Source organism: Oryza glaberrima, chromosome 3, assembly GCF_000147395.1.
Source record: "Oryza glaberrima chromosome 3, OglaRS2, whole genome shotgun sequence".
Taxonomy (NCBI): domain Eukaryota; kingdom Viridiplantae; phylum Streptophyta; class Magnoliopsida; order Poales; family Poaceae; genus Oryza; species Oryza glaberrima.
In genome coordinates, this window is record NC_068328.1 from 16172545 (window position 1) to 16229474 (window position 56930).

General features: G+C 43.7%; 3 protein-coding genes and 7 non-coding genes across 11 annotated transcripts; 9 read left to right on the plus strand and 1 right to left on the minus strand.

Annotated features, from left to right (window-relative positions):
- The first annotated feature begins 13656 nt into the window (after nt 1–13656).
- LOC127768013 (60S ribosomal protein L27a-3-like) lies at nt 13657–14371 on the plus strand. Its single transcript, XM_052293513.1, has one exon. The coding sequence runs from the start codon at nt 13737–13739 to the stop codon at nt 14175–14177; it is 441 nt and encodes a 146-aa protein (XP_052149473.1). The 5' UTR covers nt 13657–13736; the 3' UTR covers nt 14178–14371.
- Nucleotides 14372–14711: 340 nt separating this feature from the next.
- Nucleotides 14712–14808, plus strand: LOC127769096 (small nucleolar RNA Z157/R69/R10). Its single transcript, XR_008016665.1, has one exon. It is a non-coding gene; the product is annotated as a small nucleolar RNA Z157/R69/R10 (small nucleolar RNA).
- A 67-nt stretch (nt 14809–14875) lies between these two features.
- Nucleotides 14876–14974, plus strand: LOC127769094 (small nucleolar RNA Z157/R69/R10). Its single transcript, XR_008016664.1, has one exon. It is a non-coding gene; the product is annotated as a small nucleolar RNA Z157/R69/R10 (small nucleolar RNA).
- A 57-nt stretch (nt 14975–15031) lies between these two features.
- LOC127769113 (small nucleolar RNA snoR80) lies at nt 15032–15163 on the plus strand. Its single transcript, XR_008016682.1, has one exon. It is a non-coding gene; the product is annotated as a small nucleolar RNA snoR80 (small nucleolar RNA).
- A 215-nt stretch (nt 15164–15378) lies between these two features.
- LOC127769178 (small nucleolar RNA R38) lies at nt 15379–15468 on the plus strand. Its single transcript, XR_008016743.1, has one exon. It is a non-coding gene; the product is annotated as a small nucleolar RNA R38 (small nucleolar RNA).
- A 75-nt stretch (nt 15469–15543) lies between these two features.
- Nucleotides 15544–15633, plus strand: LOC127769108 (small nucleolar RNA snoR20a). The gene has a single exon (XR_008016677.1). It is a non-coding gene; the product is annotated as a small nucleolar RNA snoR20a (small nucleolar RNA).
- Nucleotides 15634–15717: 84 nt separating this feature from the next.
- Nucleotides 15718–15803, plus strand: LOC127769173 (small nucleolar RNA Z159/U59). Its single transcript, XR_008016738.1, has one exon. It is a non-coding gene; the product is annotated as a small nucleolar RNA Z159/U59 (small nucleolar RNA).
- A 297-nt stretch (nt 15804–16100) lies between these two features.
- LOC127769131 (small nucleolar RNA snoR137) lies at nt 16101–16241 on the plus strand. Its single transcript, XR_008016699.1, has one exon. It is a non-coding gene; the product is annotated as a small nucleolar RNA snoR137 (small nucleolar RNA).
- Nucleotides 16242–20476: 4235 nt separating this feature from the next.
- LOC127768370 (transcription initiation factor TFIID subunit 9) lies at nt 20477–25381 on the plus strand. 2 transcript variants are annotated; one of them, XM_052293931.1, is made up of 3 exons: nt 20477–20830; nt 24816–25195; nt 25326–25381. In XM_052293931.1, the coding sequence occupies exons 1-2, from the start codon at nt 20492–20494 to the stop codon at nt 25149–25151; spliced, it is 675 nt and encodes a 224-aa protein (XP_052149891.1). In that variant the 5' UTR covers nt 20477–20491; the 3' UTR covers nt 25152–25195; nt 25326–25381. The 2 variants fall into 2 exon arrangements, with proteins under 2 accessions (XP_052149891.1, XP_052149890.1); XM_052293930.1 differs by having other exon boundaries at nt 24816–25381.
- A 3357-nt stretch (nt 25382–28738) lies between these two features.
- On the minus strand, nt 28739–31179 carry LOC127766281 (protein NODULATION SIGNALING PATHWAY 1). Its single transcript, XM_052291370.1, has 3 exons — nt 31167–31179; nt 29537–30765; nt 28739–28768 (listed from the first exon to the last, which is right to left on the minus strand). Exons 1-3 carry the CDS (start codon nt 31177–31179, stop codon nt 28739–28741), a joined length of 1272 nt encoding a protein of 423 aa, XP_052147330.1.
- Nucleotides 31180–56930: the final 25751 nt, after the last annotated feature.

Consider the following 56930-nt stretch of genomic DNA (forward strand, 5'->3'; position numbering starts at 1 on the left):
TCAATGAGTTCTACAACTAAAGGAAACCAGGTGGAGGGGTGTAAACTTTAGATCGATCGCTGCCCCATCCCCGGGGCGATCGATCGCCGAACAACACTTTCGTGTCGCATCGCCATGAATGGCACTAAGCCGAGATCAGGCTGATTGAGACCATGGAAAATGGCCGGGGCACCTTTGCACCGTGTTAATTAGCCGCCTCGCTGAGACAGAGAGAAACGAACAGTAGTCGAACACCCTATGATGAACCCTGAGTTCCACTCGACACTCAAGGCTGTTGTTGGCCCGATCTTTCGGTGAGTTGAAATAACTACGATTTGGGAGACACGTTGACGACCCGACTACAACTTTCTTTCTTTCTTTTCTTTTCTTTTTTTTCTTTTTTTTTGGTGCGGCTTTTCTTTTCTTCTTTTTTTCTGCACCTTTCTGCCTTTTTTTTATTTCTTTTTTTTATTTTTTTTACCAAAAACGGACTCAAGGACCTCACTGTAAGGTTACAGGGACTCAGCTGTAAATATAAAAATTACAGGGACTGAAATGCAAAAGTCCATATCCAAATTTAGAACTGTACAAAAATGGAATGCTGAATTTATGCCGGTTCCGTTTTTCAAACGGATCACGAAACCGACACCAAACAAAAATTCACCAAGGTGTATGGGGTGGCACGGTGTAGATTACCCGTGAGGGAGGAAGGGAATTGGACTCATCTGTGGTGGTGGTGGGCGGCAATGGATGGATACGGCACCACGGAGTACGGATTTGGTGAGAGATAAAGGGAAACTGATCCAATCTACAATTTTCTTTCCAAACCCAACAAATAACAATCTAATTTAATCTCCCCCTTCCATCTACCACACCCCTTCCATCTACCACACGCGCAATAGCAACAAGCACGGCCGAATGCATACGGCAGACCCTAGATGCAACTCAGCAACTCCAAGACCGAACGACAAAAACTTCTGAAAACTACAAAAATTGAACCGTGGCAGCGAGCCGATTCCGTTTTCGTAGGTCCCGACGACAACAGAGACACAATGACGGTGACGATAGTGGTGCTAAACGTGACCAGAACTCGAAACTCTAAACGGACTAAACGCTAAGACCAGCAACACGACTCAACGATGTAACGCAAAACTCAACAAAGCAAAAACCGAAATGAACAATGCAATGGCACAATATGGCTAGGTAAATGATGCAACTTTTTTTTGGCTATTTTCTGATTATGGGTAGATAAAAACTCACCGAGCAACGAAAGCTCTGATACCACCTGATGAACCCTGAGTTCCACTCGACACTCAAGGCTGTTGTTGGCCCGATCTTTCGGTGAGTTGAGATAACTACGATTTGGGAGACACGTTGACGATCCGACTACGACCGTACGAGACGTTGTGTTGCGCCTTAGCGATCGATACACCTCTCCGTGGGTTGTTGATCTTGCCGGTGCAGATCAACCCTATTCCTGCAAGCAAATCGAAGAAACAAGCAAAAACAAGATAAAAGCAATCTGATATTGCAAATAGGAATTTAATACAAATGATAAGTTGGGGTTCCAAAGAACAAGCAGACGGACGGTCTAGCCGACACGCGCGCTGCAAGCAAGTAGCAATGGCTAAACTTTAATCTATCAAAATCCGCGATACCCTGAAGGGGTACCAAGCTATTTATAGAGATAGGAGGACCCTAGGTCGTCCTCCACCTGATTGGGGCGCACCCCACATGGGCCCCACTTGGGCCGGGGTCCCAGACGAAGTTACAAGCCCATAGGCCCATTACAGGTGTCGTAGCACCTTGTTTCTTCAGTTGCTGCCGACTAAGATGGAATTTGGCAATGAGGCTTGATGCATTGGAAAGAGGACTCCGAGAGCTTTCCATCAAGTAGTAGGTGGCCGAATCGGATTCCAGCACTTGAAGGACTTGAACTTAATATCTTGTTGTTCATCCATGATATGAGCAATGGATGTATCCGTAGTAGCCATGGTCACATCACCCTATGTTTGTGTTATTGTCGTGTCAGGTTTCGTCGTTCCGATATGTCACATTATTGAAACTCTTTTTAATTGACCAAGATAGTTTAGAGCTAAGTCTCACTTTTAATACAGTACTTATTATACTCGTGCACGGATAGAAGATAATCTAACTTTTTTTTTTGACAAAAGTATAGCCCTTAAAATAACTATAAATAAATACTCCCTCTACTTCTTTTAACGTTGAGCGGATTCACATCAACATTCGTAGAAGAAGATAGTATAAGGTTACGTGAAATTTACTCGATCTTAAACTAACTACTGTTTGACTTTTGAAACTTAATTATCACGTGTTTCCCCTTGATATTAGGAGATCGAAAGGCGAGAGTAAAATCTGAACATGAGTAGCCACAACTTATTGTGTCATGTTGAGCACTACAGTAGATAGTAAAAAGTGGATATATACATATATATGCATGACGCAGGTAGATCAGGAAATCGGATCAAAAGATCCATGAAAATCCGTTCTGTCTCCTAAAAGTCTGTAGCTAGCGTTGACGACCCATCGCTAATTAAATTATTATTACTCCAGTTCGTCGACCAGCTGACCGATCGGTCGATCGATAGATGTCGAAGATAGCGGCGGCCGTACTACGTTTGACGACGTTTGCAGGGTGTGTGGTACTCCGGTCAACTGATGAAAACGAAACCAAACCAAAAAAATTGTAAAGAAATGGGTAAAGTAAAGCGGCCGAGAAAATTTTCAAATTAAAATCAGTAGTAACCGTGTGAAACAGCACTTCACTGCTTCTCCTCCCGTTTCCCGTTGCGTTTGCTCGGTCCATCATCGCGTTGACGTCATCATGACATGTTCATGCCGTCACTAGTAGTAATTTGAAAAAAAAAATTAAATGCTGGAAATGTAGTGTTATACTCCCTCCATCCATAAAAGTTACACATATTACTTTTGTCACCAAGACCAAAGAGAAATTAAATCATCTTGGATGTTACAAAATCAAGTAGTGAATGTGAGCATGCAACTAATGAGTATCTAAATGACTCCTTGGGTTCTAATCAAACATTTAACCAATGAGTATTTAAATGACTCATTGGGTTCTAATCAAACATTTAATTTATCTCTTTATTTATGTATTGTATGCATAAAGACTACAAATACGAACAACTTATTTGTAGAAACTCAAATATGAAATATGTCTAATTTTTGTGGATGGAGGGAGTACAAATTATTAAGCGAAGTGATGTACTACTCCCTCCATTTCAAATTGATCCACATATAGTTTTTTTTAGGTTATTCCTAAATGATCTACATATTTGTGTTCATTCATTAGATCTATTCGTTATTTATGCATTGGAGTAAATGAACATTGATGCATGCATCCATGCACACAAGCATTTATAACCTACATGCAATATCTTAATTTGTTATTGGCTAGGAAATAATGGGGATGGTGCATGAATTGAGTTTGTTACTAGAGTAAATATAATATGAGAGAGTTATTAGTTTTTCTTGGTCTTGGTGTACCTATGAAATATGTAGATTAATTTGGAATGGAGGGAGTATATCTTAGAATCCATGCTGCAGTATACAAATCTGTATGCTTTGGAATGGAGGGAGTACTTCTCTATGCTTTGGTTTGTCCAGTTCTTCGGAGACCCCCGTGGGAGAGACCCGAGTAACGTGACCTGCGAGTGTTTTTTTATTAGTAAGGGTTTTTTTTTATAAAACACAGGATTTTAAAAATACAAGAATAAAAAAATCAATATAGGATTGAAATGACACTTAGTAACAAATCCTGCATGAATTGCAAACACATGATATTTGGTACATGATGTTTGGGCTGGTAACTAAATTTGGCACTAGGGTTAAGTTATAGCAAATTTGAGCAAAATTTAGAAACTATCGAGTCTTTCCCGTGAAGGCTGGTCTGATCGCCCGTTGTGTAGCGGGTCAAATCAGACAATGAACGGTGGTCAAACCGCGGGTGTCTAGGCAATTAGACCTTCAGCATGGAGTTTGAGTCCAATTTAGGTATTCCTCGTGTTTCATTATTTTATATTAGGATTTCTCGAGATTTAGTTGATTCATAAGCCTAACTGGATGTGGGAAAGACCAAGAAAAGCAACTTCACCTCTCCTATAAATATAAGGGGCCAAGGCCGATTGAACAACAACCAATCAATCGTCAAATTCAATTTAGTATCCAAACCCTCTGTATTCTACCTCTCCTTCCTTCTTGCGAAATTATCCTAAAACAACCCTAATTGCTTGTCATCTCTCGTCTCTACAGCGTTAAGGTGCATCCTAGCTGGCCTGCCGAGTTTAGGACAAATCGGCGAGCGTTTACCCTGACGGGGTCCCTCCCGGGTGTTCGTTCAGCGACGCATCTCTGGGTGCCACCGCAGGTTACACGGCACGGTTCCAAGCCAACAATTTGAGAACTAAGTTATAGGAATGCAATCTTAAAGAATTTGGCAACCACCAATCCTATGTTCCAAACTACATAAAATTTCTTAGGATTTGAATCCTCCAAAATTCTCATAGAAATCCTCGGCCCAAAGGAGCCGGGGGAGGACGAAAGTTTGTACAACAAATGAATTTTGAAGTCTTATTTGTTAACATTAAACATTTTTTGCAAGTAAATTGGGAGAGTTAGTTAGGGCATGTTAGTTTTGTTTGAGCTTTCACTAGGAATTTAGCAACATCGGGGAATTTGCCGCTAGATTTTATCTAGTTGAGTGTATGTTAGGAGGCTTATTTATAGGTGTGTAACAGTGTAATTAAGTATGTCGTGCGTAAACGATAAACAAGATTTGGAGGACGAGACATCCCTCCAAACATTTTTTAAGAAGAAATTATGAGCGTGTTAAGGATTGAACAAGGAACCTTGGAACTGAAACCACACATCCCTTGTAACCGTACTATCAAGTATATCTCAGTCATGCGCAAAGGATAGTAACAACAGCTCGTGGAACACACGGATCATCAACTAGTTAGAACAAATAAAGCTGGTGTAATTAAATAGTGGATTGTAAAGATAATTAACAAAGATAAATCAGACGATAATCTATCATCACTGTGTTAGAGTGATCGGCATTAATAACCATGCATGTTCACTTCGATTCGTCTCACAATCCAAGTAGTAAAGAAAGAATAGGCATCATGCGTGATAATTTTCAAAAGTTTATGACCGAAATTCCCAAAAAGAAAATTATGACCGAGAAAGCATCAAAGCGTATTTTTCAAAAGTCCACGAGCGAGAAACACGTCAAAATATGACTCGATCTCGTTGGTTAGGGTCATAGGGTGTGAATACTAGGGGTTAATGAATTCGATCACCAACCATTTTCCGTCCAATCCGTGTCCTAAAACGGATCTAGCTGGATTTCTGAAAGTTCTCAGTCACCATGAAATAAAAGAAATCTCTCAGTAAAGTGAAGCAAAAATATATATACGGATTTCTGAAAGATCTCAATCACCATGAAAAAAAAGGGCGGTTAGAACTTTCTTCGATGATGGGGTAATGCAGGAGGGTGTGAACGATACTGTTATTGTAATGATACCAAAGAAGAACAACCCAGAGGAAATGAAGGACTACAGACCAATTAGTCTGTGTAATGTGGTGTATAAGGTTGTGGCAAAGTGCCTGGTGAATAGGTTGAGGCCGCTCTTGCATGACCTTATCTCAGAGAATCAAAGCGCTTTTGTGCCAGGGCGCATGATCACTGATAACGCGCCAATTGCTTTTGAATGCTTCCACTATATACAGAAGTGTAATAGGGAAAGTCAAATGTTTTGTGCGCTGAAACTTGATCTGTCCAAAGCGTTTGACAGAGTGGATTGGGACTTCCTGGATGGGGTCCTTTTGCGGCTGGGTTTTGCTGAGAAATGGAGGAAATGGATAGTGTGCGGTTCAACGGTAATCTGCTTGAACCTTTCAAACCATCCAGAGGGCTGAGACAGGGAGATCCTCTTAGTCCTTACCTCTTTCTGTTTATTGCTGATGGTTTGTCGAATATTCTAGAAAAGTGCAAGACAGATGGGTTAATCCAACTGTTAAAAGTCTACCGAGGAGCACCTGGGGTCTCACATCTACTGTTCGCAGATGACAGTCTCTTGTTTTTCAAGGCAGAGGTGGAGTAGGCGTTGAGAATTAAGGAAGCACTAAATCTGTACGAAAGAAGCACGGGCCAGCTTATAAATCTGACAAAGTGCTCTTTACTGTTTAGTGCCTTTTGTCAAGATGCAAGACAGGAGGAAATTAGGCGGGCTTTGCAAATTGTGCACACTACATTTGAAGAAAAATACTTGGGTTTGCCGACCCCTGAGGGAAGAATGAAATCAGAGAAATTCCAATCGATGAAAGAAAGATTAGCAAAGAGAATGATAGATTGGAGTGAAAAACATATGTCGGCTGCAGCAAAGGAGGTGCTAGTGAAAAGCGTGGCACAAGCTTTCCCGACATATACAATGGGTGTGTTTAAATTACCTCAGCAGTTTTGTGATGATTATGCTCAAATGGTTAGAAATTTCTGGTGGGGTCACTCCAGTGATGAGAGGAAAGTTCACTGGATAAGTTGGGACAAACTGACAAGTCCAAAATCCCATGGGGGACTTGGCTTTAGGGATATGAATTGCTTTAACCAGGCTTTGTTTGCTAGACAGCCATGGAGGCTGCTTACTGTCCCGGAGAGCCTATGTGCGCGTGTTTTAAAAGCTAAGTACTATCCAAATGGTATGTTAACTGATACTTCCTTTCCCCAAGTGTCCTCCCCGTCTTGGAAAGGGATTGTACATGGTCTGGATCTGCTAAAGAAGGGACTAATTTGGAGGATAGGAGATGGACAGATAACCAAAATATGGCGACATCACTGGATAGGGCATGGCAACAGGCTTGAACCCCTGAAAAAGAAAACCTGGAATAGGCTCACATATGTATGTGAGCTTATGATCCCAGGAACAAAGGAGTGGAATGAGCCATTAATTAGGTTAGTGATGAAGGAGGATGATGCTTTGGAAATTCTAAAAACCAGGATACCAGCGAATGAAACAACCGACTACCCTGCTTGGCACTTTGAAAAAACAGGGTTATTTTCGGTGAGGAGTGCTTATAAGCTAGCTTGGACTATGAACAGCGTTGTGTCAAGCTCTTCTAGCACTTCTATGGATGGAGAGAGGAAGTTATGGCAGAACATATGGAAGGCAGATGTCCAGCCGAAGGTGAAAGTGTTTGCATGTAAACTTGCTCAAAATAGACTACCAACCTGGGAGAATAAGAGAAAAAGGCAGATAGAGGCAAGAGGCACATGTCCCATATGTGGCCAAGTGGAAGAGAGTGGTTTTCATGCAACTGTGGAATGCACCAAATCAAAAGCCCTGAGAGATACCTTGAGGAAATTTTGGTCATTGCCGGATGAAAAGGAGTTTGTTATGTCTGGGCCAGACTGGTTGCTGGTGCTGTTAGAATCTTTAAACAGCAATGACAAAGCTCATGTTATGTATTTGCTTTGGAGAGCTTGGTTCCTACGGAATGATTCGATTCACGGGGTGGGAGCAGCAAAAGTATATGATTCAGCTTTGTTCCTTGTTAATTATGAGAACACACTGTTACCAGTCCGGCAAACTTCTGATGATACGAAAGGAAAGGGAAAGATGTTTGCTGACAGAAGGGGAGAAGAACAGATTAAGGAAAAACAGACCTACAAATGGGAATGTCCACCAGAAGGTTTTGCAAAAATGAATGTCGATGTTGTTTTCTTGGAGGAATCAGGATTGTCAAGTGCAGGGATTATCGTCAGAGATTGTCGGGGGCTCGTACTGCTGGCTGTGCACAAAACTCTGCATCGCTGCAATTCGGTTGTGCAGGCAGAGGCGTTGGCCTGCTTGGAGGGCCTCAAAACGGCGATGGAATGGATACATATGCCCCTGATTCTGGAAACTGACAATGCTGAGGTTGCCAAGGCTTTGAAGGAGAGGACTCCTGTCAGATCGTCGTGGGCGGCGACGACAGATGAAGCTAGGAATGCAATGCAATGCTTCCAATCTGTGCATGTGCACAACATAAAGAGAGAGGCTAATAGGGTTGCTCATTTACTTGCTAATATGGCTATGAGTTCAAGATCTTGTATGGAATGGAGATTGTGTGCTCCTGCAAGAATCCTGGACCTGCTAAACCAGGAATGTAACCCTTGTTTTAATCATTAATAAAGCTCTCTCTTTCATGTCAAAAAAAATCATGGTGAAGCAAAAAAATTAATCTATATATCAAGGCGCAACTCTGCTCATGTGGCCCATTAGCGATTCCTTGTAATTAGTGTCGGCTAATACAGTGGACTAGCCTCTCTGGTTATTCTAACTTGGGTCAGGTGTACTTCGTGCTCAGAATTCAGGCCCAACTGGAACCAGCCCATTTTTCTTAGAAGAGCCCATTTTAAATCCAGCGAGAGGCCCGGCCTGGCTCACTTCACTCCCTCGACGCCCCAAAATAGGAATAAGTTCACTTTTGGTTTCTCATTTTGTAGTCGAGTCTAAAATTTGTCTCTAAACCCATATATGAGATGTAGACCGTTCCTCGACTCACAATACTGGATTACTCGAGATTACAGGTGATATTATGCTCAGTTTTAGCTGACTCGAGTTAAATCAACGTAGGATCTAAGTAGGCCCCATATGCCAACTACCAAACTTTGCTCCTTTCTCTCTCCGCCTCTCTACACGGCGGCAAGGAGAGGCGCAGCGGGAGGCATGCACTACTTAAAAAGCTATTTTTCATAGCACCAACCCTTTATTTTTACTGGCGGATTTAGTGAACACGCACTTGTAAAGATATCTAAAAGGAATTCTGGTCACCAACTGCCAACGAAAATTGCTGGCTATCAAGAGATCAGCTTGCAAAAATATATCTATTTCTACAAGCGGATCTCTTAAGTGACAGCCAATGAAGCATTTTCGTTGGCAGAAACTAAAGAGCACCATCAAGAAAAAAACATCGCCACACTAAAATAATTGGCGACGCTAACAAAAACCATCTCCCACTGCCACCCATGGAATTTCCAGATCCACCCACCGCCTCCTCCTTCTCCCCTACTCGTCCTCCTTCTCCTCTCCAGATCGACCTACTGGCGGCACCTCCCTTACCCACCGCCAGCCATCGCATCCTTCTCCTCTCTCCCCACTGGCGGAGTTGCCGATGCGGTCTTTGCGGTGGCGAACTCGATGGCGACTGTGCCGTGGCCCTAGATTCGCCGATGGATCTAAATGGCGGTGACGGATCCAGATAGGAGGAGACTGGCAACGGCGAAAGCAATAGAGAGGGCACCAGCGGTGGCTCCCCAACTCACCTCTCCTCCCCTTCCTCCCCTTCCTCCCCTCCTTCTTTCCAGAAATGGCTGATGGGGAGGAGGCTGCCGGCGGTGGCAACAACAAAGTGTCTAGTGGCGTATGCTTCCCCCTACCCGTCCTCTCCTAGATCTGGGCGGAGGGAGGCGGGCGGCGGGTGGCGGCGATGGCTCGTCCATGGTGGCAGCAGTGCGTAGGAGGGGACGACGGCGATGGGCCTGGAGCCTGTGGATCCAGCGATAGTGATGCATGGAGGTGGTGGTGGAGACAGCGGTCGGATCCAATGTGGCGGCAGTGGTCCAGCTCCGTCCCCATCCTTCCTTCCTTCCTTCCCCTTCTCTTTGTGATGAACTTTGTGATTGATGAATGGATTAGGTGGTAGGGATTTTGAACGGCGTTGCGATGATGACTACTGATGCATGTGTTTGATGCTTGCATGTCGAAAGTGGAGTAAAATCGGTGTAGTGCTCTTTGGATATTTGATTTGAATTTGGATCTTCATATGTGGATTTGAAAATGCAGCCAAACATTTTGATTTTTTTTATTTTTTTGATAGGAAAACATTTTTTTTTGTTGGCGGTCCTCTTAGCAATGCTGTCTGTGAAAATGGTTTTTCACAGTCGGTTCTCTTAACATGTTCACTTGGAAAAATCAATTTTCACATATGAATCATAACCGCTAGCAAAAATCATCTATTTTAACTAGCCGTATATCGTTGCCGGTTGTGCTAGCCGCTAGTGAATATCTATTTTGGTTGCCTGTGAAAATCATTTTTCTAGCAGTGGCAGAGAGAGCGGCAGCCACTAACGGGAGGCTGCGCCATGGTGATGGCGGTCGGACCGAAGTCGCACCCAGCTCAGGTGGCGGAGAGGAGTCGGTGATGACCTGCTCTCGTGTTAGTCCCTGTCTCCGACCAGTCCCTGCCTCCTGCGGCGGTGGTCTAACGTGAAGCGGAGCGTGTCAGCGTCACCATGCACCCACTTCTTATGTCACCGTCGACGCGCACCCATTTATTATCATCAGAGCGCAATGCCTACCGTGCTCTCAAGTTTGCCGAGCTCAATGGCACGGACAGCCTAGCGTCCTCAGCGGCATGGCACGCCTTGAAGTCGAGCTCCTCATCTGCAGAGCGCATACCGTGCCACCGCTGATGAGGCCGAGCACACCATGGGAGGGTGGAAGGACGCAGTGCATGCTCAAGGTGGCGGAGGCCGAAGGATGTGGAGCTCTAGGGCAATGCAACTGGCAGCGGCGAATGGATGCGCCGGAGCTGGGGGTTAACACGACGGGTAGCAACCTTAGGATGTTGGATGGATGCGGAGTGCGACGAGCTGGGCTGAAGGTTGTTGCGAGCTCAGGAGGCGACGCAACCTACTTCACCAGGTATGGCCCGCTATAGAACTAGGGTGTGTTTGGTTGCCGGCCACACTTTGTCACAACTAACGTTAGACAAGTTGTGGCAGTCATAAAAGTGTGGTGGGCAAATTGCTAGTCACAAAGTGTGCAAAGTTGACAAGAAAATTGAGTCTATAACATGTGGGACATGCTATTGAAAAAGAGAAAATTCGATCCATAGCACAGAAAATAACCCAGTACCAAAAAATAGCACAAGAAGTTTTCACTTTCGCTCAAAAGCACATGCCACCTATTTTTCTTCGATCTGTAACACTTCTGTCCCATTTTGATTAAACGACATTAGATTAGAGGAGATAAAATTATCGTCGGACTAATTTACCCTTCTTTTTGGGTGGCGCCAGCGCCGCGCGTTCGAGGCAAAGGCCACCGCCGTCGGCCGCGCACGCTACCCCAACGTCACCCACCACTGCGCCTACTACCACGAGCCTGACGAGAAGCTTCTCCCCTACTATCGTCTTCGATGACAAGCTCTGGATTCGGCCTCGCCTGTCTCGTCGCCGACACTCACAAGAGTACAAGACGACGCAGTCGAAGAAGCTCAGCAGTGTGGCGCGCTCGCTGCGTAGCGAGGGTGAGGCTCTATCGGTGGCTCGGCGCTGGCGTACGTCGCATTGGAGTTGCCGTGGCGACTCAGAAGGGTGACGTGTTCACGCTCGGGATCATGCTGCTGGAGGCGGTGACCGTGGCGCAGGTTGACGAGGAGAGGGGCAGTTGAGAGCTGGAGGTGTAGGCACGACACGTCTCCAAGGAGGAGCGGCTGTCGTCGGAGGTCGTCGACCTGACACTGCCCAGTGAGGTGCTCACCATGTTCTACTTCCATGCCGACCTCGATTGCACCAATCGAGCTCGACACGGACCTGCGCCCCCGCAATACGCGCCGTCGCCGAGAGCCTCGACTGGATTGGCTGCTAATCTGGCCATTTCTCCATCCGTTGAGCAATTCTTTCATCCTAATCGAGCTCAAACACTATAAGCTAGCTAAAGCTGTATCATTTGCAGTAACCACCATTAGCTTACAAGAACTTCAATCATGCTGATTTCTAGTCGCCAATGCATGGTAGAGATAGCAAAAGAAGCAAAAATCCTAAGAATTATTCACTGATTTGTTCCGGTACTCAGTAATAGTGACAAGTAGCCGCCGTCTCCCCTCCATCAGCCACCGTCGTCAACCAAGCGGCCGCGACTCGCAGCCGCCGTCGTTGCCCCGCCCCGTGGCGCCTTGCAAGCCGTCGTCGCCCTTTTCCGCAGCATGCGACACCTCGGAAACAACCACCGTCATCACCATTTCTTTTGGAGAACACCTTGCAAAAACGACCGAACTAACAAAAGGAGCAGGTACAATCTAACACTAGTAGTCCCATATGCCACAGGGATAGAACCAGGGACAAATTGGTATTTACATGTGTCAACTCACGGCTAAACATTCGACCATAACTACTACCACGACGGAAGTGCTACGAATCGAAAAAAAAAGATGTCCTATGCTTCTAATCGAAAGCGATAAACTTTTGTGTTATTTTTTGATACCGGGTTGTTTTCTGTGTTATGTATCAAATTTTCTCATTGAAAAAATGTGGCAAGTCATAACTGTGTGGCAGTGAACCAAACACATACCTAACAAACTGTGACAACTAAAAGTGTGGTGTGACCATAAACACGCCGAAGACATCCCGCTCCGCCCCGGCCTCCCCGAGTTGATCTTGTCGTGGTTGAAGGAGGAGGTGTCATTTTCTGCAGTACGACGAGACAACCGGCGCCCGGTGGATGACCTTACGCACTAACGTCACATTGCCGCCTTCCGTGAATCGTGATGACGTAGACTGTGCTGGAGTCCGACCATCTTGGAGATGATGACCGGATGTCTGCCTCGAATTTTCAAATGCAACAAGCAAAATTCTCACTCTCAATTTAGGCCGTGTTTAGATTTTAACTTTTTTCTTCAAATTTCTAACTTTTTCGTCACATCAAATGTTTAGGCACATATATAAAACATCAAATGTGGACGAAAAAAAATCAATTGCACAGTCCGACTGTAAATTGCGAGACGAATTTTTTGAGCCTAATTATGCTATGATTTGACAATGTGATGCTACAATAAATATTTGCTAATGACGGATTACTTAGGCTTATTAAATTCGTCTCATAGTTTACAGACGAAATATGTAATTTGTTTTGTTATTAGTCTACGTTTAATACTTCAAATGTATGTCCACATACTTAAAAAAAATTTGGCACACCGACTAAACTCAGCCTTACATAGCTCGATCGAAAGATCACTGCAAGGCTCGATAGTGGATATCTGAATTCGTTACCTCACGATCCGGGTGAACGGGGATGAGTCGACGGCGACGCTTCTCTGGTGACCAAGATGTGGGCTAGCTTATGGTTTATTTTCCTGCTAAAATTGCCACGTAGGACGGTTGTGCTACATCCGTCAAAACCACCGTCAATACTGTCATACGAGTTAGTACTATTTTGCATGGTTTGAACAGTCGAAGGACTAATTATACCCGGTTTTATATGATGAGGGATATAAATCAAGGGAAAATTGAAACCATGCCATTATAATTTTGTAAAATTTAAGATATGTCATCCTAACCCACATGTCATTGACTCATGTGGGTCCTACATGTCATTGAGATACCGATGGCATATCTTAAACTTTGCAAAATTATAATGGCATTGTTGCAAATTACCCATAAATCAAAGGGTATCCGACCTATATTAGAAGGACACAAATTGGACTTTTTCCAATAGAGGAGCCCACTCCAATCGAGACACAGCGAGAGGCCCAAGCCCACCTCACTCCCTCGACGCCCCCAAAACCCTAACGCCCCCGCATCCAACGGTGACGACCACCCCACCTCACGATCCAACGGCCAATACCCATTCACCGGACGCTATATAGCCCGCGCCCCACTCTCTCTTCCACCTTCGCCTCTTCCCTCCCACCCCGCCGCCACCCGCCTCCGCCGCCGCGCCGCTCGCAGCTCCGCCGCTGCCATGACAACGCGCTTCAAGAAGAACCGGAAGAAGCGCGGCCACGTGTCGGCCGGGCACGGGCGCATCGGGAAGCACCGCAAGCACCCCGGAGGCCGCGGTAACGCCGGAGGGATGCACCACCACCGGATCCTGTTCGACAAGTACCACCCGGGCTACTTCGGCAAGGTCGGCATGCGCTACTTCCACAAGCTCAGCAACAGGTTCCACTGCCCCGCCGTCAACGTCGAGCGCCTCTGGTCCATGGTGCCCGCCGACAAGGCCGCCGAGGCCGGCGCCGGCAAGGCCCCCGTCATCGACGTCACCCAGTTCGGCTACACCAAGGTGCTCGGCAAGGGGATGCTTCCCCCGCAGAGGCCCATCGTCGTCAAGGCTAAGCTCATCTCCAAGGTCGCCGAGAAGAAGATCAAGGCCGCCGGCGGCGCCGTCCTCCTCACCGCCTAGGTACTACATACTTGGGAGTTGAGTTGGAGGGAGGAGGGTTCTTGATATCTAAGGCGCTAGTTTCTTTATCCTTCAAAAGACTTTGATTTAGCTCTTGTGCGTTTTCTGTTATGGATGTTACTACTGTATGGTATGGCTACTTGAATCTGTGGTGGCAATTCAGGAGTTTTGAATTACATGATTATGCCGGTCTATATCAATATTTGCGTCTGCCGCGTGCTAATCTGATTGCTACATGATCTTGCAGGGTTATATGATAATTATTTTTAATGTTGAATCATTTGCTTTATTGCATTGCGTATCTGATGCTAATTTTGCATTGGTGAACCAGATACATGGTCATGGGGAGGGTTAAATCTAGTTTTTTAACATGTTAGGATTTTGCCTTGTTTAGTGTGTTCTAGGGTAACTCTTATGGTGTGGCTGTATTTTCTAATCTTAAAATTATCATGCAGTATTAGAATACATATACTAGCCAATCCTTGATGTTGGCAACTATTATAACGACTATATTGTAGTAATTGCTATAAATCTGAACATGTGGTGATGAGCAACTTCTTTGTGGACTAGGGTTTCTGATAACACTACGCAGTGTTTGATGACCAAACCCTTTGGTTGTCTGAGCTCCTCTCTTTGGTCTATCACAATGGTTATTTTTGTTTCTATTGTTTTTTTTTATTTCCAACAAGCGCTTTGATATGGGAGTGATGAAGAACAATTTTTATTTGGACTAGAGTTTCTGATACTGCTACTTTGTGGTAGTTGAAGACTAAACCCTTGGCTGTCTGAACTTCCATATCTCACAAATCAAACAGTTGGTTTTTACATCAGGTTGTTGTTTAGACGCGTCCATTACCAATTCTGGAGGATACTGTTCCTCACGGTGTAATGGCTCGGACGCTAGATGATATTCTTTGATGTGTGGTCATATCCTGATTGTTGGTGTTCTTGGTGCCATTCTAATCCTGGAAACGCCACATATATTTGCAGTCTTCTTTTTCATGCAAATTTTATCCCTTTGTAAGGGATATACATGATGCAAAACTTTTTTGTGCCCAATCTGTTGATTTTTCTGTACTGTGACTATTCTTTTATATTGATATATTGAATAGGAACATCTGGTAGATTCCTCCCTAAAACTTTTTTTTTCTTCAAGTTTTATGTAGTACGTCTTGCTAATTTCATTGCATGGCCTTCCTTTCAAGGTGAATGATGAAATCACAAGTAAATACAGTTATCTCTGTCTGATTCCTTTCTAAGGGTGCTGAGAATACTTAAATCTGACACATTAATTCTTATACAACTTCTTTTATGCTTTTTTGGCTGATTAAGTTATTTTTTTGTGTTTGTGGATTGTTGGATCTTGGCCAACACATGATAAGGTTTCAGAATTAGCATACAGTTGTTGTTTCTGGAGCTTTGTTGATACTAATTATGAACTAGGATGGTCTGAGGCTGTTCGCAACGCTACAAATATGCAAAAAAAATTCTTTGTTGGATCATCTGTTTTACTCCTTTGGTTTCTTTGTTGGATCGATCTGTCTCTGATGATGATGTATTTTTATACTTTCGTTCTTCTGAAGTTGTAATGTGGAAGAACAATTTGGAGACCTGAACTGAGGGGTTCATCGATCTATGCATATACCTGCTGTCTAGTTACTTTGAACGTGTCTATTCTTTGATGGTCCCCATGGAGATTTGTGGTTATGTTAAATTAGAGGGCTGATTCGTGTTTCAAGTTAAGTTTCAGCGATGTCTGGTGAAATCTGGACATGTTTTGAGGGTGTTCTTGGTACAACTAAATTCATAGATCTGTTTTTTGTTCTTTATATTTGTTTTCTAATGCTGCTGCGAGGCCTTAACTGAGACAAAACGATTGTGCCTGTGCTCTTTTTGAAGTGCAAAAAAAAAAATCCTGGCGATGTTGCTTCACGACTGGATGAATGGCCTGATGATATAATTGTTTGGTCATTCTGTAGAGAGAAGCATAGATTGATTTCGGCCAGAATTAAACAGCATGGCGCCTTGTTACACCGTCAGTGTTACCTGTCTCCTGGCACATCTTAATTTCCGAATTACAGTGTTGTTCGTCAGTCACATTGTAATTTTCAAACACGACTAATGTGTTTTTTTGGTTGATTTATTTGATGTGGCTTTTGGTCTTGTTTGGGGGAGTTTCTAGCTGCTGCAGCTTTTTTCAGGATAAACAGTCCAGCCCAGAAAATGAACTAAAGCTAGAAGCTGTTAAACCCAACTTTTCTAGATTCTTAGAAGCTGGTTGTAATATCGTGTAAATAATGTAGCGAATATTTATCAGTTATGGGTCTGCTAAAGCCTACACGCTTCATCCGGGACATCTAACTATTTGCTACGTTGGACATTTAACTATTTGTTACGTTTAATTACTTGCCACACATGTCAATGGCATGTGAGTACTTATATGTTAATGGCAATGTAGGCTCAGATTTATTGGTTTTAACTATTTGACAAGCATGTGTCAATGAAATGTGAATCCTCATGCGTCAATGTTAATGTAGCTAACCATCCGTAATTGCCACTTCATCAGTAACAAACATTAATCGGTTTCACATGTGATCTCTTTCTGTATCTCACGCGTTGTCTTCATCATCGGCAGAACTCCTGTTTCACTAACGTCGACGCGGTCGGGTCAGCTCTTGTGGTTTTGGCGCGTCCCTGCCCTGAACGTCGGCACAGAGCTGAGCTGCACCTGCGTCCCATTTTGGCGGTGTGCTACCACGGTCTGAGACGCGTTATGCAGATGCACGCGTCGTGTCCATGCCCAATGTACATGTGCAGCACCTGTTACTAGTTCTCATCGCCATGAGGCCATCAGAGGGCATCCATCGGCCGATGAGATCATGTTCAGATAATTGACGATCGATGTTATGGATCAACAGTGGCGGAGCTAGGTTTGGAGGAGGGGGGGGGGGGGGGGGGCTCAGCCTTCTTCTTCCTCCTCCAGCCCCCTCCCCCCATTTTCTTCTTCCTCTCCCTCTTTTTCCTCCTCTCCTCCCTCAAATTTCCATGGAGTCCAGCTGGGTAGCGGGGGCTCGAGCCCCCGTGAGGCTCCGCCGCTGTCGATCAAGGATCACGAAAGAAGTATGTGTATGGATAGATGATGTTGTTAACTAAAGAAAGTTGCATACGTTGTGAAAGGATAGATGATGTTGTTAACTAAAGAAAGTTACATACATTGTGAATGGGCGTAGTTTAGTGGTGGGTCAAGCAGGAGGAGCAGGGCGAGACGCGCCATCATGGACGGCCTAGTGAAGTAGTAGCGCGGCGGTGTACAAACGCCTTAGATCACAAATTCTAGTAAGAGATGTCATGATCTATGATATAGAGGGGATGTCGTCATATATGTCCCACTTGTATTTTTCAATTTTTTTGGTGACTGGGCTATAGCGTATATGTCATATCAGTGAAAACCATATACAACTTGAAGACGTCGATATATATGGTCTTACGGTTTAGGGATACGAATCAGATTCAATCTATAGTTAAGAAAAGGAAAAAGTACAAATCCCCCTCCCCCGCGAACTATCGCGGTCGACCGAATTATCCCCCAAACTCAAAAAAAGGGACAAATTACCCCCAACCCCCCTCCAAACCAGAACGATTTTGATCCTACGTGTCTACTCTCCATCTCACAAAGAGTACCGTTCTAATATTCAAGTTTCGTCCCACAAACAATACAATGCTACCTTGTCCTTTAGCCGCTCTTCATTCAAACTAGAAAAGAAACACGGCTTTGTCGCATAATGGCCTAGCCAATAGGAAATATCAATGGGACAACCTGTACAACACTTTAACGGGTCAGTTATGTAAACTTTTGATTCTTTGAGGAGAAAACCGAGAATGTGTGTTTTTATTTATTAGCATCCAGATCAATTCCTTCTCGGCATCTCTCGTTCGTTATGATCAACCATCACCTGCATTGATATCTGCTTCTACTTCCTCCCTCACCCCTGTCCTCTTTGGCTTTCATTCGACACCATCGGCCGTCTCACCAAGTACTAGGTCCTCCTCCTTGAGGCCACATCACTACCACAGAATAGGAAGCCTGAGTTATTATTGTCCCTCCCTAGTTTAAATAGGATGATTGTTTTGGCTCTCTTACCTATAGCTATTATTCTAGCCCAACTGGCGAAAACTCAAGAAAATGGTGCCCTTTCTACCATTAAATCAACGGTTGCCAGCTTAAATAAAAGAAAACTTGATGCCTCCCATAGATCACTCCACAGGAACATTAGATTTCTAGAAGGGTTGTACTATGATATTGGGATGTCAATTTCTATTCCTATAATTAGTTGATTTCCATCGTTACATTGCTCTTGTATAAATTAATGATGTATATTTTATCTAAGTTGATTGTAGTATATCTCTATAAATACGCAAAACACCCTTCAGAGGTGCAACAATTGCAGGAGCTAGCGCCGATGCGATGACATTATGGAGGAAGGCTTGAGTTGCTGGTGGAGTTGATGATGATGGATCTGAGCCACGGTGGTGGAAGCGGATGGCAGTGACAAGCGATTTGGGTGAGTGACAGCGCCGATGTTGGAAGTGGATGGTGATGGCGAATGGATTTGGGTGAGCGATCGATAGTACTGGTGCTGGTGATAGATCTAAGCTAACCGAGCGTTGGAGAGATCGATAGCTAGCTGGATTGATTGTTGTGTGTGTGGAGTAGGAGTAGTTACATTCTCCTTTATTAGTGCCCTATGCATGAAGGGGATAGTAAATAGTCACTTCTTCTTAGTATACAAAGGTTACCTCTTCATTTTCTTTAGGTAACTTCTTTACTTTTCTAGAGAATTCAGGGGCCAACTAATATATTTAGTTTTTTTTCCCTACCTAGAGCATTCATAGATATAGTACATTAGAGCATCTCCCTGGACACATGGCAGATTTTGGGAGGGGGCTTTGCCTTATTTCTAAGATGCCACGTGGCCCAATAGGATGCAAGATCTTGGACCCTGCATTAGGTCTTTAAGATTTATTCTCATATTGCCCCAATCATCCTCTTAAGCTCCTAACCACCCCTCACAATGAGGGGTATCTACATCATTTATCTTCCGTACATTTTTTTTCTTTTGAGTGCTAGAATTGCACTTTTTATGGTATGAAGATAGGAGCAAGTTATTCAAAATCATCAAAAAAGAAAGTTATTCAAAAGTACCAAATGCGGTTTTTATAACCCCTCATTCTTATCATAACTGTTCATACATTAGTTACTATTTCTCATTAATCACTATAATCCTTAAAATACTGTCCTTTTAGGTATTACCTGTGCATATTTACCTTCTAAATACCCATTACAACATGCAGAGTATATCCGCTATTTAAGAAAACTATAAGTCCATATTGCAAAAGATCCAACACTGCATTGATGAAACATCGTCGTATCTCTATTAAAGCTGGAGATTAAACACCATCGTACTACTTTGTCTAGGCACAAATTATGTCCTCTCTCAAAATGCAACTTTAAACAGCAAAGTATATTATAAAGTATATATAAAACCACACATAAATGTTTTTATAATTATAGAGAAGATACACATACTATACATGCACACACCTACGAGTTTACCATCTTAATACACACCTAGATGAATTATAGACTAGGATACCTAAAGTTTGTATTAGAACAAATATTTGTGAGTATAGAGAATATCTCGTAGTTGTATATTACTACCAGTCGTATAGTTATATCAATTATTTTCAAGATAATATATCCATCGGATACACCATGATCCTACCTACAATGATGCATTGTTTGGTCACTGAAAATCACTAAAAGTCCCCCAAAAGAGTAATCTTAAAAAAAAATCCATATGTTTGGCCAAAGTTATGGAAGCAATACTTCATCCGTTTCATAATGTAAGACTTTCTAGCATTGCCCACATTCATATAAATCTTATTAAATCTACACATATATTCATGGCTAGTTTATTATTATTATGGATAAACTTCCTAACATTGTCTACATTCATATGAATAAATTTTCAAATAAAATAAAAAATAGCCAAGAATAAATTTTCGAATAAAATAATAAAAAAACTAGCCAGAATAAATTTCGAACAATTTTTTTAAAAAAACTAGCCATGAATAAATTTTCGAATAAAAAATTATTTTGGAAGAAAATTTTCGAATAAAATTAAAAAGAAGAAACCCTAAAGGGCACACATACAAATACCTCTCCCTACTCCCTAGTCTACAGTAGAGCGGCTGCCCGAATCGAAACCCCACCACCCGCCGCCGCCGCCGCCGCCGCCGCGACACCTGACGCCATGGACCCCGGCGGCCTGCGCCCAGCGCCCCAGTCGGCCGCCGCCGCCGCCGCCGCCGCGGCTGCGGGGGCGGGGGCGGGGGCGTCCGCGGCGGACGAGCCCCGCGACGCGCGCGTGGTGCGGGAGCTCCTGCGCTCCATGGGGCTGAGCGAGGGGGAGTACGAGCCGCGGGTGGTGCACCAGTTCCTCGACCTGGCCTACCGCTACGTCGGCGACGTGCTCGGGGACGCCCAGGTCTACGCCGACCACGCGGGGAAGCCCCAGCTCGACGCCGACGACGTCCGCCTCGCCATCCAGTCCAAGGTCAACTTCTCCTTCTCCCAGCCGCCGCCCCGCGAGGTAAACCCCAATCCCCCCATCTTGTATCTCTTCTTCCATTTCACCCCTTTTTGCCGGATTCTTATGATTCTTTAGTTGCTTGATGGGATTTCCTGTGCTAGAATCGTAGATTGTTGCCGTGCCCCTACCGTTTCTTAAATGCAGATCCGTAAAACCCTAGCTTTTATGCCACTCGATCCGGCTTTTGGGTGGGGGGAATTATGGTTTGGTTGAATTGCTGTAGATTGCGCTGGATTAGTGGGTGAAAAACATAAGATTGCACTAGAGGCTTGCATTTTTGGCTAATACTGATGTGATTTTGGTCATTTTGCCCTGTTGTTGGAATTGTTTGTATGCATGTAGACTCTGGATAAGATGGATGGCTGAATCCAGGGATAATGTTCCTGCTCCTTAGAAATTTGGGATTGAATTGTTTAGCACTGCTTGGTTGTATCTGCTATTTTGCTCTCATCGCATACCTTTCTGGTGGGCCAATAATATACTATTACCAGTTTGTTCTGTATTATGATTCATGTAGTGTAGTGAATTCTTTCATAGTGATCAAGACTTCCGAAGTCGAAGCCTTCCATCCGATAATCCTTTATTCTTTTCCATGGTAAAATTTTGTTACATACCTGTAATCAACCTGTTCATGTGTTGACCTAGCCTTTTCCAATAGCTAGCAGCCTGGTTCTTGTTATCTCAGTGGAATACTGATATTCCCATAGAATCAACCATAACAGGCAAACATTCTTCTTTTATGTAAAAGCAGCAGGAAAGTCTCTAATACAAATCATATAAGTAAACTTGAAGCCGGATATTTCTACATATTCTGATTGTAGTTTCTCATAGAGATGCCATGTTTTCAACCTCCATGGCTTCATCCATTAAACATGGAACCATGTATGCACATGCATGGTTGTGATAATTCTATCACTAGCAAAACATATGTATCTGCCTATGCTTTGATGGTGGTGAACATATGTATCTGCTATGCTTTCTATGAAAAGCAGGGTTCTTTGGCCTTTCATCTAAGAATAGTTATATTTTGAAATATAAAAAGTTATTAATCTTAATATATGCGCAGATGTAGTGTGTATGCTGGTGAAGGCTCGAAACTTGTGTGCGGCTGTGGATGATTTACAATATGGAAGCCATGCAATATGCATACTGAAACTTATTGCAGACTCTGCACTGCCTACTTATTTGTAGTTAAATTAATTGTATTCACTTGTTTTGGCGGGGAAAAATAAATGTGGTGCCAGTATTCCATTGTCTATGCTGCATATGCGCTTGGGGTTTCCTTTAGGTGACCTAGGCTGACCAATCAAATGGTTACGCGCCATCTATTTAGTGCCTAACACCTTTTAGACCAGTGGTATGGAAAATCATGGTTTAAAGTTGTAGCACCACATTAGTATGACAGTCCAGCTAAGAATTACTGTTAAGGAAAGGTGCCAATCAACAGAAGCAGCCAACTTAAACCTGAAGTTACTTGTTTTTGTCTAACCATGTTACAATTTCAAAAAGGGAAAGAAATCTTTACAATGTTAGGATTAAATCTAACTTGTTTAGGAGAAGCACAGTCATTTCGTTTCTTATTGATGTTGATTTCACTAAAAAAAATGAAAAAGCTCAACAAATTTTTTAATACACTTTTTGGCTTATGCTAGAATCAATCAGCTATGAACTTTTTGAATCTCATTGATGTCCATTGGAAGATTATTCTTTTACATAGTTTTGACTAAGTCCAAATCTGACTTGTTTACGAGAAGAGTACAGTCATTTCCTTTCTTATTGATGTTAATTCACTCAAAAAATAAAAAAAATCTGAACAAAGTTATGCTCTTGGACTTATGCTAGAACCTATCAGCTCTGAAATCCATTAATGATATTTGGAGTATCAGATTTCCACCATTTCAATGATTATGGGGCACCTTGCATTAATTGGAGGGATTACTTTTTTAAGTAAATATGTTATGGATTAGATAGGGTAAGGGTCCGAAGATCAGGAGATAGGGCTCTCGCCCTCTAATAGTGCTGGCAGGGCTTACCCCTGCTGAGCTAAAAAAGGCTCTGAGGCTTAGAGCTAACTTCAAGAGATTCATTGATTGATTCACGATAGAGTATATGGGGTCCCTTTATAGATAGAGCGGACAGACTTCCTTAACATCTAAGGAACTAATCTCTAATATTGTAGAAACCAATCCAATGCCTCTCTAGTTTACTATAAACCTCATCTCCTTCCTAACATTATTTGATTTACTCCTAGTTTATCATGCCTAAACTGCCACATGGGCCTGGCCCGTGCCCATAACAAAACAAAGAAAATTATATTGAAATGAGTGCTAATGTAGTGAGGAATGTTTTTGATGATCAACATGTTTCCTGTGGAACAACACCACAGGTTATTTTCCCCCGTCTTATCTAGTTATTGTAAGACTGATTATCCACAGTTGAACGTCTGCTTCTTTGCAGTCTGAATATCTGGTACATGTGGATTATTGGTATTGAAAACAATTATATTATTCAAGCCGCAGACTTGCAGTCATTAGATGAAACAGTGATATTACATGCCATTCTATTTTTGTACCACACTACTATACTTAGCCTTTTCTTACACTTACATTTCTCAACTCACTAAAGATCTTCCAGTACACACCTCTTCATGTGACAACACATTGATGAGCTTTTCTTCAGACCCCTTTGGAGAATACTTATCAGCTGGCCATGTTTTTTTCTGAATCTGCTGATTTGCTGGTTAATCTGGCCAAGAGTGTTTTACTGTAAATCGCTGTTTCAGGAATTTGTATGTCCTAACAACCACGAAATAGAACTGTTATGTGCATTTGTGCCAGTGCATGATTATTTTGTTTTTGCCTTATAGTTCACTTGATTGCTTATTCCCTTATCATTGATTAGGCGCTGAGGCTTTGGGTTGCTCACTGGCAGTGGCATGTGTCCAACTCTTCTCTGTCTTCATTGTTCTGGCGGTAGCATTGTTTGCAGGTGGCTCAAAGGGTACGATACCAGGAGTGAGGCAAAAATAAGTAGTTGGGCTTCTTGTGTTTGGTGGCCTGGTGGATTCTTTGGCCTTTTTTGCTTGCTATTTCCTCATCCATTAGGTATTATCTTCTAGTTCATATGGTGTTGCTTCCCCATAAGTGCCTAGGCATCCATGCAGTGGTCTGACAGCTGGGACTTTCCCACACCTTGTTCCGCGCTTACCATGCTGGGCCTATTTAATTTTAGAATGCACGGCTAGGTTTATGGCAACAACCAACCAAGGTTTAACTTTTACATTAGGAGCACCACTGAGGTAAGGCTATTAATAGTTGTGGTCAAGTATGGGCTCTTAATTATCTAACAATATGTTCTTAAGTACTGTTCTGATCACAAATTGGAAGATTTTGTTATTTAATTTGATCCCTTTGGAATTAAAGATTACATATTACATTTTTGTTGTGGGATATGATGGATTTTCTCTCCCCATAAATGCTATACAAGCACTAAAAGGAGCCATGTTATGATTTATTCTGTATTTTTGTCAGTAGGCAGCCACTGAAGGTTTTCAACATGTAGAATTGCTGATTTTACTATATCATGCAATTGGTGTTTCATCACCAACATGAATGTAATTGCTCTCTTTTTGCCCTTGATGGTTAATGATACACGTGCCAATGAATGAAAGCCCTAGTGGAGATTCTGGGAGACTTAGATTGTCTTGCTTTTTTTTTTTGGATGATATGTCTAAGTTGGTCCTTTGGTTAGAGGGATGAGATCGATGGTTCCTGCTGTTGTTTGGTTGGTGGGATCAGATGGTATTTACATGAGTAAAGTAAATTAGAAAAAAAATATTTAAAATATACAAAATGTTGTTGACTAAATAAAAAATGTTATTCCTCTCTGGCGATTTATAATTTAAATGATGGCATAGAGGACCCCATGATTTTGTGCTTATTCAAGTCGTCTTCCATCTAATACTAGTCATTTTCTCCTTTGACAGGTTCTCCTTGAGGTGGCACGGAACCGGAACAAAATCCCGCTACCCAAGTCGATTGCTCCACCTGGCTCAATTCCTCTGCCACCAGAGCAGGACACGCTGTTGAGCCAAAATTACCAGCTCCTAGCTCCGTTGAAGCCACCGCCTCAGTTTGAAGAAACAGAAGATGACAATGAAGGAGCCAACCCTACTCCAACCTCAAACCCGAGCAACCCTAGTCCAAACAATCTGCAGGAGCAGCAGCAGCTTCCGCAGCATGGTCAGAGGGTTTCTTTCCAGCTCAACGCCGTTGCTGCCGCCAAACGCCGAGGGACCATGGATCAGTTGAACATGGGCTAACTGTTGGTCGTTGGCTGGTTTCTCGCTTCCATCTTGCAAATCTGGTACATTGTCGTGTTGCAAATCTGGTACATTGTCGTGTTGCATTGCCCAACAAATTCTTGCTGGGATGGTGCTGTTACTCTTAGTTTGTTTGTTGTGAGATGAGAAGTTAATAAGCTTTAGCTTGTGCAGATAAGAACAATGCTTTAGGAAAGGGAAATGATTTTGCAAGAAGTGTGCATGCTGTTCTTCTTCGCTGGTTAATTCCTTACCGTCATCAGAGTTAGTTGTTGAAGTTCTTTTTACAGCTTCTCAAGAATAGAGATGTGGTTTCTTCGTCTTGCACATCTATTGGTTTTTTTTTGGGAGTAGCTATATAAAGACGCTATATTTTTTTTCACCAAAAGATAGTCAGCATGTATTTACATTATAAGTCTCTAAATTACATATATAATTAGTATGTAATATTAGTATGTAATTATAGTGTAAGTATGATGTAATTATATTGTAACTAACCTGTATACTAATTACTGATACTCAAATTTGTTTATATGAATTCCTATATCTTTCTACTATTAATTAAATAGGTGGTTTCTGTATACCGCTAATTACCGTATTTTAGAGAGCCTACGCACGTACTACTACTACTACACGAATCTCAACGAAGCATCAATGGTCTAAAATCTAACTCTGATTAGCAACAAAATATGGCGCACCAAATTTAGCAAATCTTTTTTTTTATCTTACAGCAAGGATATAATTCTCTTCGTTTTGAAAATAATCTATCTCTACATTAGTCCTTCAATTTTAGGTGTTTTCTCTACATTACTCCTTGCATCAGTCCGGAGGCATCATCTAACCTCGCTTCAAATAGTGGTTCTAGTTTCGAATCAAACCATTGATTTTATGCAAAATGAAACTACCTGCTGGCTGTTATCCCTCATTAGTCCTTTTTAATTTTCATTAAAATTGGTAGGTCAATATTATACACCGTTAGATAAAACTAATCATAAAACAAACAAAATACTATGGGTCCCACCTCTCCTCTTTCTCCCGTAGTTCACGTACGTACTCCATACATGGGTATATACGTAGTACGTACGGCTCCCTCCATTTTTTTCCTTTTTTTCTTCTTTTTTCCATTTATACAATTGATATTTTTTTAAAATAATCATAATTTTCCAAACAAAGAATATACCATCATATAACTCTTTATAAACACATGTAACTAAATTAGCTCCACAATCTTTGAAAATAAAATTTATACCATTATATGTTTACCCATTAAATCAATAATGTAAGATAATTTTCACTTAAACCGGTGTACTCAAGTACTTTGTACTATTATTTATACATGCACTTAAACAGATGGACCCATTATTTAAATCATCGGATTTATTTTTATTACTTTGGACTATTATTCTCAAATAATTAAAGTCTACACCATTGTATTGCGTACCCATTAAATTAACAATTTAAAATCTATATTAACTAATTTACATTTACACTAGAACCGGTAGACCCATTATTTAAATCATCGGATCTATTGTTAATAAATAAAATGTTCGAAGTTCTCTTTTTTTTGCCCGCAGCACAATGTATATTTGCACCTTTGCCTTTCGCACGTGTGATAAAGTGTTGTGTCTGAGGCATCTAAGGTGATCACGACCGCTACAGCACTACCACTTTTGCCACATATCAAATTATATATGGAGATGATTAATTTTGTTAATAACATGAAAAGAGAATTAAAGGTGTGATGCAGCGAGAGAAGAATTAAGCACAGTGGGATGAGTTTTTCCAACACTTAGCTCTATTTAAGCTGAAACCAAGAGTTGATTACATAATAATTATAATGTATTGTGTTATGTCGTATTTGGATTTTATATTATTTGTTCGCACAGTTGAAAGAAATCATTATGTTATAAATGTGAGCACAATATTAATATTAATGAATATCAATAGAACTCTCACTAGGACAAGAATGTTACAAAGGAGTTTAAGGCCCTTTTTTATTTCCTGATTCCATCTTTTGGATTTTTGTTTGCATGCTCCACGCTTTCCAAGTTCCTAAATGGTGCTTTTTTTAAACAACTTTTTAACTTTTTAGAAGTTAATTCATTCGTTTATAATCTCAAATAGCTATCACATAAATAAGATAATTCATCAATTTCAATTTCAGTTGTCCTAAACCCTAAGTAGTACATTTTTTTTTTCATGCGAGTCATGGTGATCAATAAATTGGTGATCAACGCATAATCAAGATCGTAAGATGAATATGTAAGAGCTACTATGAACAATTATAAATAGATGCCAAAATTAATTGCTATTGATCAGACTTCTAATGGCTTGCTAGCAACATATTTAATTTATCTCTACATGTATATAAACATGGACGAAGCTAGAACGAATATTAACATATATCCCATACATATATATTACATGGTTAATATTCTAATCACATGTGGTAAGTCCATTAAAATTTCTTAAAATGCCCCCAAGCTGCCACGTGGTGCTCTAATAAATTAGAGAAAATATTAGAAATCGGTGGGTCCAATATTATAAACCAATCTTAGAACGAACTAAATATATGAGGTCCCACCTCCCCACCTTTGGTATACACCTACGTACGTGGGTACCTACACTTCCCCTCCACATTTTCATTTTTCCCTTTCTTCTTTTTCTCCATGTATACGCTTCTCTCCCTTTCTTATTATATCATGCGCCCTCATGAGACGATTTAATCACAAGAATTTTGAGTATCTTGCTCTCGTATTTTTCATTTGTAGCCATACTACAAGCAATAGTTTACTATTTACTCGAGAAAGAAACATGATTCAAAAGTTGTAAGTACTTAATCCATCTCCTACTCAAAAGTTTGTGAATGGATTTTTAAGATACCTTAAGAAAAATAGAACCCTTAAATTATTATAAAAATTATTACAAAATAACAATATCCAAACTTTAGTTTTTCCTTAATCTATGAGACAAAATTTTTAAAAAAATAATAAAAATCTTACCATTCAATAATATAAGTGCCCGTGCATGCGTGCGGGCCACCTTCCTAGTGCAGCTAAATTTTTCTCAAAATTTCGGAGATTTCGGGATTTCGGTGACCCCGATACAAAAGCGTCAACCGATAGAGTGAACCCTGGTTTTGTATAATTCATACATTTGATTATCCAAAGGTCAGAAAATTAAGATGATGTAATGCAATAATCCAAAAGCCGGAAAAAAAACTATAATAATTTGATCTGTTTCTTCGGGTGGAGGGACTGGAAATTTTGAGAGTAGGTGCAGCTGAAGCATTTTAAATATAACCATTAGCTTTTAGCCTTTTACTTGCAAACTAACTTTGCAGAACCCCAGGTAACACTACATCTTCTCAGAGGGAGAATCTGTAGCAAAAAAATGTGCCAAGTAGTCCTACGGAGTATTATTTACTCTCTCAGTGTTCAGTTGATTCTGATAACAGTAATTATACATCACATGGCATGATTTTGATATTCTAGGAGTATAGTAAATACATCATTGTGCAACACATGCGCCCTCAGTTTAAAAATGACAAAAGAGATTAAAATTTTACCAACTGATTCTGTCTGTGATCAATCGATCGCTTGAATTGCATGGAAGTCCTATTTACATGCCAACAACAAATAGGCGAAAAGCAACTATCTGCTACTCTCTCGTCTCATAATATAAGTGATTTTGGTTGGATGTGATGTATCATACTATAATAAATCTGAATAGAGGGCTGTCCAGATTCATTATAGTAGAATGCGTCACATCCACCCAAAACTGCTTGTATTACAGGAGGGAGGGAGTATTGATTTGCTCAAAATGCAGCACGGAAGAAGGAAACAATATAACAGTAGCTAAATATATCGGCCTTTAATAATCAATTAATTTGCACAAAAATGGCTAATGCCAAACGCCAAATGCTTGCAGCCGTCACTCATCCATCGACGGCCGCCCGCCGCCGCCGCCGACCGCCGGCCGCCGGCCGCCGGCGTTCTCCGGCCAAACCAGACACGCATATGAATAAACTCGAGAGGAGCACAGCTGTGTGTGGCCTCATCGTGCGTCCCATCACGCCGTAGCGCTTAGTAACGGACGGCCCTGATCAAATCAACCCGGTCACGTCGTCTCCCATGGCCACGTCACCTGTTCGTCCGCTACGCCGCCGGCCGCCACAGCGAGCAGAAGGACACCGGCTGCCCCTTCCACCGCAGCGCCACCGCGGCGGCCGCCGGCGACGGCGCCGACATCTCCCACCCGCTGTCGTACTTGCGGAGCAGCGACCTGGCGGACTCCACCGCCTCCGCGCCGAACGGCGCCTCCTCGAACCCCGCCGCCGCCATGCGCTCCCTCCACCCCTCCCTCCCTTCCCCGGCGGCGGCGACGTCCACCGCCGCGAGGATCGCGCCGGCCTCGGCCTCCAGCAGCCGCCGCTCCTCCACGTCCTTCCCCTTGAACGCCGCCGACGTCGACTCCAGGAACCGCCACAGCAGCTCCAGCCTCGCCGCGAACTCGCCCGCCGCGCTGCCGCCGTCGCCGCCGACGACGCCGACGCCGGAGTCGAGCTCCGAGAGGACGACCAGCTCCGGATTGAGGCCTCTCGCCTTGCGGAGGACTTCTCTTCGCTCCTCGGCGGCGGCGTGCCCGAGCCTGAACTGGAGGCACACGACGAGCGCCTCGCCGTCGTCGCCGGGCACGGCGTCGTCCAGGGTGGCGGCGCGGGAGATGCGGAGGTCCAGGTTGATGGACTTGGAGTACCGGAGGAGGTGCGGCGAGAAGTCGTACCCGGGAGGCGACGCCGAGAATGGCGCCACCGGGGAGGTGGCCGTGGCCCCGGGCCCGACCACGGTGAGGCGGACGGACGGCGGCGCGCGGCCGCCCGGCTGCCGCGTGAGCGACTCGAGGAGCGTCGGCCACTGCACGCCGTGGGAGACGCCGAGATCGACGACGTGGAGCGGCCGGGGCGTCGCCCCGGCGGCGCCGCACGTCGAGGCCTGCGCGATGGCGGCGTTGGCCAGCGCGTTGGGAAGCGCGAACCAGGGGCTCACCTCGTGGAACCTGATGAGGGAGGCGCGGAACAGGCGCGGCTCGGCGGCCGCGAACGCCGGCGTGGGGCGCTCGGAGCAGGGCGGCACCCGCACGGCCGCGGCAGCCGCGGGGCCAACGGCGGCGGGGAGCCAGCGCGCGAGCGCGCGCAGCCCGTGCGCGGCCAGGCGGTGGTTGGCGTCTCCGGAGAAGGACTCGAGCTCGCCGAGGACGTAGAACAGGTGCTGCACGCGCGACAGGTTGCCGGCCTCGACGGCCACCGCGCACGGGTTCAGCAGCTGCTCCGCCCACCTCATGTCCCGGTCGGACCCTCCGCCGCCGCCCTTGCCGCCGCCCCCCTTCTTGCCGCCGGTGTGCCCGGGCGCCCTGTGCGCGGGGGACTTGCGCTTCTTGGACGACGACGACGGGACGTCCGACGGCGACGACGCCGCGGGCGACGCAATGCTCGGCGACGCCGCGGCCGGTGCCGCCGTCGACGGAGGCGACAGCGTCTGCGCCACGACGCTCCCAATGTCATCCTGCTGCGCCGCCGGCGAAGCAGCCCACCACCACGCGTAGCCGCCGCCGCCTGCATCACCACCACCACCAGCGAGGTCGACGTCGGCGGCGAGCAAAGAGGACATGGACTCCTCGAACCAGTCCAAGCCGTTGCCGCCATGGCGCTCCTGCTCATGGTAGCTCATCTCCTTCATGCAAGATCACTGCGCAAGAATAATACTACGCATGGAGCTTGCAAAAATGGAAGAAGCCAAGAAGGCAAGATCGATTGATGATAAAAGCTGATGAGTTCTTGCTCGGTCGATCTCTTGTGTTCTTGGCGCTGGATTGATATTTGATTGACCTGGCCTAGGGCGCTGTTTGTTTCTTAGTTTAGGGTTTGATGAAATGGAGGAGGACCAGCAAATTAAATTGGATTTTGTTAGTGATATTTGAGGGATTATTTTAGGATTGTGCCCTCGTGGAACTGACATATTCCCTGCATCTTTGGCGCATACGGCTCCCTGCAATACACCATTATACTTTATTGAGTTTCTAGCGATTATGCATGGTTCCTTATGATTCTTAACACCCTACGAGCTCCTTTACGATGCAGGATTTTGAAGAAATAGGAACACACATGAATAGCTTTGTCATGTATGATATAGAAGCATACATGATTTCAAAACACATACTCCATTCGTCTCAAAAATAAAGTGAATCTAGTAATGGATATGACATATTATATTATTACAGTACAATGAATCTGGACATAGATATGTCTAGATTCATATTACTAGGATATGTCGCACCCAGTATTAGGTTGGTTTTTTAGGGACGGAGGGAGTAAATACTAGAAGCAGTGCCTTTGGATAGTTCGCAAAAAAAAAACACATGAATTTTGAAGGAATTACTGTAGAGAGCCAAAGAGAGGGAGGGAAACAATTCTACACTCTCGAAAGGAAATCCCCTCACCGTATACATGCTATCTAAATAGTTATAAAAAAAAGAAGATAGATTAATATGCGATATATCACTTTCAAATTCAACTTCAGCAAGTTGCCAAAAAAATGAATGTGAATATACGTTAATTAGGTATAGTTTAATTTGTTCTTTTTCTACAACTTTGAATTTTAATTTGCATGCTTATAGAGTGATATATCACATATTAATCTATCTTCTTAATTTTTTTCATTACTATTTGGTTGACATGCAAACAACGACAGGATGTCTGGTCGAGAGGTTAAAATCCACTCCCCAAACATAGTAGGTGTATTGGACTTCTCAAAAGAAATGAAAACATGGGCTAGAACCCCCCATGTTTATTTTTCTATAGAAGAAACTAACACATAAGATTTTGCAAACTCAATTCCTCCGTTTCTCATGATCTTATAGGAAAAAAAATTCCAAGAATGCCTCTAATATTTCTTTGAAATTCGTTCAATCCAAAAGACCCCTAATTCTGAATTATGCTAGTCAGGACTCAGGACTGACTAAGCTGGTTGCTCCAATGATTGGGATCGAAGAAACCATTATGTTATGTAATTAAACTACTCCTTCCGTTTATTTATTTATATATTATGCCGTTGAGTTTTGAATGATGTATGTTTGACCATTCGTCTTACTCAAAATAATTTGTAAAAATATAAAAAATATACGTCACGTATAAAGTAATAAAATACTTTCAATAATAAAACAGTTACTGCTCAATAAACGATAATTTTGTTAAAAGTACGTTGAAAAGTCAATGTCATCATATATTAAAAAACAAATGGGTACTACTCATCTTTTTTCGTAGTTGAATAAACACTACTCTGGTTCAACCGAGTTATGATAATTACTTCCTCAGGTCCTGAAAACAATCGAAACATGATAATTACTTCAAAATTTTGGATATCAATATATTTCTAAATATTTAGATGGGATGTATGAAAATCATTTGCATAGATCCGCCCAAAAAGAACTTTCATAATATTATAATTTTTACAGTTTTTTTTTCAAGTGTTCTACCATAGAAATTAGTGGTAAGTGGTAACCGGAGGTAGTATAATATAATACAATCCAACTCCGTACTTCTGGCATATATAAACTAAACGAAAACTAGTGCCGCCATTGGCACTGGAAAACTAAATTGCATGAGGCCGCCATGCACGCACAGCATTTCTGATGCAGAAATGAACAGTTTGGTTGGAAGGCGACAGGGGATGGATGGATGCTACTTGTTGTTAGTTGGTATATATGCCTATGTTTACTTGTTCCTTGGATCCACACTAAAATCTCTCAAATGATTGGTATCCAAATGACACCATCACAGCTGCATGTGGCCTCTCTTTGTGGGGACAACTCTCTCTCCCTTGCACATATATATACATAGATACACATTCTCATTGGCTTCTTGCATACTAGCTACCAGCATATACTCCTGCTGCCATAGGCAGTTCATACATTTTTTTTTCTTTTTGTTGATTATTCCCCCATGATGACAGGTAAGATGACCTCAGTTTCAGTCTATCACCTGTCGACAAATGTTCGTCCCAAATTCGGCGATGCGTTTTATTTTATTTGATTTTTGAAACGCATTATGTTTTTCTTTTCTTCTCATGGCTAGATTAGACCAGTCTCTGAATATAAGAGTAATGTGCTCTTTCCATTAGGTCAGGAGTTTGCCTTTTTCTTATGCTTATTATGGAATATTTATAAAAAATGTGTGGTTGCAAGTTGCAGCTTCCCTTGTGAGCAAACGAGTTTCAGGTTCTCAGTTAACCTTTGTGAGCAAAGGTTCTTCCAGTGTTTGTAAAGGGTATATATATTGGAGGTTCTTGCTTGCTGCTAGTTATTGGCAGAGATGAGAAATCAGAGAAGAGGACAGCAGCTTTTGCTTTCCTCCAAAGTCCAAACCCTCCAAATTTGTGATGCAGATGGCGACTGTAAAATTGTCATTCAGAGATGTGCACAAGTAGAAGTTCAGAAACTGTTTAGACGGCAGTGTGTCTTTTATAATTGCTGCATCCTTACTCCAGTCCATAGATCAATCCTCCATTCTGAAGGCACTGTACACAATATTTTCTTCTTCCTTGCACTTCGGAAGATACAATGGTGACTATAAGACTCCAAGCCAGCAGTTCTATCACCAGGCATCTGTCCAATTTTCCTCTCATCATCGACACAAATTTACTCACTGATGTTTGTCTTTCTCACTACGTGAATAAAAAAGAAAAAGCCTGCAGATGCCATCTCCAAATTAACTTTTACCAGATTACAGTCTCATCCAATGACTGGTGAGGTAAACAAGTGCAGGAATTGCTTTGTAAGTTCAGATGATAGTGGTAATCATTGAGAGCACTGTACTGAAGCAAGTTGCTAATTAATTCCTCTGTAGCTTTCAGTGGCTTCATTTTCTTCCTTTCTAGTCTTAAACTTCCACTTAGGGGGTGGCTCACCTATCTACCCGTGCTCATTTCATAGTGTTGCTAGTTAATCAGCCCCTCCACTATGCGAGTTATTGACCTGCTTTGGATTTCAACGTGCTACCCATTATAGTAGTTGAGGTGAAATTACATATAGTTTCTTGATGCAAGTAGTATACATTAAGAAACGGATTCCTGGAGTTCTCTTTATGGTTTGAGTAAGGTTGTGTAAATCTAATTAGATTCTGGCACTTGCAAATGATGGTAGCACCTTTCACATTAAAATTCTTACAAACTAGTGGGCAATTCTTAGACTGCAAATACCAAAAAGTGGATAACACCTGTGGTTAACTAGCTAGAGACACTGAAGACAGTGGTATCTTTGACTACTGAGTTCATATCATTTTCAGTAACTTTATTTACTTTTCAGTAGCTATTGTTTCAGTATATGAATTCATCTTCTTTCTGTCAAATCCTTTGATAATTTTCCATGTTCATACTGAGGTGAGATTTAGAACAATCTAAATTCCAAATACCAGGGAAAAAGTGTAAGCTGTGGTAAGAGCGCAAGCTACTATCATCGAACGTTGCATGATAATGTGACTTTGATGAATGAATTTAGACGCAATCATGGCTCATTTGATCTATGATTAAACAAAACGCAACCATGCCGATATCTTAAGCAATGAGACAACATCACAAGATTAAATTAAAGCAGAGACAGTTACTGCCTTCCATAATAATCTTATTTCTGCCTTGGCATGAGGGGAACTCCATGGGATACTGACTCCGTTTTTCTACTTGAAGTTCTCGAATCCGTGCCGTCAACCCTTCCAAATGTTTGGGCACTAAAATGTTTCAAACTATCTAATTTTATTTATAAAAGTTATATCAGCAAATTTATTTGGTTAGGGATGATTTTATAGTACTATGATTTCATTGTTTTATCATAATGAAAAGTAATAGCAGAAGTTGGATCTTGAAGACCATGAAAACGTAAAGTAAAAAATAATAGAGCTAGCACCACATGTACTGGTCTACACCCTTCATCCGAAAAACCGTGAATTTTTTGCTATGAATTTGGACATAGCCTATATCCAGATTCAAAGGCAGATCAAAGTTCTTTTTTTCTATGGAGGGAGTATAAGATTGATTAGTATTATTATGAATTCCAAATCGAAGCACAACTCTGAATAACCAACTAATACATGTATTATTATAGCGCCCATGTTGCGTTGGACAAATTGGAGGTTGGCACATAAGACATGAGCCCAAAGTAAGCATCAGGGCTAAACTACTGGAGATTCTTGCGGTGACGTAGCAGAGCAGGAATATACCTCCATCAAATCCCTTGTGCCTTCACATATTAAACATGGAATTTTAATTTTGGTTTCAGACCAGCACACTGCACTGCACACCTTATGCTCTGACGTTTTGTGATGCCGATGTGCGAGGTTGTTTAATTATCCAGTCCACTCCACATGTATCTGAAAGAGGAAAGACATGCTGGTACTTTCCCTCTTAATCACTCGATCCAATTCTTATTCAGACCTGCAAATTGCAGCAATTTTTGTCGTAATCAATGGCATCTACTAGCGTGTGTTTAGGCTATGGGTAGTACAGGTCTTGGCAAAGAGCAGTGCAGAAATAGTGAGAAAGAAATATGCAAGCTTGTACTGATGGGAATGGAACAAAAAGGTTACAGGCTTTAGGAGGAAGATTGTAAGGTGAGCAAACAACTAAGGAATATAGTTTGAAATTTTCTCACTGAAGATATGATTTCTTGGAACAATTCAACATGGGGGATAAGGAGTAGCATCAACTTGTGGGTTGCATCAACGAAGAACGGAAGCTTGCAGGTAACCCCCATTAAAAAAAAAAACTTATGTTGCCATCGTGACATCAGGTATGCACTTCAGTTCTTCAGAAAAGAAAAAAGAAATCAGATGTGCATTTCTTCTGAGTGTTCATGCATCAGTCTACACAGATCAGCAACGCAATTTTTTTTTGTTTCTCTATTATTGATGAGAAACATCAGTTGACACATTTCTTATGAAGGTCAGACTAATTCTGGACGGGTATTGGGTTTCAAAATAGAGGTATTTGTACTCTGAATGACTGAAAACAAATGAAATGTTTAAACATGTCAGTCCTTTCAAAATAGAGGTTGTTTCTTGAATTGTTCTGGTTTTCAACATGCTGTTTCGTTCAGCATTTGTGTGGGGGCAGCTGCCGATGATGCAAGGACAGAAACATCAACAGATGTCATTTTCGGCAAGGCATCTAATCCACCGTGTCATTGTCCTAAGCAAGGTAGGCTCTCAATAGCCTAATCATACTTACTTGCAGGTGTGCGCAAGCAAACTACTCGTACTACTGTAAACTAATTGGCATTACCAGCGATGCGCAAAAGGTTCCTCTTCTTTCATCAATTCATGTTTCAGTCCAAACTCCAAAATAACCCTGAAACTGAAGGTAGAAATTTGATTTTATGAGGGGTAGGTTGAACACATGGTTAGGAATTGGTCATCAAAATGTCTGGAGGGTAGCTTCATGGTAGAAACCACTACCCCGTTTCATGTTATAAGTCATTTTCTTAAGATAATTATAACACTTCATTGATTAAGAAGCATAAGAACAAAGTATCTCCCGGATACACTTCAGTATTATAGATCGTAGGACATAAGTGGTGAACTCGCTGATGTGTGTGCCACAACAATACAACATTCGACAAACGACTACTAACATGCATGCATAAAAGAGAGTCTGAAGCCATGATCACCTTCTGAAAGGAAACTTCTCTCTTGTCGGATTTCCATGGCTTCAGCAAGTTCAGGGTTAACAATCAATCACTCATAGAGATTGTTGCTCACTGCATGCAGGCAAGCAAACAAGCACCATATGGTGGTCACGCAAAAATTAAACCTACACCCATCCAGCGAGAAGCTCGAAAGATGGCAACATCAACGCTGACAAGAGCTGTTCCTGTTGGCGGTGGATCCCACCGTTGAACATGGACGCATTCACAAGTTTAAAACAATGCTGCGGAATCATATAAATGTTATAAGTCGTTTTATATTTATTCTAATTCAAACTTTTTTAAATTTAATTAAATTTATTAAAAAATGTAGCAATATTTCTAACATAAAACAAATGTGATATGATATAAAAATATATTCACCAGAGAATTTAATAAAATTAATTTGCTGTTATACATATTGCCGCAAATTCAGTTAAACTTGAAGAAGTTTAACGTAGAACAAATTCAAAATGTCTTACAGTATGAAACAGAGCGAGTAGTAAGAATTTGTTATAAAACTGATTCAAAATCACCTTAAATAACCAAATACTGAAAAAAGCTATTGAGATCTAAAACTGATGATGATATTGAGGCACGATATTTTATAACAGATTTGACCCAAAATCTACATCTCCAGGGTACTTATTACGGGTGCTCCTCCCCGATCCAGCATAATTATAATGTATTAGAGTTACAACGACACTTGGTCGGACGTTGCCGACAGTTGTTCCCTCTCGTCATGAGGACTAGGGTCTCGATCTTCCGTTATGTAATAGATAAGTCAATTGTAGAGACTTGACGTTGATGATCCAAAGGCTCCGATCAGGATGACCAAACCCCTCGCAATCACTACACCACCCCTTCGCTGGTTATCAACCGAGCCAAAATATGGTTAACCTCATCGATAAGGCTATCTCCTACAAGCGAATCGAGAACACAATCAAGAGGGTAGAAGGTGCAATCTAAATATATTGTCTCACAAGTTGGGGTTCCACAAATCGATGAACAAAGAAACTGCAATGACATAACAATCCAAGCAAAACTCAACCCTAATTCGATGTCGATGATGGCTATTGATTAAATAGATTCTAGGGTTGACCTAGGACCCCTGGATGTATCCCTAATGGACTCCGACACGATACATGGCCCAACGGGCCTAAAGATGGTGACGCAGCACTCGGACAGATTCTGGAAGCTCTCTTGTTTTTGGATTCCTATTGACTTGGAAGAAATTTTGACGTGAAACCAATCCCATTGAAAATATGGTCTCATTAGCTTTCCATACTTATATAGAACATAAAAAAAATGGAGTCCATATGAGGCCTGGGCGGCGATTTGAGTGTGGGCTACCTCTGGGTGACGAGATGGGCTCGAGCTTGATATAAATTGGATCTCCATCTGTTAGTCTGGTGCGTATCCAAAGGAGCAATGTCCTCATCATCAAGCCTATACTAAGTCGTCATGCGTATATAACATGTCTATCTCTGTTTAAGAGAGAACCTAGGAAAGAGGCTGACTCTTACTCTATCCATACACATAGTACAACTTTAAGTTATAGACTGTAACCTATTTTTTACACATATTCAACATAAAATCTAATAAATTAATTTTAAGGTGCCGAATAAGAGGACAAAAACTTACCTTATTTTGCTATTCATAATGGTGGAATTTCGAAGGAGTACGAAATCATATAAAATATTATGTTTTAGAAAGGAACCCTTCCACTGGAATAATGAAGTAGCGTAAGTGTAAAATTCCTACAAACATGTATGATGTTCATGGTAATATCCTCGTCAATCAATGGGGGCACAATAACTAACATGTGAAACTACCAGTAGTAGAGAGCTTGTCAGATTATTATTATTTTTTATATAAAGTCCAGGGCTGATTAGCTAGGGAATTTGTTTTAGTGATACAACCTTCCAGGCCTGATCAACACGACAACACACAGTAACACCAAAGATACAACAAAGCCCAGGGCAGAGGCCCAAGGAGGACACATGGAGACAAGAAATGGAATAGGTTCACCTTAGGCCCTCAATTTGTCCCCAGTCTGATTTGCATCCTCGGTCCAGAAAACTGGTTACGACCCGTCCTCCAACTTAGTGCAAACGAGGCCCGTCGGCTGTATTGACCCCGGTTTGGCTGACGTTGCACCTACGTGGCAGTTTGATCCGAAAAAAAATAAATGAGCAAAACTGAAAACTAAAAAATTAAATAAAATATGTGGGACCCACCCATAATTTCAAAAAGAATAGTGAGACCCATATGTTAGCGGGTCCCACTTCCTCCACCCTTTCTATTTCCTCTAGCTCTTCACTGCATTGCATAGGGACAAGCGGGGAGGGAGGAGACAGGGATGCCGACCAGGGCTGATAGGCCGGCGAGTCACCACTCCTCTCCCTCCTTCTCGCCGGCCGGTGCATGTTGCCTCCTCTCCCGCTGGTCCCCGCGCGCCGCCGCTCCTCTCCCGCTGGCCGCCCTGACTAGCTCGCCTCCTCCCTCGCGGCGCTCTCGTCGGTCGCCCTCTCCGCCGGCACGGCACGCGCCGCTGCTCCTCCCCCTCCCACCCGTCTGCCCGCATGCGCTGCTGATCCTCTCCCGTCGACCGCCACGTGCCCGCCGCTCCTCTCCCGCCGGTCGCCTCTCCGCCAGCGCGGTGCTCCCGCCGGTCGCCGGATGTCATCTAGTAGTAGAAGCAAAAGAAAAAAACGAATGAAAAAGAAAAGAAAAAGATAGATTGATAGAAGAGGGGAGTAGCGAGGATGACATGTGGGGCCACATGGGCCCACCATATATTATCATTTTTTGTGTGTAACTGACGTGGATCCCACGGGTTTTATTATTTTTCGGATCGAATTGCCACGTTAGTGCCACGTCAATTTCACGTGGGACGAAAATCTAGTCAATGGAGTGCCACGTAGGCACTGCATCAGCCAAAACCAGGGACAATACAACCAAGGGACATCGTTTGCATGGTTTTGTAGGTTGGGGAGATGCATTATCCGGTTTTATGGTGTAGGAACAAATTTTGAATTCGGTGACAATTGAGGGACCTGAAGTGAACTTATTCCACAAGAAATTGACATGATGACATGGCTTCTGGCCTTTTAAGCCAAGCCGGTTATAAATGTCTGGAACGGGCCCAACTTAGTAAGGCATTTCATTTCGCCGAGATTTGGGCCTTGCTCGGCAAGGCCTTACTGGCCAGTGTTTCTCTGCTCGAAAATACCAGCGTATGGAGTAGACGCTAATAGCATCTCCAACAATCTCTCTAAATCTAATTAACTCTCCAAATATCTATTTGGTCAACTCTCCATCTAATTTGGAGAGTCAAACCGGTGGTTTACTTCAACAGCCTCTCCATTCACCCTCTCTATTATGAGTTTATGACAGTGGGATCCACATGTCAGCCTCTTACAACCCATTCTCCTTCCTCATACTTCCTTTTCCCCATGCCCCTCGTCTTCGTGCTAGTGGCGCTCCTCTGCATGGCGGCGGTGTCACTGGCGGAGGTGGGGACGGCGCGGTCGTGTGCAACGTGACGGCGCCACGGGCGTCCACGTGCCTGGCGCTGGTGGACGGCGTCAGCGTGGTCGGAGCAAAGCCGTGAGGGTCGAGGCAGTGGATGGCGTCGGCGAGGTCGGAGCGGAGGCGCGAAGATGGAGGCAGTGGACGGCGCAGTCTCCCCACCCCCGCTGCCATTCTTCTTCCCTGTCACGCCCAGAAATTTAACCCAAATTTCCAGACTATTTTGTGTATTAAATCCCTGTTCAGGACCAGCCAGGGTACACAAAACGACAAGTTATATACAGTTCCAAACGTAAATAAAGCGTAAAATACTTACATAAGAGGCGCTTAGTCCTCACACAGAAACAAAAGCAGCAGCAGCGAAAAAAGGCGATCCTAGTGGGGCTTCAGCTCCACTCCACAGGCAAAACTCAACTGGGGTCTGAGTCTTGGTCTTCTAACTTCGTCTTCAACTCAGAAGCACTACACTTCTGAAAAGAGGGAACAATAGCAAGGCCGAGTACCACCACCGTACTCAGCAAGCCACACCAATGATGCAAACGTGCAACGGGATACAGAGATGGCTTGTGGCTATTTGCATAAAGACAGTTGTAAAACATTTTATTGAACAAAACAGTAAAACTATTGAGTAATTAAAGTAACATTAAATCTCCACTGATCAACGCTACACCATGTTGAACAGGCCCAACCAACCCACCTAAACTACAGTGCATTGAGTCGATTTATTAAGGTGAGACTAATCACGGTGAATCTGGTCGACCGCCCATAACCGCAGGCACGACTATTCGAATAGTTTTACTCTGTTCAGAGGTGTACAACTGTACCCACAAGACACAGCCCCACGACACATTACCGTGCGCCGACATGCCACCACGACATACCGGAAAGAGGCCGTGACAGGACCCTTCGCATAACCCCTTATCTAGCCAAGCACACCACACCTCAGGTTTCACCCTCGTCCCCAGCGGACAACGGGCAGTCCCCTCTCGTGCCTAGGTGAATCCGGAAGCGACAGAGGCCGTCGCAGGGCCCGCCCCGCTCCATCACGCCCACCCTTGCCTGGATGCGTCGGCTAGAGGAAAGGTACACTACAAGCCCAGCCGTTGCCCACGCTGGCTTGTGGTAAGTACGAGGAATTCTTTCAGGGTTTCCCGCGAACCAGTCCTTAATTGCCATGGGTGCGACTAGCAAAACCATGCACCCACAGCCCACCACTTAGTCGCATTTTAGTTGGATAATTACGACCATGAAGCATGGCCAGATGTCTCGAGCACGCAGCTCATTCTGATACTAAAAAGGTCTAATACTGTAATTATCCATCAACTGAGCTAGTGGTAATTAAGCATGGCTAAGCATATAGTTCTAGCTAGGTTAACATAAGTAACACAAGCTAGTCGATTTATTACCCAAGGTTAACAAAGGACAGATATCAAATAAACAAGGCACAAGCGAGCAGATAGGTAAACCCTATTCCCATGTAATTAGCAAAACATGCATATTTATTTGCAAACAATAAAACATTCGTAGAGTAGGCTCAATATGCTTGAGGGGGAATGTGTGACTTGCCTTGCTTCTTCACTTTGATCTTCTGAAGTCTGATCCTTGCGAACGCGATCTTCTGAAACGTGAAAATCTACGCGCTAGCACGCAAACCGAGGAAAAACTCTAATAAAAACCAAGGAAACAGTACATAAAAAGTAAACAAACATGTAGAACTCAATTTTTGATGAATTTTGCAACTTGAATGGCTCAATTCGGAGTTCGTATGAATTAGATATGAATTTTAGAAGGTTTTGAGCCATTAAATGAATTTCTAAAATTATTAATGATTTATTCGCAATTATTAATGGTTTATGACTTCACCGAGGGGAATAGGTGGCGCCGACAAGTGGGCCCCACCTGTTGGTAGCTCAAAGGAGGTCGGCGCACGGTGGACTCGGTCCACGCGCGCGCTGCCCACGGGCGCACCACGTGGCAGCCACGTGGTGGCCACGGCGGACGGGGAGGACGAGGTGGCGCCGACGTGGCGCCACAAGGGCAACGACACCGGGCGGCACGGGGAGGGCCACGTGGACGGCCCAGATCCACCCGAGGTGAATCGGGAGGTCACGGGCGAGCAGCAACCGGCCCACCGGCCGGCCGGCCGGGGAGCGGCGACGTGCGGCGCGACGGTCACCGGCGGCGACCACCGGTGCGGCGGCACAGCCGGGAGGCAGCGGAGGAAGGTGAGGGGTTGGAGGGGAGATGCTCACCGAGCGCCCGATGGCAAGACGACGACGGAAGGCGGCCGGCGGAGCTCGGGCGGAGAGGGGCGGCGGCGCTCCGGCCATATGGACACAACCCACATAGTTGAGGGACGTAAAATAGACTTATCCGGTGGAGAAGCACGATGGGCTGTCGTGCCTTCGGGCCGGGCCGGCCCGGCATGAGTCGTATTGGGTTGTGACTGGGCTGTGTTTCCAGCGCGTGGGCTGGCTCAGCACGGCCCGGCATATAGGTCGGGCCGTGCCAGCCCGACTAACCTCGGCCCAGGCACGGCGGGGCCTGGGTCGTGCCGTGCCAGGCGGCCCATTTGGCCATCTATAGCTAGGGCCGACGGTTGGTGGTGGAGCTTGAGCTCACATGGGGAAGATGTTGGAAGGGGCGACAAGTAGCGGTGCTCGAGATCTCCTTGAACACAACTTTGAATGGGGATGGCGGCGACATCGGGAACTAGGGAGGCTTCCTTGCCCTGCTCTGTTGAGGAGCAAGTGCCACCTCCTCATTATTGCGCTAGCTAGTTGCCGAGCCCTTCTCGGCTTCTCGACCGGGGTTGGGTGGTGAGGAGGAGATGATCTCGTTGGGTGCAGGAAGGAGAATATTGGCGGTGCTAGTAGGGGTTGTGGAGGGGTGAGGTGGTGCCAGCATTGGCACAAGGCTGGAGGAAGGGAGAGACTGCGGCGGTGGGAGAGAGAGGGGATTGAGTATGGAGGCCAGATGTGGAGAACGAATTGGGTGAGGGTAATAGGTGAGGGAGGTGAGAGATTTTCTTTTCTAGAGTCTAGGGTGTTGAGTGCAAAATTTTGGTATTGAAAAATCAAATATTTGTAGGTCCCACCATAAGTAGCCCGCATTTATAGACTATGTGGCTTCAAAGTTCTTTATCCTAAGTGGCACTTTGAGATTCCTTCTAGTTGCGTATTGCATTGTTCATTGCCCTAAGGGGCTGTACTTGGTGGCTTTGCTGAGATGTCAAGTGGGCTAGAAGACAGGAAGACCTAGGCGGTGGCAACTCAACGTGGAGGTGGTCACATGGCTGTGTAGGCGTGCACATGAATCAACATCGAGACCGAGGTACGTCCAGGATTACCTGGAACCATGCGGTCTCATCTGATTGATGTGGGAGGCTCATCCATTGTTGGTATTTTTTACGACCACAGATAAATCCGCAAGCGCACGGAATACCGCTGCAGCACTTTGAACGTGCTGATGAAGCCTAGAGGGGGAGGGGTGAATAGGCTGTCCCTGAAAACTTAAAAACAAATCGCAGCGGTAAAATTCAAATAGACCTGGAACTTCCTGTTAAGGAACACCGGAACTTCCGGTCTGCCAGGCCCGGAACTTCCGGTGTTCTTAGGCAGGAACTTCCGGGTAACAGAACAAAGATGAAATTCAAATTTCGGAACAGGAGACTAAGCCAATCTTCACAAGATGATGCACATGTATTCTAAGCAGAGGATAGATCACAGAAACATCCACAGAAACATCACAGAAAGAGACAAGAGCGATTTTTTCCCGAAGTTCGGATCTTGCAATCCTACTCTCCGTTGAGGAGCTCCAAAGAGCTAGGTCTCAATTAACCCCTTGCCTCACTTGTGCAAAAACCCCAGAGGGAAATCCACAGCCTTCAACCCCAAACACCCCTAAGCAAATTTCAAGAATTGAGTGACCACCAAGATCCAACTCAACCTACTTCTAGAAATTCGCCACAAGTGTGAGTTGCTCTACTCGGAAAACCTCTAGAATCTCAGCACAAGAACTTCATTAACTTACCTCGTTCCCTTTTGGAGGAGAGGAGATCCTTCACAAACTTACCCGGGACATCCACAATATGCAACGGATTCTCTCGGGAGACACCTAACCGTCTTGGAGATCATCTCCAAGAGTAATAAGCACCGAGATGACAGCCCACGAGATATTCCAAGTGCTCACCCAAGATCCTAGTCTTCACACATCTCCAAATCTTCCTCTCTCACTCTCAATCTCTCTTTCTCACAAGAATTAGGCTCAAGATTGAGTGGAGAAGGCAAGAAACACTTGGGAGAGGCTAGCAATAGCTCTCGAGTCGAAAAGTGAAAGTGGAATGGCAAAAAAACGAGCTGGTTATGTATAACGGCTAGATGACGTCATCTAGCAATTACTCACAATTTTGAACTGGAAACTAGACAGGAAGTTCCGGACCTGGAAGATAGGAACTTCCGGACTATAGTTAGGAAAATCTTTTTCACAAGACCGGAACTTCCGGACCTGGAAGACAGGAAGTTCCAGACTTGCATTTTTGGGCAGATGGAGTATTTGAAAAAATAACTCCTAGGGAAACTTGTCACTTGGTTCAACTAAGAGCACTTGACACATCTCAGAGCATCACCTGGAACCCCTCTTAATAGTACGGTTTTTCCTAAAACTCGATTGCAATAAATAAACTATCCTATGCACTCCTCGAGTTTCGGTCCGGTTTGATTTTATACTTTTGGGGGGTCTCCAAGCATCCATCTTCCACACCTTGGACTAATGCTCCTAAAAGTAGCTCAATAAACTCATTAGTCCCTTAACCACATTTATCATTAATCACCAAAACCCACTAGGGGGATTAATGCACTTTCAATCTCCCCCTTTTTGGTGATTGATGACAACATGGTTAAAGCATACAAAAGATTGATATAAATTTTGTTTTGAATGATATAAATTTTGTTTTGAATGGTTAGAGGTGAATCAAACTCCCCCTTAGTGTATGTATATGGAAGATATGAGTGAAACTCATATGCATATGTATAAGGGATCAATCGTGGAGAGTTTCCTTCATCCGTACTCATTCGTGGGATGCAAATACACAGTAGAGTCAATATGATATGCATATGATATGACAAGATAAGCACTCAAAAAGAATAAAATCAACATCACATCACAAACAACAAATAAGACACTCATAGTATAAAGAAAATGCAATAAATATAAAGAGCAGCTAAGAGCATCTAACAGTCATTACATCCACACAAATAGAGAGTTATTACATGTCCATATGTCTAATAAGAGTAGAGGCCAAAGGACTGCCAGGTCTGGAACTTCCGGACACGCCGACAGTGGAATCTAGGGGCTGCCAGGTCCGGAACTTCCGGATAAAAATATCCGGAACTTCCGGACAAATAGGCAGAGCAGGCAGCAAGCAGCAAAAACAGAAATTTGACCCCCTTCGATTGCAATTTCCTCCCCCTTTGGCATCAAGGCACTAAAAAGGGAAAAAACCACAAGGGAAGAAGAGAATCAAGCCTCGTCATTATCTCCATCAGAAAGAACAATCTCAGTGTCGCCGAAGTGAGGTGAGTCAATGTCTTGCCCGGTGGCGTCCACTGCCTCATCTGGATCGGTAGGCACATTCTCTGTAGGAGCATTAGACTCTTGGTCAGGGATACCATCACCACCATCATCATCATCACTGCTCTCCTCAGAGTGGGAGGACTGCTCATTGAAGGAATGAGTAGTGCCAGAGGGACCCTCACCACTAGCAATGTCTCGAGCAGCCTCATAAGCAGCAAAAGGATCAACAAACTCCTCATCATCACAAATATCAGAGACATCCTTGCCTGCTGCAATCCAGTCTTCCTTCTGTCGCCTCTCTATCTTCTTCACCTTCTTAGCTGTCTTAGCACACATGCAAAAGATAGCCCGGAGAGCCTTCTTTATGGGAGAGGAAGACTCAGAGCGCTGTGTTGTTGCAGAGGAAGAAGGAGCGGCTGAGGTAGAAGCACGAGTCGCCCTGGTAGAAGGAGTAGCTGAAGAAGAGGGAGCATGAGGACGGAAAGACTTGTGCTAATTGTCCTTGAAGTAACAAATCCCAACCTTTGCCTCAATCATCTTCATGATATAAGGAGCATAGATGCAACCCCTCTTTGGCTCACACACTGTCTCATAAATCTCATTCCAGATAAGCTTCATGATGCTGAAATCAGGCTTGTTGTAGCGCATGCGACTGAGGAGAAGCGCATGCCTACCTGGAAGAGCTGTAGCATCTCCCACCTTGGGAAGCAAGGACCACCTGAAGATAGAATATAGCACTCTATAGGAGGGAAGCAACCCATGAGTAGTCCCCAAACAATCCTTGGGAGCATCCTTCTCATACATGAACGTAGTGCTGGTCACTGACAAAACATCCTCTTCAAAGATATGTGGACGACTCAGGTCATCATCATCTAGCTCCAAAGCTGCAGCAAATTGTGCCATAGTGACCTTGTACTGCTGCCCCTGAATGGTCCACTTCACAAAATGAATTCCTTTCTTGGTGGTGCCGAAGATAGCGGTGGAGTAGAATTGACCAATCACTTCCTCATTCCAGGAATACTGCAATGCTAACAGATCTGCCACATGCTTGCGCTCACACACCCTGCGCACCTCATTGAATATTGAGTTGTTCTTTGAGGACATGTACTGCCAGTCTAGCCACTTCATCTCTACCACTGGATGAGATCTCCCCATAATCACTGAATTGTACCAATCAACCTGCACCAAGGTTCTGAATCTGTCATCCTGAGAGTCAACAGGTAATGTGTCAGGACACACCATCCTATCCTTTGCACACTTGAGCAGATTCTTCAGATAGTTCACCCTCGGACGCCTAGAATCAGGATCAACAACCCTCTTCTTGAAAAGCCTCAAAGGATTGCTCTCAGTCCCAGGTTCATTCTCATTTCCACCATCATCAGAATCAGATGCAACTGGAGAGGAAGAACGGGGAGCATCGCGAATGACAATGCCAGTAGCCCTCCTGGTATGAATCGGAATCTGACTCCCACTGTAAAAATCTCCAACGTTTTGTTTGCCCAATCTCCCCCTAGGACCACGAACCGGGGGGCTCGTGTCAGTAGGAACATCCTGTGACAGCTTCTGTCTCTTCTCACGAGGCATACTGACCACTGCAACAAGAATCAACAAAGTTGGAGTGCAATGGTTAAGAGAAAATTTGGAAGAGACAAAGATTGCAGGTTGGCTGGACAGAGACCGGAAGTTCCGGACTCATGAACACCGGAACTTCCGGTCTGCAAAGCTAAAGAACAGTGGATTCAAACAGGCCAGTGCATGTGATAAAATCCTATAGATCAGCAATCTACAAGGTAGCAGGAACAATTCTATCCAAAAGGTTTTCTCCCTAGGTTCACATATTTAGAGATCGGGGCTAAAACATGAAACCAAAAGAGAAGATCAAAAAGGCTACCTTGAGTGAAGGAAATCGCAAATCGATCGCGGGATGAATCTCCTAGCCACCAATGTGCTTGATTCCACGGAGAGGAATCAAATTTCCACGGTTGGAAGTGAAAATCGTCGAGAGGAGCACTGTAGTGGCGGCTAGGGTTTGGAATTGGGGGAGGAGAAGAAGTGAGGAGAGAGAGAGAGGAGGTCACGGGCTCCCCCAGGTATTTATACCCCCGACCCCCGGAAGTTCCGGACTGGGGTAACCGGAACTTCCGGCCTGACAGAATAGAGGGTAGTCAGGCCCAAGTTCAAAGGAATAGATGAGAATTCAACGAGTAGAAATGGAAACCTATGGACATAAAGAGACTTATGATGCATATGACCAGCCAACAATCAACAATACATAACAATGGTCAATATACATCACAAGAAAGGGATAAAAACCAAAGTTTTGCAATAAAAACACACACAAGAATTTTCGCAAAAACTTTTCACAAAAGGGTTTTTGGATGAAAGGGGGAATGTTTGAGCTTTATTCCTGGTATCAAGACCATCTTCTACACAAGAAGTGATCTCAAGATACAAAAGCTCAATTTTTTTTAATTTACATTTTAGTGATACATGTTTGGCTATGTATTAGCCAACCACCCATCATCTAATGTTGCGAGAATCTAAGATATTGAGCTCACTCCTAAGCTCGCAAAACCTTTTCTCATCTAAAGGCTTGGTGAAAATGTCGGCTAATTGGCTCTCGGTTCTCACATGGGTAAGGCATATGTCTCCTTTAGTCTAATGATCTCTCAAGAAGTGGTGGTGAATGTCTATGTGCTTGGTTTTTGAGTGTTGAACGAGATTGTTGGCTATTTTGATGGCACTCTCATTGTCACATAGGAGTGGAATCTTGGTGAAGTTGTAACCAAAATCTTTTAGGGTTTGTTTCATCCAAAGGAGTTGGGCACAACAAGAACCGGCGGCAACATATTCTGCTTCGGCGGTGGATAAAGCAATGGAATTTTGCTTCTTGGAGGACCAAGAAACAAGGGACCGCCCAAGGAATTAGCACGTCCCGGTTGTGCTCTTTCTATCAACCTTACACCCGGCATAATCCGAATCAGAATAGCCCAAAAGCTCAAAGTCACAACCCTTAGGATACCACAAGCCAAGATTAGGAGTATGAACTAAATATCTTAGAATTCTCTTGACTGCAATCAAATGGCACTCTTTAGGCTCTGCTTGAAAACGGGCACACATACAAACACTAAGCATGATGTCGAGACGAGATGCACATAAGTAAAGCAAGGATTCTATCATGGAGCGATATACCTTTTGGTCCACACATTTACCATTATCGTCGAGGTCTAGGTGGCCGTTAGTAGGCATGGGCGTCTTGATAGGTTTGACATCCTTCATCCCAAACTTCTTGATTATGTCTTTCACGTACTTTGTTTGAGAGATGAAGGTGCCCTCTTGTGCTTGCTTCACTTGTAGCCCGAGGAAGAAAGTCAACTCGCCCATCATAGACATCTCGAACCTTTTAGTCATGATACTACTAAATTCTTCAAAAAAGAGGCATTAGTAGAACCAAATATTATGTCATCGACATAAATTTGGAATATGAATAAATCACTCTTAAATTTTTTAGTGAAGAGAGTAGTATCCGCCTTTCCAATTTCAAAACCATTTTTTAAAAGGAAATCTCGGAGACATTCATACCAAGCTCTAGGGGCTTGTTTGAGCCCGTAGAGCGCCTTGTGGAGCTTGTACACATGGTTTGGCAACTTTGGATCCTCGAACCCCAGTGGTTGCTCCACATAGACCAACTCCGAGATCGGTCCATTGAGAAAGGCACTTTTGACATCCATTTGGAACAACCTGAAATCATGGTGAGCGGCATAGGCTAAAATAATTCTAATCGACTCAAGGAGAGCGACAGGTGTGAAGGTTTCACCAAAATCGAGACCCTCGACTTGGGTGAACCCTTGCGCAACTAACCGGGCTTTGTTCCTTACAACCACCCCATGTTCACCTTGCTTGTTGCGAAAGATCCACTTGGTGCCGATGACGTTTTTCTTGGGTCTCTCCACCAAAGTCCATACTTGGTTGCAACTGAAGTTATTCAACTCCTCTTGCATAGCCATCACCCAATCCGGATCACCAAGTGCATCTTCCACCCTGGTTGGTTCCAAAGAAGAGACAAACGAGTAATGTTGACCAAAACTTGTGACACGAGAGTGAGTAGTTACCCCTTTTCTTATGTCACCAAGAATGTTGTCGACGGGATGATCTCTTTGGACTGTGTGATGTATCCTTGGATGGTGCACTGAGCGGATCTGAGCCTGATCAGTATGCTCTAAAGTGCCCGCAGCATCGATCCCATCCACTTGCGCCGTTGGCACGTCTTCACTGTCACAGGTCCGGAAGTTCCGGACTAGAGGACCCGGAACTTCTAGGCCTGGAGATGTCCGGATGTTCCGGTCAATAGGACCCGGAACTTCCGGCTCAGCAGACACAGCACTTGTAGGGCTATTGGATGTCGATGACGGAGGTTGATCCCTATCTTCTTGGTCATCCTGCATCTCGACTGGTCATATGTCTCCAATAGCCTTAGTACCTATAGCTTGACTTGGACCCACATCACCTACAACATGTACAACAACTTGCTCTCCTTGGGAGCCATTAAGTTCATCAAATGTCACATCCCAAGTGACTTCAACAATACCGGAGGTTTTGTTGAAGACACGATAGGCATGTGCATTTGATTCATAGCCAAGTAAGAATCCCTCATCCACCTTAGGTGAGAACTTAGATGAGCGAGGCCTCTTACTCAAAATAAAGTATTCGCTCCCAAAGACACGAAAATATGAAACATTAGGCTTCTTACCACTCAAGAGCTCATATGAAGTTTTCTTTAGGATCTTGTGGAGGTACAAGCGGTTGATGGCATGACATGCGGTACTCACGGCCTCCGCCCAAAAGATATCCGAAGTCTTGTACTCATCAAGCATTGCCCTTGCGGCTTCAATGAGTGTTCGGTTCTTCCTTTCAACAATGCCATTTTGGGGTGGATCATAGGGGGCGGAGAACTCGTGCTTGATTCCTTCTTCATCAAGAAATTCCTCCACTTGAGTGTTCTTGAATTCTCCACCATTGTCGCTTCGCACCCTCTTAATAGTGAAATCATAGAGGTTTTGGGCTTACTTTGCGAAACGCTTGAAGACATCTTGAGCTTCGCTTTTGTCATGGAGAAAGTACACCCAAGTGAAGCGTGAAAAATCATCAACAATGACAAAACCATACTTGTTACCTCCAATGCTTATGTAGGCAATGGGCCCAAATAAGTCCATATGAAGAAGCTCGAGTGGTCGTGTTGTAGTCATGATGTTCTTGATAGGATGTGGACTTCCTACTTGCTTCCCGGCTTGACAAGCACTACACACACGATCCTTCTCAAAAGAAACATTAGATAGGCCAAGGATGTGTTCCCCTTTTAAAAGAGATGCCAAATTCCTCATTCCAACATGGGCTAGCCTATGGTGCCATAGCCAACCCATAGAGGATTTAGCAATCAAGAATACCTCCGGATTCACTCTATCCACGTCGAAATCAACGAGATAGAGATCACCCTTTAGCACACCCTTGAATGCTACAGAAGAGTCATCTCGCCTAAAAACAGTCACATCCACATCGGTAAACAAGCAATTAAATCCTAACTTACACAATTGAGAAACGGATAATAAATTGTAGCTTAATGAATTGACAAGGAGGACATTAGATAGAGATTGATTCTTGGAAATGGCAATCTTACCGAGACCCATTACCTTTCCCTTACCATCATCTCCAAAAACAATATTCTCACGACTTCCACCCTCCTCATCAAGGCTTGTAAACATACTCCTCTCTCCCGTCATATGATTGGTGTAGCTACTGTCCACAACCCAACTTGAGCCACCGAAGGAGTATGCCTACAAAAGAAATCAAGCTTGGGATTTAGGAACCCAAACTTGTCTAAGTTTGGGTCCCTTGATGTTAGTTACCAAAGCCTTTGGCACCCACACACAAGTGTGGTACTCATAATTGTAATTCCCATTAAAATAAGCAACCACCTTGCCCTCTGAATTTTTGGAAATTACATATGAATCATAGTAAAGACCCTCTGGCTGGAACTTCCTGGTATTATACCCGGAACTTCCGGTCAGCCCCTTCGGCCTATCAGAAGCCCGGAACTTCCTGTCAAAATGTCCAGAACTTCCTGTCTTACAGGGCAGGAACTTCCGGTCATTTTTCCCGGAACTTCCGGGTGTCTGACCAGTGAAGGGAAGAGTCACCTCACTTGCTTGTGGAGTTTTACCTTCTCTCACAAACATTAAGCATTCTTTCCCATTTACCATCACACGCTTAGACACAGGACTTCCACCAGAAAACCCGAGCCCATGTCCATCCTTGTTAGGATGAGCGGTGATGGTCTTGTAAAGGGCATCTTTTGAATAGTACGTCTTCATGCATCCATATTTCACCAATGTGCCCAACCTCTCATTCGCTTTCTTGAGAGTTTGCATAGCATCAACATTAGTAGCAAGAGAGTTCAAATCAATATTGTAACACCTAGCACAACCATTGCTAGTAGAAGGGTTGGATGTATTAGAAGCCACATTTGGTTGAGATGTGCTATTCTAAAGAGTGTCAAATTGAACTTCAAGATCTTTATGACATTTGTCTAAATTAGCAAATTTTTCTTGAAGATTTTCATTGACATCCCTAAGGCTAGCTAAAGAACCATTAGCCAAATTGAGCTCATTAGCTAGTTGTTCATTTTTAGCACATTCTTTAGCTAAGCTCTCCTCTAAGGCAAGGTTTCTTTTCTTCTCAAGAATAAGCAATTCTTCTTGCCTTTCGAGTGATTGTTCTTTACTATCCAAAGCTCTCATTAATTTAGCCAATTGTTGCATAGCGGGTTTGCTAAAGCTCTTAAGCACATCATCTAATTCATTATCACTTTCTTCATCACTAGAGTCATCATTAAGAGAGGTGTGAGAGAGCTTTGGAGTCATCACCTTGCGGCCTTGGGCCTTGAAGCATGAGTAGTGGTAGGAGTCGTCGTCATCATCACTCAAGTTGTGGCCTTGGGCCATGAAGAGACGCTCCTTGCTTGAAGAAGATGACTTGAAAGCGACGGTAGCAACACCGCCCTCTCCTTCAACCTTGTCATTTGGCTTGGGCTTGGGATCTTCTTCATCTCCGGAGTACCACACCTCTGCCATGTGTGCCTCCGCCACATGGGCACGCTCCGGCTTCTTCTTGCCTCCCTTACCCTTAGCTTCATTTGTCTTGGGGCAATCGGCAATGAAATGGCCATATTCGCTACAATTGAAGCAAGCTCTCTTTGATTGCCTCTTTCCTTTGTCATCATCTTTCATTTCTTTGCCATAGCCACTCTTGCGAAGAAAGTGCTTGAATCTCTTGACAATAAGAGCCATCTCTTCATCTTTACTTTCTTCACAACTTGACTCTTCTTCTTGTTTTGCCTTCAAAGCCACTTCTTGATTTTTTTATCATGGCGGCATTCTTCACCATTTGCCTCACTTCACGAGCTTTCTCTTCTTACATCTCATGAGACACAATTCTTCCAAGAATGTCACTTGGGGTGAGCCTCTTGAAGTCTTTCCTCTCACGTATCATTGATACAAGAGTGGGATTTCTTGGACCAAAAGCAAGGAGAAGTCTCTTGACCACAAAGTGGTTTGTCATGTCCTCACTTCCAAGTCCTTTAATCTTGTTGACAAGGATCATCATCCCATCATACATCTCTTGAGGTGTCTCCTTGTCATCCATCACAAATCTTCCTAGCCTCCCTTCCAACAATTCAATCTTGGCCTCACGAACGGCGGGTGATCCCTCATGAGCCAATTGCAAAGTGTCCCATATCTCCTTGGCCTCCTCAAGTCTATCAACCTTGTTGAACTCCTCCGGACTCAAGGCGGAGAGAATTGCATTGGAAACTTGATCATTGCAGTGGATGAGTTGCTCTTGCTCCGAAGTGAGCTCCATGTCATCATGGGGTACATCAATACCTGTACAAACAACTTTCCAAATACTTGGATGCAAAGAGATTAGATGCAACTTCATCTTGTGCTTCCAAGCAGCATAATGTGTCCCATCAAAATGAGGTGCACGCCCGGAAGGCACGGAGACAAAGTTATGAGGAGGAACATTAAGTTTGCTGTAATCAAAGTGAATTGTAGCTCCCTTTGATCCAATCTCCTTGGTGCTAGAAGCGTCTCCCTTGTGCTCCAACTCTTCGGTTCCCTCTAGATGCGACATCGTGGATCACTCAAAGCGGTGAAGCTTGAATCAAGAGCACCTCGCTCGAATACCAATTGAACATGCTGATGAAGCCTAGAAGGGGGGGGGGGTGAATAGGCTGTCTCTGAAAACTTAAAAACAAATCGCAGTGGTAAAATTCAAACAGATCCGGAACTTTCTGGTAAGGAACACCAGAACTTCTGGTCTGCCAGGCCCGGAACTTCCAGTGTTCTTAGGCAGGAACTTCCGGGTAACAGAACAAAGATGAAATTCAAATTTCGGAACAAGAGACTAAGCCAATCTTCACAAGATGATGCATAGGTATTCTAAGCAGAGGATAGATCACAGAAACATCCACAGAAACATCACAGAAAGAGACAAGAGCGATTTTTTCCCGAAGTTCGAATCTTGCAATCCTACTCTCCGTTGAGGAGCTCCAAAGAGCTGGGTCTCAATTAACCCCTTACCTCACTTGTGCAAAAACCCCAGAGGAAATCCACAGCCTTCAACCCCAAACACCCCTAGGCAAATTTCTAGAATTGAGTGACCACCAAGATCCAACTCAACCTACTTCTAGAAATTTGCCACAAGTGTGAGTTGCTCTACTCGGAAAACCTCTAGAATCTCAGCACAAGAACTTCATTAACTTACCTCGTTCCCTTTCGGAGGAGAGGAGATCCTTCACAAACTTACCCGGGACATCCACAATATGCAACGGATTCTCGCGGGCGACACCTAACCGTCTAGGAGATCATTTCCAAGAGTAATAAGCACCGAGATGACAGCCCACGAGATATTCCAAGTGCTCACCCAAGATCCTAGTCTTCACACATCTCCAAATCTTCCTCTCTCACTCTCAATCTCTCTTTCTCACAAGAATTAGGCTCAAGATTGAGTGGAGAAGGCAAGAAACACTTGGGAGAGGCTAGCAACAGCTCTCGAGTCGAAAAGTGAAAGTGGAATGGCAAAAAAACGAGCTGGTTATGTATAACGGCTAGATGACGTCATCTAGCAATTACTCACAATTTTGAACTGGAAACTAGACAGGAAGTTCCGGACCTGGAAGATAGGAACTTTCGGACTATAGTTAGGAAAATCTTTTTCACAAGACCGGAACTTCCGGACCTGGAAGACAGGAAGTTCCAGACTTGCATTTTTGGACAGATGGAGTATTTGAAAAAATAACTCCTAGGAAAACTTGTCACTTGGTTCAACTAAGAGCACTTGACACATCTCAGAGCATCACCTGGAACCCCTCTTAATAGCGGTTTTTCCTAAAACTCGATTGCAAGATATAAACTATCCTATGCACTCCTCGAGTTTCGGTCCGCTTTGATTTTATTCTTTTGGGGGGTCTCCAAGATCCATCTTCCACACTTTGGACTAATGCACCTGAAATTAGCTCAATAAACTCATTAGTCCCTTAACCACATTTGTCATTAATCACCAAAACCCACTAGGGGGATTAATGCACTTTCACACTTCACCTTCGGGTGACCCCAAAAGGATATCGAACTTAGGGAACGTGTGTAATCTACTTAAGGCTAAGACGATCCAAGGACAACAACTATAGGTAGGCAGGCTAGAGAGGACTTTCTATGTGTATTAATTATCTACGCTAAGCAAGGTAATTCCTTATCTGTTGCTTCGGGCACCGATCCCTGCTGGTCTGTCAGCGTGGTTCCGGCTATAGCTCTATGATGTATCCGAACGTGGAGGATTACTAGGACGGGATTCAGGGCTGTCACCACCTGCCGCCAACCTCTAACAAATCCGTGGGATACACAACAAACAAAAGTAAACTCTAACCTAGACACCACGTTTATGTTATTAATTACTATTCTAATACTTGCGCAGGAACTTCCTTCTCTATCCGGAGTCCTAGTACTAGAGCACTTAGTATGAATACTAAACAATGAACCCGCAAAGATGGAAATATATCTTACTTAAACAAAGTAATTAAATAACATAAGAAAGGAACACGAATGCTTACTTTATAGAAGAAGTTCTCCGAACCCGGAGCAGAGTGTACTGATAGCTCCGGTACTCCTCCAGAATTCCTCCTAGAAAGCTGCACTCGTTGAGGTAGAAGTCGGATGAGCGCCAAACTTCCGGGCACTCCTCCAGAGCTTCCCCTCACTCTCTACCTTATTCTAATGTATAAAAGATACAATAGAGCCTCTTATAATTCATCTCAAAGTTGTGTGTGAGTGAAGTGAGGGAGAGGAGCTCTATTTATAGGCTCCATATGACAGTTAGGCTATGGGAAATGTCCTAAATGCCCTCTAACCGTCATTGAGGCCTCATCAAGAACGTACACGTGGAAGGCCAGGATGAGGGGCGCCTGTGGTGGTTCAGCCGAACCCTGGGCCCCACCTCTTGGCTTCTCCTTTGGCAGGGTCATTGACTGGTGGGCCCTGATGGCGGTTATGGCAGTTATGACTCGTTCCATGGCGGTTTCACCTGTCTTGTGGGCCCTCTAATCCGTGTGCTCACGTTTGATTGGCCGAAGGTGTGTTTCTTTGCATGCCGGGTGTTTTCTCCTTAAAATACCTGCATACACATATTTCACCAACACTAGTGGAATTGATTAGTAATAATCCCTACCACTAAGTTGGATACCATGTTTTATTTCATTACATGCAGGTATTGACGGTCAAATATTATGATTTAAGGACCGTCAACACCCATTAATTAATAAATGACTGTTGACGGTCGTTATCGATCAGTTTCGACCGTCAATATTACCAAAATAGAGGAGAACTAGTGATGCTT

Excerpts from the sequence above, each read along its gene's own strand:
- LOC127766281 (XM_052291370.1), bottom strand. Across the intron at positions 28,769-29,536 it reads CGATCCTCGCGGCGGTGGAC|GACTTCCATGCAATTCAAGC; the intron begins GTCGCCGCCGCC and ends GCATGTAAATAG.
- LOC127768370 (XM_052293930.1), top strand. The coding sequence starts at position 20,492 with ATGGACCCCGGCGGCCTGCGCCCAGCGCCCCAGTCGGCCGCCGCCGCC. Across the intron at positions 20,831-24,815 it reads CCCAGCCGCCGCCCCGCGAG|GTTCTCCTTGAGGTGGCACG; the intron begins GTAAACCCCAAT and ends CTCCTTTGACAG.
- LOC127768013 (XM_052293513.1), top strand. The coding sequence starts at position 13,737 with ATGACAACGCGCTTCAAGAAGAACCGGAAGAAGCGCGGCCACGTGTCG.